At 37.8% G+C, this 72,089-nt stretch overlaps 1 protein-coding gene across 2 annotated transcripts; it reads left to right on the top strand.

Annotated features, from left to right (window-relative positions):
- The first annotated feature begins 36,018 nt into the window (after positions 1-36,018).
- KY (kyphoscoliosis peptidase) lies at positions 36,019-69,050 on the top strand. 2 transcript variants are annotated; one of them, XM_081954358.1, is made up of 12 exons: positions 36,019-36,290; positions 40,109-40,156; positions 44,677-44,751; positions 45,768-45,845; positions 45,939-46,013; positions 47,731-47,778; positions 54,260-54,342; positions 57,724-57,832; positions 59,825-59,942; positions 65,770-65,958; positions 66,067-66,257; positions 67,246-69,050. In XM_081954358.1, the coding sequence occupies exons 1-12, from the start codon at positions 36,227-36,229 to the stop codon at positions 68,151-68,153; spliced, it is 1,986 nt and encodes a 661-aa protein (XP_081810484.1). In that variant the 5' UTR covers positions 36,019-36,226; the 3' UTR covers positions 68,154-69,050. The 2 variants fall into 2 exon arrangements, with proteins under 2 accessions (XP_081810484.1, XP_081810485.1); XM_081954359.1 differs by lacking the exons at positions 44,677-44,751; positions 45,768-45,845.
- The last annotated feature ends 3,039 nt before the right edge of the window (positions 69,051-72,089 follow it).

Genomic DNA, 72,089 nt, shown 5'->3' with positions numbered 1-72,089 from the left:
GGATATTTTATCAGCTGGAAATAAGGTGAGAATGAGACTCTGGTGGGCTCATTATATGCATGGTAGTCCCAGCCCTCTGAAATGGCAAGCAGATATGGCTAGCTACCAGGTCTTGTTGTAGAGAACATGGAATGGTTTTAAGTGTTGCTGGGCTGATGGCTCTCTGAATTCATGGCAATCTGCTTCAAAACAGAACATTGGGGTGTTGAATTAAAAATAATTACCTAAACAACAATAAGGAAAAGTATTTGCATATGGGTATTGAAAAAGCTAGAGAAAGAAATCACACAATCAGATGTATCTACTATTCTCTGAATATAAGTTGTTTATTTTCATGGTTCTGTAGATTTTCACAATAATTCCATACATCTTCCCACTTGTTTTTCATTGAAAACACATTCCATTAAGATAAAGGAAAAAAAGTGACTGTCTTAAGATAGCTGACAAAAGTAAGGCAGGATTTTGGAGAGCCAATTGCACTCCAAGCACAATAAACATCTACCTGTCCCATTAGGTCTGGCAAAAAGGACATGTTGTAGGTCTTATCCATGAAGGAATATCATTTGATAGGATCAGGAAGAAATCTTTTTCTGATGTGGCACCCAAAGATTAATGTGTGGTTTCAGCAATTTTCAGCTTTTAACCAATAGGAGACGTGGTGGCAGAGTTGTTAGAACGCAATATTGCAGGCAGACTCTGCCCTCAGCCTGAAGATCAATCCTGATAGGGCTCAAGGTTGACTCATCTTTCTCAGGTCGGTCACTTGATCCAAGAAAATGACCTTGCTTGCTTTGTTATTGGACTCATGCCTTTGTTTTGTTTTTAAAAATTTTTTGCAGAAAACCTTCCTGTTTATTTAAATAGACACATGTAGTGATATCCCCTTACAGCTATGGCAGCTCTCCAATGTGTGTCATTCTGTTTCCGAGAGTTTCCTAAATCTCAGGAAATATTTTGGGTGCAGGGGAACACAGGGAATGTTAAACACCAGGATTGTATGAGTGGCATCCCTTTTCAATGCAAAGTCACCCGTGGTATGCTTTACTGATAAAAAATCAATGGATTTGGGGAGTCACATTGCATTCTCCTATCCTGGAAGAGTGTATAGGCTGCCAGCGTCTCCGTATGCATATCCTGTCTATTTTAATGATGGCATTTCACCTATAAATAAATTCTCTTGACACTCAGCATATCTTCATTCCCATTATGCAATTTCCTTTCAGAGTCAGCAACTCTGCAGAGCAGGGAAAAACAACAAGTAAGCAACAAAAGTTAAAGGCATAATACGGAAAAGCAAGGGAAATATAGCTAAATCTATTTTTCCCCAGTACCATTCCAAAACACCTTTCTTTCTTTGAAAACCATCCATGCTTCCAATATATCCACTCACCATTTCTTAGGCTTTTGTGCTTTAAAGTTCTCACCTCTCTTTTTCTGAAGATTTTTTTAATCAATTCTATCCAGTTGCAACTTTCTCATTCTTTCCCGTCCTTTAAACTCCTTCATTCCATTTATAAATGCACCCTCATTCTTTCTTTATAACCTAAACCAGGGGTGTCCAAACTTGGGAACTTTAAGACTTGTGGACTTCAACTCCCAGAATTCCCCAGCCAGCCATGCTGGCTGGGGAATTCTGGGAGTTGAAGTCCACAAGTCTTAAAATTCCCAAGTTTGGACACCCCTGACCTAAACAATTTGAAACACTTGTTTTGTACTGATTACTCACTTTTGCATTCAGTTTATTCCTCAACTATTCAAGCTTTCTTGACTATACATTTTTTTACTGTATTACACAGTATCCAGGGGTGAAATACTCTGAAGTCTGCTACTGGTTCGCTTCATGTGCATGTGCATGGCAGGTGCTACCGTGCAGCACTGAAAAAGGAAGATTAACATAAGTGGAACAGGGAGGAGGGAACAGCTGTGCCGTGGGATTTAGATTCGCTAGGAAGCAGGTTTTCCTGCTTTCTAGCGAATATAAATTGTGTGACACAGCTGATCGTCACACAGCTGACCATCAGAACTACCAGTTCATCCAAACCAGTAGCATTTGTTTTACTACTGGTTCAGGCAAACCCGTCCAAACCAGTAGCATTTCACCCCTGACAATATCCCATTCATCCTTTCATTCAATTTTATGTTTCTCCTCTTATAATTAAGTGGGCAGAAGCATCCCATTAGGCACACCCATGTTTGCTTCTTTTAACAAATGTTCATTTCTTGCAATCGAATGCTCAATATCTATTATCTTTTGCACAGTATTTACTCACCTTAAGATTTATATATCCTTTTTTTTCATCTTTAGTACTCACATTCTTCCCCTTTTCTAATATTTTTACAATTTCTTTTAACATGCATTTACGATCCATTTCCCTGTCAACTGCAATTAACTCTGACATACTAATTTTGATGTCCATACTTCTCATTGTATCACACTGTCTGATTAACAAACTATTCAGGTTGCCAACCAATCATATGATTACATCCCCATACAAAAATATTCACATTCCCAGCTAACATACATCTAGCATCATCACAATCATTCCTTATACATTCAGTAAACAATGGGACAGCACACTTCTTTGATTTACTCCTTGCTCAACATCAAACCATTCACCAAGCATTCCATTTAGTTACATGCATGTTTTAATTCAATGATATATTGTACCCATCACATTCAACAACCAGATTTCATATATTAATGCCTAGCATTCCATACTTTTAGTTTTGTTCACTTGAGTTTATCAAAATCAACAAGCATGGAATAAACTTTCTAACATGAATACACTCAGCGATATGTTGAAGAACAAAACTCTGGTCTGCAACACCATCTGACTGGTATAAAATCTAACCATAATTCTCAAATGTTGTTCACTGTCACCTCTTATACCCTCACAAAGAAAAAGAGTGGTACTCACTTTCCTGGATGCACTGAACGAACTAATACCATGAGAGGTTTTGTTTTGTTTTGTTTTTTGCATTTGTTCTTACTAACTTTCCTTTTGTACAGTTTGGGGGAATGTTAATGATAAGTTTGTTCCTATCATCAGGCACAGATGCTGTCTTTGCATACTTGTTAAATGTATCTTTGTTTGTTAAATGTTAATGTGTTACATATGAGTTTCCTAAAAAAATACCTTTTCCCAGTCTTTCTGCAAATGTGAAACTATCCCTGCAAAATATTACTGTACATCAAGAGTTGAGAAACATTTGCAGTCGCTATAACATGGGTGATACTATCATAAATTTTAGCAGCTTATAAATGATTCTCACACAAACCTTTATGGAGTTGTTCCTTTGTGGAATCAATGTTGGTGGTGAACTGACAGAGACTGAAGGATCTTGCCCATTCTTCAGCTACCCTGGTTAAGGCTGCTAACTGTGTTGCTTTTTACCTTATGCTTTGATTAAGAACTGAAGTTAAAATGTACAAAACTCTGCAGTAGGAAATACAGAGTCAGCTCCATTCTCAAGGTTCCAGAGATCCTGTTACTGCAAAAGAGGCCAACTATCCTGTGTGGCATGCCTTCTCTTTATAGAAGCTCTTGGCTCAGTGAAAGTGAGAGCAGATGGTCCTAATGACTTGGCTGAGAAGAACTGTCTGCACTGATCCTCCCATCTCACATGATTTTAAAAATGCCACCTGGGAAGTGGAAAATGTCTTGCCGCATGCATACTGAATTACTGTCTATGCCGTGTATCTTGGCTTTGGTACCCATAATGTGCGCCTGTTGCACTTTCTGCATGTTATATAAAGTTATAAGTTAATCACATGTTTTGTTTGCTCGGACCTTGGAGGAGGTTTGGTGAATACAAAGCAAGCAGAATTTGAAGTTGTTATTTTATTTGGGTGCAGGTATCATTGTGTATCTTTCTGAAAAGGAAGAATATAAAAACATCCTCGGTACGAATCACACAACAGAAGCATAAATTGAAATCATGTGTGCATGCATTAATATTTACATAAGGAATGTCTCCCCATTTTAATTAATAAATATTTCCACCAGTTAATTTTATTTCCTCATTTCATGCTACATTTGTATGCCACCTGCTCTACTAATTCTAGTATATGGTACTATCCATAAAACATAAAAATAACAAAATGAGTAAATCGTACACTATGTAACTCCATGCATTTGTTGTGGTCCGGCAGTGGCCTGCGGAGCTGTCAGCAGATTCGGACAGTGAGGAGGTTGGGGAGGAACATGGGCCAGTCCTGGAGTCTGGGGAAGTCCTGGACAAGGGCTCTAGATCGGAGGCAGAGAGGGGGCCAGGGCCATCTGGGAGTTATGTGCTGCCTCCAGAGCCTCGAGAGTCAGACAACAGCAAGGCAGAGGAATAGGCTCCTCCTGTTCCCAGTACATGCATGCACACACTGCCAGAAGGCAAGAACAATTAAAACAGAAGGGACAACTCGGGAGTAAGGTTTGGAGATGATTGGTCCCTCCCATATGACATAAAGGAGGAGCAAAGAAACATGAGGCTTTGCAGGAAGCAACTTGGTTCATGCTGGTCAGTTTACCTTCTGAAAATACCTTTGGACTCTTTGCTCCATATGGCCTTGCCAAGATAATTGCCAATTAAGTATTTGGCAACATTTCAAAGAAGATAAAGGTGGGTGCTTATCAGCCTTATCCTAAAGGACTTTGGCAGCCTGCTGTAGAATTCATTACTGGCTGTGAAAGAATATAAAAAGTGGGTTTTTGGACTTAATCGCATTTAATCCTGTATGTTTTACTGTATCAGGAAGCCTAGGTCAGAACAGCATTCTAGACAATTTCCTCCAATTAGAAATCAAATTGGGTGAACATTTGTCTGAAACGGTATAGGGTTTCCTGCCTAGGCAGGGGGTTGGACTAGAAGACCTCCAAGGTCCCTTCCAACTCTACTATTGTATTGTACATCTTCTACCCCAAAGATTGGTTAGAAAAGGACCATTTTTGTCAAATTTCAAAATGCCTGCAGTTTTCATCACCTTCCAAGGTTAAGAGAGCATCCTACTTCAGGAACTGGCACAAGGGGACAACTAAGGAGAAAGATTTTTTTTCCATGAATCATTCCTTTAATGTCTTGATGGGAGTATTCTTAGTGTATCCTCAGCAAGCATGTGCTGGGCAGGTGAGTTTTACCCTTTTATTCCCCAAGCTAACAAGGACCCAAGATTAAAGCACTTTATAGGTAATAAGTAGAAGCTTGAAGTGCAATTGCCAATCAATGCACCTCCCACAACATAAATGTTACTCTGCTGCTGCTTACTCAGCCTGTCAGCAGCTGCCTTTTATAAAGGCACCCCATATAAATCAGATTAGAGTAATCCATCTGCAAGATAGTAAGAGTATTGATGATTCATGTCAGAGCCTTTTGAGGTACATTGGACAAAGTCTTGCAAAAGTCATAAGTTCAGGAAGATCCCAGAGTTTCACAGCTGTTCCTTCAGTGAGACATGACTAAGCCATTTAGAGTCAAAGGCATTGCAGTTCTAGATCCAGGGGAGCTTCTAAATCAGGGATGTCAAACTCACATCTTCATGGCAGCATCATGTGATGTATTGGGAGTTTTCCCCCTTCACTAAACCGGGCATGGGTGTGGCCAGCATGTGACGCATCCGGCCTATGGGCCAGGAGTTTGACAGCCCTGTTCTAAATAAAGAACATCTCTCTTATTCTCAACCTGTTCCATCCCATCCAATCCCATTCATAGATTCCAAGGCCTGGATCATAACTTCCATTGCATTTCCTGTTCAGTGAAGATGGTTATACTTCACTCTGAATTTTAAAAAAATCTTTCATAGTAAGTTTATGTTTATTGAAGTTTATTGAAAAAGATGATGGGAAAACTGAGTTTCATAATGACATAGCCAAAGGTCTGGTCTTTCCAACCCCATTAATACTGATTGGATCACCCTTTACCTACTCAGGAAGAAGCAAAATAACTGAAGAACAATAGCTCCAACTTGCAACCCTCATATGTATATAATGTTTAACAGTATTGAATGTCACTGAAATATTAAGCAGAGCTAAAAGATGTATCCTTCCATATTGAAGGATATCATATCATTGAAAATTGGAGATAGTCCAGTATTGGCTGAATCAAGGGTTGACCTCTGCAGGAGGGTGACTTACACTATATTGCCAAAAGTATTCGCTCACCCATCCAAATAATCAGAATCAGGTGTTCCAATCACTTCCATGGCCACAGGTGTACAAAATCAAGTACCTAGGCATGCAGACTGTTTTTACAAACATTTGTGAAAGAATGGGTCGCTCTCAGGAGCTCAGTGAATTCCAGCGTGGAACTGTGATAGGATGCCACCTGTGCAACAAATCCAGTCCTGAAATTTTCTCGCTCCTAAATATTCCACACACAAATGTCAGCTGTATTATAAGAACGTGGAAGTGTTTGGGAACGACAGCAACTCAGCCACGAAGTGGTAGGCCACGTAAACTCGTCCAACATCACTGTGTGACCTCACAAATCCGCTTCTGGAAGAATGGTCAAAAATTCCCATAAACACACTCCTGAACCTTGTGGACAGCCTTCCCAGAAGAGTTGAAGCTATTATAGCTGCAAAGAGTGGACCGAAGTCATATTGAACCCTATGGATTAGGAATGGGATGTCACTTACAGTAAGTTCATATGCGAGTAAAGGCAGGTGAGCGAATACTTTTGGCAATATAGTGTATCTAGTTTTATTATGTTCGCCAAATAATCTATATTGTTATAAAGAGAATGTTATGTGGGATACTAGATAGACACATTGTTTTAAGCTTTGCTATATACCTATGGTGTGTGTGTGTGTGTGTATAGTTATATACAATGTTACAATGTGTAATATATTTAATACTAGAGTTGCAAGATCAATTTTAATTACCCCTTAAAAGAACCATTGTGATCAGAGTGATGAGGCTGTTGAATTTATCAAGCTGAACACTGATGGATCCATGCTGGAAAATCAGTGTCAAATAAGCACTCATGAAGAAGGAGCAATCAGGAACTAGGATTGTCAGACAATTCTGAAAGATGGTCAATAAGGAACAAGAAAGGACTTGACAATGTGAATTTGGTTGAAATAGTTTGAAGGCCCTTATCCCCTGCTACTCATTCAATAAGCATAATAACTTATTAAATGTATACGTGCATGTGTGTGTGTATTTGATTTACACATGGATTTTTCTAAAAATTTATAAATGACACACAAATGCAATGTCTATAGCCATAATTTTAATAGTTAATAGTTAAATAACAACCAGTTAACAGTCAGATATTTGCCTTTCTCATCTCACAAGCCTTGTATCAAGTCAAGGACCATTCGTTGTGTTTCAACAGCTTGGAAACTGTGTGTAATTGCTTCGCCTAACATGCTACAAGGAAGGAAAACAACTTTTGAAATCAAAATATGTAAATCCCATAACATTGCTGAAATGCTTTGATAGAAGTCCCTTGGACAATATGTCAGCTACAAGAGAAAAGGGAATGACCACTGCCCAATAAGCTTATTAAGAATATGATGCTGCAGATACAGGCTGCGATTTCTCTAGCTTGTATTTTTGGGATCCTTTTCAGAATTCCTTATTGTCAGTTACCATAGTGATTTTTATCATAGTTTTCTTGAATTTTCCCCATTCTCTGCCTATAATAATGCTTCTGAAATTTGAGTGTGGCAAGGTAATATGGTGGAACTGTTCAATGAAATTAAAATTTGTTACAATTAATAACTGCTACCAATCACACTGGGTTTTAAACTCTACAATTGAAGTGTGCATTCCAAATGCACTCAAGCCTCACCACTGCCCAACCTAGGTAAATAGATAGCAAAATTGAGAACACCAGCTTTTCAGAAATCCTTTGGTTTTTTTTGTCTGGCCTGAGCTCTGTGTTTCCAAATAAATCCAAATAATGACTTCTAGAGTTCACAGGGCATGTGCTGTAAATAGAACATCAAGGTTTTGTTTCTTAACAAGACTGTGCTAAATTTGAAAATAAAGGTGAGTGTGGCAACCTGTAAGTTGGTATGGTGGAGGGGGGGAAAGATCAATGGCGGGTTTAACTATTTAGTAATATTTCATCTAAATGGTGCTTGATCCAAATTCTGCTTGCTTTCTGGAAAGACATGGGACCTCACTAGCCCTTGATTCTCTAGCCATATCAATTTAGATTACTATGGCATGCATTTTTATATTTTATCAACCTTTGTGGAAACTATTACTTTAAAGAAAGTCATCCATAGTCTTCCTACACAGCTTGTTTTACTAGGGTGCATGTTGTATATTTTTCATTTACAGACTTTAAACATTTGGCTACTGTACTCTCTATTGGTATATGCTCAAGTTCTGAGATGCACAGGAATTTTCCTGATCATAATCAGAAAATCAGATTGGAGACAAATACCCATGAAATTAAAGACATATACCAGGAAATATGTTATAGGTAATAAATGTTCAGCAAGTAAAACAAGCTTCTGGATATTCTCCTTGCAGCTATACAGAGCAAAGTGTCAGTCAGAAAATGAAAGTTAAAGCTTCCACTAACAGACTCTTCCAAGCTCATATTACACTCTTCTATTCTCAAGAAGTCTTTAAGTTACAGTTGAAGCATAGCAGGAGAGCTGCAGTTAATTTAGACAGTGTCTTTAAACAGAAGTGGAAAAAGCTTCCTTTCCCGGCACATTTAATTGGTGACTTGCCAATTTAACAACACAATTTTATTTGAGATGGCTGCCTTGTAGAAATGCTTTGGGATTGGATTGGATTGTCAATCACTGCAAAATGGCTATAATATTATACACTTCTTCCTAGATCATGACAGTCTTTTCCTGTAATAACAGCAGCAATAATAAATCTTCAAATAATAATTTTATTTATCTATGGTTTTATAACTATTCTAACTCTGCGTGTCATACATCCTAACACTGTAAATCAGGTTAAAAACATAAATGTATATTTTAAAGAAAAATCAAACATATCAACATAAGCAAACATAAACACAGGTAGTTTTATTTAATCTATAAAATTATATATTGGAGGGAACAGTTTTATGACAACCAAATATCTAGTGCCTCCTGTAATAGCAAAGCTTGAATCATCTTTATGAAAACAAAGAGGAACCATCTGCACTTCTGGGTGAATTCTGTTCCAGGGGCACTGATGGAAAAGGATTATTTCCATGACACCACACAATAATTCTAGATATTATTGAGGATAGGTAGTCCCACAGACACCTACATCTTGAGGGATGAAGTGCTTTAAAAATGACTGCCCAGAAGTTAACATTTAACCAATGAAGGTTTCAAAGTAGCTGCATTCTATGAGTAAATTAAATAGTACCCATAACCACTTGAGTCATTGCATTCTGGATCAGCTGTGTCTTCTAAATGCTATTCAAGGGCACTTCATGCATATTGTATTGTAACAATCTAGATGAAAAATGAAATAGCCCTTCCCCCAAGTTAAGAGCCCCTTTTATATAGCAGTATGATCCCATCCAGAATTAAGAATGATCTCTCCCTGAAAGTGGATGGCTCCTGAACATGCAGCCATTCCTCCTACTTGGGATAGAACCTAAGCTTCTTCTTCCCCATCCATTCTCTAAGTCAATGCCTCAATATCATCTGTTCAACAAGGAATCAAAGTTTAGAAGTGAATAGCATCCGTCCCGATCCTGTGTTGATGCATGTGTTTGTCAAGCACAGGAAATCAGAAATCAGGCAGTTAAAATGAATATATACACTTATTAAAAGCTTAAGCTCTCTACAAGAATCTGAACTACTAACAGTCAAGGCAAATCAACAGTAGATAAGAGATAATGGAATTCAAAGTGGTTTAAAATGTCTTATGGGCGCAAAGATATTCAAGACTGATGATGCAACTCTTTCCTTAGTAATAATCTGGACATCTTCTACTGTGTTCATGGCTTTAGGCAGAGCTTGAAAGTGGTCCAAAAGGTAGATAAGTAGATGGAGGGGGAAAGAAGAGCGAGGAAACAACAACAGGAGAGTCACATTTGCAGTTTTGCCATATGTTATCTGCGTGCTTAATCAGTATCCTCTCAATGCAAGATATAAGCAACTCCCACCTAAAACTGATTATTGTGATTACTTAAACCTATGAAAATCAAATTAATTTGGATGATATCCTAGATTAGCTATACATGATGAAAACTATGTGACCTTCTATCATGAATAGGGCACTGCATGCTTCAAAAAACAGAATAATTGTGCCAGACCTTGCACAAGTACAATACTACTCTGATATTAATTAAAGCTAGCGTTGCTGCTAAGCTTTGCAGTCATTCCAGTAGGATACCATGATGAATGGTATCAAGCATGTTAATATATCTAGCAGGAACAAAAAGAGTGCCTTTTCTCCATTAAGGTCCCAATAGCCACCAAAGCAATAAATGTAATTTATATTCTATGACTAGGTCTGAACCCTGATCAAATGTCAAATCACTGGTTGAAAAAAGAATACTTAGCCTTAGCCAAATGAGTATACAAATTCAAATCTTATGTACTGCAAGAATAGATTTTAAAAAGATGTGTTTAATTCCTGATTTCTGTCCTACAAACCAGAAAAAATGACTCTGTCTGAACCAAGAGTTATAAATATACCATAACTTAACATCTGAAGAGTTCAATGAGAGAGAAAAATTGAACCCAGGTTGAGCAAACCACCACACAGTCTCTTTATTCTGTGCTTTTGTCATTCAATAAGACATGATTACATCTTTAGAAATCAAGGGAACTTGCTTGAAAATAACTGATAATTTCATCTTTTTATTCCTTTCAACCCAACAGAATATTGGAAAGAAAGGACTTCATTAGATCAGCCTTCTGAAAACAGACCAGAATAGGACTGCATTTGGTATAGGAGGGGAAACTAACCAAAGAAAGATTGAGTTAGAAAATGAGTCAGGTCTGGCTAAGAGCTTTATAACAAAATATTCTGGGGGGAAAATCCTCTGATTCATCCATTTGGAAAATGCAAATTGGGAGTGGCTTGGAATTTTGGGACAGTTCCATTCTAGTCTAACTTCCCTCCAGGTTGCTGAGTCATGGAAAAGACTATATTGCTGTCCTGTGCTGCATAAGCTTTTCTATCAAACAACCCATGTGCACACAATCTGAATAGCTCTTTGGGATAAAATGCACACTGTGCAAAAAAACCCCAACCCAAATACCCCAGAAGGATACAATATATTTCATTCAGTTCTGGTCATCACAATACAAAAAAGTCGTTGAAACTCTAGAAAGAGCAGAGAGATGAGCAACAAAACATGATTAGGGTCTGGAACAGTGGTGGAACTCATTTTTTTTACTACCGGTTCTGTGGGCATGGCTTGGGTGTGTGGCATGGCTTTTGTGGGTGAGGCTTGATGGCATGGCAGGGGAAGAATACTGCAAATCCCCATTCCCTTCCCACTCCTGGGGGAAGGGTACTGCAAAATCCCCATTCCCTACCACCGCAACAATGTGCTTTCCAGTTCCGTTCTCCTGTGCAGGGCAACAAAAGAAGACCCACCCCATCATCTGGGACTTGGGAGGCAGCAAATAGATGGGGGCAGGACCACCCTGAGATGGTATTTTCCGGTTCTCTGAAGTACTCAAAATTTCCGCTACCAGTTCTCCAGAAACTGTCTCTGGAGGTTAAAATATATGATGAAAATGGGTATGTCTAGTCTAAGAAAAAGAAGGACTAAGGGTGACATGATAGTCTTTGAATATTTGCGACACTATCACAAAGAAGAGGGAGTCAGTCAATCTATTTTCCAAAGCACCTGAGAACAACACAAGAAATAACTGATGGAAACTTATCAAAGAGAGATGCAACCTAAAACGAAGGAGAAATTTCCTTACAGTGAGAACAATTAATCAGTGAATGGCTTGCCTTCAGAAGATGTGGGTGCTCCATCATTGGAGATTTTTAAGAAGAGATTGGGCAGCCATACATTTGGAATTGTATAGGATTTCCTGCTTGGGCAGAAGGTTCCCTAGAACAGGGGTTGGCAAACTTAAACACTCAAAGAGCCGTTTGGACCCGTTTCCCACAGAATAGAAAACACCAGGAGCCACAAAGGTCCCCACCGGAAGCCCCCTGTTCAATTCTGGAGCTGTCCGGAAGTTCAGTTCCTCCACCATATAGTCTCCTCCTAGTGCGGCATACTTTTCCCTCTACCTGTCATAACCGAAAGCCCTATCAATTGTGGAGACAACTGGAAAACCATCCCCTTGCCATAGAGTCTTCTCCTAGTGCATTTTGCTTCTCTCCCCCCCTCCCCCAGAAGCTCCTCTCAAAATTGTGGCGCCAACCGGTGACGGAGCCACAGCAGAGGGAGGAAAGAGCCACATGCAGCTCCAGAGCCGCAGTTTGTTGACCTCTGGCCTAGAAGATCTCCAAGGTCCCTTCAAACTCTGTTATTCTGAATTTTGTATACACTTATAATAGGCTGTCACTATCATAAACCACTGTCTTATACAGAAGAAAATGCATTTCTCACAACCACTACTGGATAAGAGGCTAGAAAGATTCCAAAAGCCATATCCCATATACTTTGTCTGTCTTATTTTTTTTCTGCAAAAGTTTTTTTCATTCCTTGTGGAATCTAAGTTATTTAATTCCCCTCCCTACTTACCCAGGATAAATTGGATGTATACGTAGGATAGATTTATTCATCATGCATCCTGATAGCTTCCTCTACTCACTAATGCATCTCCCTGGGACTTATTACTATCTTACCCATAAACTACACACACACACACACACACACACACACACACACACACACTGAATACTCTGTGTGTGTGTGTACATACATACATACATACATACATACATACATACATACACTGTGTGTGTGTGTATGTATGTATGTATATATGTGTGTGTGTGTGTTGTATTTGTGCTGATAAATAAATAAAGGGAGACTAGTATGGATCTATTTCAAGCTATTTAGCTCTCATCAGCTAGCCATACCCTTACTGGGAATCGAACCAGGGCTATATTGCATATTAGGCTGATGTAATTGCCACTAAGCCACAGGCTCTCTTCCTTATCAGCTAGGCCAGGGAAATAGGTATGTATTTGTGTTACAACCCCTGGCATGCCCAAATATGGGAGGGAGCTCACTACTCCCCCTTTCTGTCCTTCGGCTCATTACAGAGGACCATCCAGGCAGAAAATCATATTTTTATTTTTAATGTTGCCTTTTTATATTTGTGTTGTATTTGTGCTGATAAATAAATAAAGGGAGACTAGTATAGATCTATGTCAAGCTATTTAGCTCTCATCAGCTAGCCATACCCTTACTGCATTGCATATACAGCCCTGGTTCGATTCCTAGTGTGTGTGTGTATGTATGTATGTATGTATGTATGTATGTATGTATGTATGTATGTATGTTTGTTTTTGTAGATTTTCACAGGTGTAGGTATGCTGGTCGAAAAGATCCGAATATAACAAGACCAGCATATTTATATTCTTTTTTCACCTGAATGTTAAATTTCTTCTTTAAAAATTCAGTCTACATTCTGGGACAGCAGAATTCAGTATCAGAGCAACATCAGATTAACATATCATGATAATGGACACAAATGTCAACAAACCTAGGCATAAATAAACAACTTCCATTGAATCTGGTAGGAATTATTTTTTCTAAATAAATATTAGGCTAAGAGTTCAAACAACATGAAGATACTTTTTCACAAATATAAAATTACAGCATGCAGTCAGAACTGAGGACAGATACAGGTGGAAATGTTTACTTACTCCTTTTCCTCTTCGATTATTTTTTTGAGGGGAGGGGGTTGCTCAAAGTCACCTCCTGCAAGCTGTTTCTTGCAAGTTACATGGTGAGAGAAAATATGAGTATAATCTTGGTTATAAATGGGACATAAATCATGTAATACAGTTTTCAGTCTATTCTCAGAATCAGTCAGATGTACAAAGTGCTTAATGGGCTAGCAAATAAATTCTGCTGAAAGCTGTTTAAGAACTAGAGTTGTGCAAAACTTCAAAGGAGTTCAACCAATTCAACCAAACATCAACTGAATCATTCCAGCCAAGCATATTTGTGAATCAAAGCAGGGAACTGTATGAAAGCAGTGAATCAAATCAGCAACTTCAAAGCATTTCATAGCCTTTCAAAGCACTTTGCAGACTTTATGGCTTTTCTGTTGCATTGGGGGGAGGGTGCTTCAGACAATATTTAATACTGCAACTTAATCCCATATATGAAGACGGAGAAGATAAAGATTTGTGACTTTTTAATTGATCAATGAGTTTTATCACTTTATTAATTTGGCTACCTGTCAGACAGCTCATTTGAGCCAACAAAACTAACATTGCTTTGAGCTTTATTTCCCTTTTTCAGATCTTAGTCACAGAGAGAGCCATAACTTTGTCCTCTTTTTTGCTAGTGGAATGTTATACTTCTGTGCCAGGATGGTGGGAGTTCATTCACATTTTAGCATTTTGAACAATGGTTTCCATTGGGTGTAGGCTCCATTTGGCACAATGACAGATACAGCATCAGAACACGTCTAATTATTTTTGTGTCTGCATCACTGTCATACTTATGTACAAAGCAACCAGTGACGTGCGGTGAGGTTTATGGCTGGTGAGGCTGGTGACATCATCAAATTATCATCATGACGGGCAACTTTGATATTTGCAAGCATGCAAGCAAAATACCCCAGGATCACGGTGGCAGAGACAGCAATTCCTTCCGCTGCACTGCGGAGAAGAGCTGCAGAAAGGAGAGGAATGGGACCACATGTGCAGAAGGCTCCTCAGCGCCATCCTCAGATCAGCGGGAACCACGGTTCCCTTTCCCTGCATACGTGGTCCCATTCCCCTCCTTCCTGAGCCAACATGAAGGGGACAGCGGCTCGCGCTGATCTGAGGCTGGCGCTGAGGAGCCTCCTGCACACAAGGTCCCATTCCCCTCCTTCCTGTGGATCTTCTCTGCAGCGCAGCGGAAGGAGTTGCTGTCCCCGCCACCGTGATCCTGGGGTATTTTGCTTGCACGAGCAAGAAAGAGATGAAAGAGAAAAGGGGAGAAATTTTTTTTCTTTTCATGATGAGAGCGGTGAGACTCTGCCTCCCCTGCCTCCCCTGACTGCACGCCACTGAAAGCAACGGAGATTTGATTCTGAAACTGCATCCAGTTTGTGTCTTTTTCGAGGACTCCTGACTTGCAGACACTTTTGAATGAATGCAGAGATAAGGCTTAGCAGTCTAATGTACACTCCTGGGACAAGACTTACTTTGATAGTCTGTATGATCAAGTTAGATTTAGGATATTAATTATTAACAAATGAAACTATGCTAACAGTCTATCAATTATTAACAAATGATGTACTCTAATACTTATAGGCCCTTGGCTAAATGCATATTACTTTTAAGATGTGGTAAAGCTACAAATGTCACTTGCTCTGTGCCAGCCTTCTTCTCTGTGGCCTTCCTATCTCTGTAGCGTTCACTCTAAGGCAAATTTACAGTTTCTATGTGGCTCATTATCTATATGGACCGCTTACTAATCCCTTAATGCAGGATTGGAGAGCATTGTCCTCACTCATTCTCAGCCCATTACAAAGACATCTAACCCTAACCCTGAGGTCCAGCTGCTGTTTTACTGGCATAAGTTGAAAGAGTGTTCTGGAGCACTTCACCCCAATTTAGCAGCAGCCAAGCTCCAAGTGGTTGCAGCACCTGCCACATCTTCTTTCTGATACCTGGTACCTGCCTTGGGCAGCCATTTTATCCTAGGCTGCCAAGCTGCTAGATACTCTGTGGGCGGAAATGGCTGTTACGTTTGGATTGAGCTCTGAGCTTGGCAACTTGGTTGCAAATGTTTCATCACCATTCAAGGAGACATCGTCATTGCGTTTTGAATTGTGCTCATCTATCAGAACACAGGTCTTTAAATACCTATAGTATCATACAGACCATACTTAAAAACCAAAGATTATAGTCCAGCCACAACAGCCAGCCAATTAAACAGTCTGAAATCTGACCATGACTCAGAAATAATTGAACAAACAACATTCAGACTATATTGAATCTCATAAAAGGCATTTAAAGATCTGTGTTCGGACAGACAAGCCCAATTTAAAACACATTGACGATATCGCCTCAAATGGTGATGAAACATTTGCAATCAAATTTCCAAGCTCAGAGCTCAAACACATGTGTTATGTTTGTTTCCATTAATCTTGTGATTGATGCAGTAATGATCCATTATCTCAGTGAATTATCCTCAATTTTAGGCATCCCTGTTGCAGTCAACTCTTGTGTATCCTAGTGGACATCTTTTTGGTTTCTACTCCAATTCAGTAGAGGATGTTCCCTTTTTCCCAACTCCTGCCCACAGTCCTGCAAAATAGTCTGTGCCTCTCCTTATTTTTTATTTAACATCTCTCATCATAACGCAGTATAGGAAGAAAATCATGTCGTCCCAATTTAAGATTAAAAGTTACAATTAGAATGGGCTCAACACAAAGATTAAAATGTAGCAGGTAGCGCCAATCTATCCACGTGAATATTCCTTCCAGGCTGAGTTTAGCTGGATGGTATCCCTGATTAAACAAGAAAAGATCGTTCTTCAAAACGATTTTCATTTCAATCAGCAATGCTAAACAAGTGGAAATGACAGTTCAGTGCGCCCTCTTGGAAAGCCAATTAAGTGCATTTTCTTGGAATTCCCAAGAGTGCATTTTTGGTGAAGAAAAGGAAGGTTTTCCTATATAAAAGTCTCTGAGGGGAGACTTAGGGCATCCTCTTCCAACAGCTGACTCTGTATGTGATGCTCTTGGAAATGAATTGCTCCTTTGGTTCAAGCAACTGCCTATGTGTTTATTCCCAGCTCAGAAACAATTCTGGTGATATTTCTTTCTAAATGTAGAAACATTATTCCTCTGTTTATGTGAAGCTGAACTATTGGTTATTTCTTGCTTGAAAGTTACCATGAACCTACAAAGGAATTGTTTCCTATTGTGTTGATTATTGTAGTATTGGAGTTATAATGGTACCATAAGTGTGTGTGTGTAGGAAGATGTCTACAATTTGGGAAAGCAATGGAATAACACAGGAAAGAAATTGAGGCCTGCTTTCCTGAAGGAATAGCGAAGCAAAATGTGCAGAATCACCAAGTACATATTTCAACGGCTGCAATCTATACAGAGCACCATTGCCAACTCACTGCAATCCAGATTAGAATTTTTGAAGTTGGCTTAGAAAAAAAACAACAGCTGTGTGGGAGACAAGCTGCCTAGGATGCAGTATGGAATTGACTTAAATGTTTTGGGCTGCTTCTACTGTTTGTGCTAATCAACTAACAGAGTATGTTAGTCTGGTCAGTAAGCCAGATACGATGAGGTCTAGCACTCTTTCCATGAGCTTTTCAACCAGTTTTGTTGAAAAGAAATCAGTATGAGCTGCAGATGCAATTTTCCTTCTTTCTTTTACACAGCTTTAGCTTCTGGAACCAAATGAGAACATGTAGTGATCGTTGTGCATTTCTTTGTGTAGAAATGGCTGTTATATGCAGACAGGGATTTATTAATTTTGTCAACAAGATACCTAATTTTATAGGCAACTAATAAGCTTCATCAATGTTAATTCAGTTAAGGTAGTTATTTTGCCCTGACCTGCTTTATTGGAGAGGTGATGGTTATGGCAAGTATATATTCATAAAGTATATATTTAAGGGGGGGGGATTGCCAAGACTGCCAAGATCAGAATCCTAAAATAGGAAGGCATTGCACAAGATTTTTTTTCTTCTACGTAAGATGAAAGAGACATTCTGGCTCTTTCTTTAAGAGCCAGTTTGGTGTAGTGGTTAAAATTCTGGCATGGAAACCCAGAGACTGTGAGTTCTAGTCCAGTCCAGGTTCACAATGTTGTCATTGTGGGAAAATAAGGAGGAGGAAGAAGTATTATATATCTACCTTGAATTGCTTATAAAAATAATAAAGGTGAGATAAATAAATAAAAATATTCTATCTGGTGTTCCCAATGGACACCTTAAATTTAGAACAGTCCTCTTTCAAAATAAATATGATAAGTATAAAATTATAAATGTTGGAAATAGGACTTACTTTCACTTATTTATGGGACAGGAACTGGTCGTCATGAATATTTTGGTGAACAGAAACCTTGGGATTCTACATGTCTGGTCTAATTGAGATGTCAATTAAGCATCAAATGTGCGTTAAAGGATGCAACTCAAGCAGGATTAGACTGCCTGACCCTTATTTTATCAGAGGAAAGTAAAATCATCCCTGAAGGTTAATATTTGCACGCCTTTTCTTAAATGTACTTAAAAGATAGCACAATACTTTCTTTTTTTTATACACACTCACTGTATTATGTAGAAGGACTCAGGGCTTGGCAGCTGTGAAACAATAAATTTCACACTACAGATTATTAGAAAAAGGAGTGGTGATAAAATTGTTCAAGCCTTAATGGTGTTATATAAATCTGTGGTATCACGTTTTTGGCATTCTATATTTGTGCTGTAGTGCTGGAAAAGGTGCCAAAAAAGAGCAATAAAAATTAAGGTGTTGGAACAGTTTCCTTAACAAAGAAAGGCTAAAATATTGATGGCTTTAAAAAATAAAAAATAAGATAATGTACTAGCAGTTTATAGAAATAAAGATGCATGGTGTGAATAAAGTGGACATTTTTTTCCTTCCCTTAAAGTTGAACCAAGAATCTTTTGTGGGAAAGGATGAGCAGCAAGATGAATAACAAACAGTAAAAAATATTACTCCACATATGATTTAACTGACAGATCTCCTGCTACAATTTGTGATGAAGGCCACCAAATGGCATGATTCCAGAGGGATTAGGGGGAAAATTTGGATGATAGAATATTTGTCATGAGAATCATGCATGGAGATAAACTGTGAGGTTTCTCTATTGCATTCATCCCCTGCTTGGAGACATCTGGGAGGCACAATTTTTTTCACTTTCATTTAATTGTATAATTCTATCCCCAAACCCTGTGAATGCATAATTGTGAAAAGTTGGTTAAAACTAGTTAACTATGTTTAACATGAATACCTGTAGATTTATCAATGGAAGTGTCTCAACTTCTCTCCTTTGCTAATTGTTGTCGTCATCATCATCATTTTTTCTTACACTTATATACTGTTTTACAGAGCTTTACAGCCCTAAGTGGTTTACAGAGTCAACATATTGCCCCAACAATTTGGGATCCACAATACTTGCTGATGTCATCAATCCAACTTGTTTTAGGTGTCTTTCATGAATGCTTTTTTTCAAGTGGGATCCATTCTATGACTGTCTTGGTCCACCTGCAATCAGTTTTTCTTGCTATGTGACCAGTTGTTACTCAAAAGTAACAACACCCACAAAAGAGGAAATGTCAGATATCTTAGTGGAGGAAGAATCAAGTGCCATAGAATCAATGAAAAATGGCAAAGCTTCAAGAAATGATGGTGTTACTGTTGAAATACTGAAAGTTGGTGATCACAGTTTACACATACTAGCAAAGCTATGCTCAAGATGCATTTGAGAAGAAAAAATACCCAATGCATGGAAAAATGCTGAAGTGATTCTTATACACAGGAAAGGGGCTCAAGATGATTTAAATAATTATTGCCCAATAATCCTTCTTTCAGTCATCTACAAGGTTTTCATCAAGATAACAGCAAAAAGAATATTGAGAACATTAAATGATGACAGCCAAAGGATAGACGGGGTTCCCAAATGGCTATAGCACAATGGATCACATTCAGGTTGTTCAGCAAGTAATTGAAAGGTACATCAAGTACACCATGCCTCTGTGCATGGCTTTCATTTGACTACGAAAAGGTGTTTGACTCAGTATTCCAGCAAGCAATAATTAATGCATTGCTCAGTCAAGGCATAGACTCTGCTTACATAAACTTACTACAATCAATATAAGAAAAAACAATGGCAACAATTTGCCTTAATGGTATTAAAGTGGAAATCAACATAGAACGAGGTGTATGACAAGGTGATACAATATCACCTATCCTTTTCTCAGCCTGCCTTGAAGAAGTATTTCACAAACTAAACTGTGGAAAAGATGGAATAAAAATCAATGGCGCCTATTTAAATCACTTTAGATTTGCTGATGTTTAGATTTTCATAAGACCCAGAAGAACTACAAAGACATATACAAGAGCTGCACAAAGGAGGAGAACCATTTGACTTAAAAATAAACCTGAAAAAAGCCATGGATCTCAATGGAAGCAGTAGTGGGTTTCCATTTTTTTTTACTACCAGTTTGCTCGTGCCTGCATGTGTTCATGCCTGCAAGCGACACTTCCGGCCTGCGCAGAAGCATCCAGGCAGGTGGGCGGAGCCTCCTGCCGCTGCTACTACCAGTTTGCTCAATCCGTGCCGACCTGGCAGAAGCTCACCTCTGAATGGAAGATGATATAAAACAGACAAGTTAAGCATAATTTTCAAGAACAGCCTCTTCTTATGTCCAAAGAGAAAAACTTTTGATCAGGGTGTCTAGCATTTCCTGATGAAACCTAGACCTCACAATCGATGCAAAAGCTATGAGTGGTGCAAAGATCTGGAAAGATTGCTCGGCACTACAAGACAAGATAGAAAGGCCCATGGCCCATGCACATGGATTAGAGAACAAACGGAAGTATATGGTATCGTCAAGAGAGCAAAAGAATTGATTGTTATAAACAGAAATAAAACTCCAAAAACTATTAGGTTGTCTTCATAGGCTATATTAAGCCATAAATCTGTCATTTACATTTAAGCCTGCATGTTCTAAAACCCTAGTCTGTAAAATTAATTCTTTATTCAGTTGTGCAAACCCAGAAATTTAGGATAATAAAGTAAGCCATGTGTGATGATGTCATAGAAGCATAACATCAGCCAGAATTCTTGGGATGAAAAAGAAACAGGGAATAATTCAGCTTTCTACCCCCACCCCCACCCCCCAAAAAAACAATACTGTGATATTATGAATTTTATGATGTTTAATTAATTTGTTCATAAATGCAGAGTTGTAGTTAGAATCTACACAGAGATATGCTTATCTTAGAAACACCATCTATTTCCACTGACTATCTTGCATGGAAATTGAACCCTTATTAAGTGTAACGCTTCTAAAACATCTTGTTGCTCAGAACTGGAAATCTCTATTGTACAGCATTAGTTTCTCACATTCAATTCCATTAAATGAATCTTTCCTCTGTAGCTGAAAAGCTACATTTTGAAATTAATGAGAACAAGGATGATTAGAATCCTGTTAATTGAGAAAAATAGCTAAGATACTTATTTGCATTTTTTAACTTCTATTTTCTGTCTGCTTATACAAATGCTCACACACCAGGAGTATTCTTTATAGAATTATAAGCAGGCATTCAAAGTTTTGTTGTTCTAAAATATAAATCCAATAAAACAAACAAGATGTTTACTGCTGAATTCATCTTTCTGGGATTCATCAACTTGGAAAAACATCTGAACAATCATTATTGATTACCAAAAACATATATCAAGTGTTATCAGGATGTACTACTGCAATGAATACAAGCAAGCAGTTTCACAAAAGCCAAGCATAAAATTACCTATTATTATCATCATCGTTTTAGTCTATCCACTGCAGGATGAAGTCTTCTTCCACAAGTTTCCAACTAATATGGTCCTGAGCTTTCTTTTGCCCATTGGGCCTGTAATACTTGCTGATGTTGTCTATCCATCTTGTTTTAGGTCTCTTTCATGGATGTTTTTTATCAAGTGGGGTCCATTCTATGACTGCCTTGGCCCACCTGCCATCCGTTCTTCCAGCTATGTGCTCAATTGATACTCAAAAGTAACAACACCCCTGAAAGAGGAAATGCCAGATATCCTAGCAGAGGAAGTATCAAGTGCCATAAAATCAATGAAAAATGGCAAAGCTTCAGGAAATGACTGTTATGGTTGAAATGTGGAAACTATTTGAGATTCTTCGGAGAAGAAAAAAATATAAGACAAGCTAGAAAGACCTGCACATGATTAGAAAACAAATCAAAGTATGTGATTCATCAAGAGAGTAAAGGAATTGAAAATTACCTTTAATGTACTGATCAAAGTTTCACAATTCATCTAAAGATGAATTCAATTAATTAGTATTATATAGGTATTTATTTATTAGATTGTTTCAGGGATGTGCGGTCAGGGGAGGCAGGGGAGGCAGAGCCTCACCGCTCTCATCATGAAAAGAAAAAAAAAGGGAAAAGTCACAAGTGGTCTGATTCTCTGCCTTCCTGAGTCAACATGAAGGGGACCGCGGAGCACACTCCACTGGCTCGCACTCGCACTCACACCTCCGGCTTGCAGGAGGAGTGTGCTCCGTGGTCCTGCGGCTTGCGCTCCGCGGTTCCCTTCATGTTGACTCAGGAAGGCGGGGAATGGGACCAGGTGTGCAGGAGGCTGAGGCAGGGAAGTGGTCCCATTCCCCGCCTTCCCTGCCTTCCTGATGATGTCACCAGCCTCACCAGCCATAAACCTCACCGCACGTCACTGGATTGTTTTATCCCATCTTTACGTCATCTCTCTCCAGAAAAATTGTCCTTCCTATGAAAGAACCCAGAGGCCAATGGGAAGCAATCTAGATAGGAGCATCGGTTTTCATGAACGCCTCCCTTAACAGATTCTTACACCAGAGCTGGAAAAAAACAAATGAAATTGCAACAGGTCAGAGGGTTTTTTTTCTGTTTTTCACTCCCTTCATGGCTAAACTATCTCAGTTTTTTCGTTTTCTCATGTGAATCATTAGTAAAAAAAAATATTAAGGTCAGGACTGAATATTTTGCTCTTTTCTATTTATTGAGGATTGATTGATTGATTGAAAATTTATATAGCTACTACTTTATGGGTTATAATCCTAGGTGTTTTTCAACAACATATAACTCACAAAACTCCACAATAACACCATACAGTATATCCCATCTTAGAGCTACAACTTCTTTTTGGTACTCTTTAGCTTTGTCAGTTGTACAGAATGCATGAGCATGGATGTCTTTTGTTGCTCAGCCATTACTAAAGCTAGCTTCAACAATTGACATCTGCCTTCCCAAGCAGAACTCAAAACTATGTTGAATAATTCTATAAGCATTGTTTTATTAACATGCGAAATTAAGACTATTATATGATAGTTTACACACTCTTTGAAGTCTTCTATCTTTGTATAGAATGATCCCTTTCAATCTGTTGGGCACTGTTGTTTTCCAGGTTTGTTGGCATAGTTTAGTTAATCCCTCAAAGAGTTCTGTTTTATTGCTTCTCCATCAATTCCTTTGGCATTTCAGCTTGACCAGAATGCTGATGTAACTTCATCTTCTAGTACTAGAGAGTCTTGCAAGTAGAGAATATCTTCTAAGATTTATGAACATTGACATCTGTACTATGCAGAATTTCAATAAATTCTTTCCATCTTTGATACAGTTTCTCTGAATCTATTACTATCTGTCCATTAGTAGATACCAGTTGAAGTTGGAACCTCCTTCTCCGTTCAGAGATGTTTTGGGAAATCTTGGGTTTTTGGTGCACCTGCTTCTATCTTTCATATCTTTACAGATGCCATAATACTTCTTGTTTCCTCTAACAGTGCTCTGCAATTCTTTGTTCATTTCCTTCCTTTGATCTTTATTTTTCTTGGTTCAGGCTTCTGTTTTGTTCTTCACAATTTCCATCATTTTTACCAACATTTAATTTGCTTTCTTCTGTTTCTTGGCCTTTGGGCAATCTCTTTTCACATTCATCCTGAAACATTTTCGGTTTCATTCTATAGTTCCTCTCTATCAGTGAAGTTCAGGACTTTAAAATAATTTTGTTGTTCGGCTTGAAAATGGTGACACATGTTCAAAATCACGTCATACAAACTGGTTGGCTTTGTTCTTCTGGTTTAGTTTAACTTGTAACTTAAGGATAACCAATTCACGATCTGTTCCAAAATCTGCTTTTGGCTACATCTTTGCTTTTCTAACTATGCCCTTAAATGTGAGAAGTGGTCATAAGTAACTTTTTTCTGTGACATCATAACTTCTAGCAGTTACTAAATGAATGGTTGTAAATAAAGGATTATCTGCAGAAATATTTATGGTCCCAAGGTACAGCAAAGTTGCTTGAAAAAAATGAGCTGGTAGTAGTTAAAGCTTGGGTACTCTGTGATCAATTATATGAATTTACACTTGATTAATGAACATGGGCTACATGAACCGTCCTTCACTCACTCCCAAAAAAACACAAGCCAAACATCATTAAACAGCTCTAGATATAGGCCCAATATATATTTAGAAAAGATTCTAAAGCTAACACACTCACCCCACTACACTGGCTGGCTAAACTAGGTCACTCATAATTGCTAAACCATATTGCCTATGTTTCTTCTGAGACTTTAGCTGGTCAGGAAGACTGCAAAAAGGATTGGTTGCGACATCAGCCTTTTTCATTAGTCTGAGTGGTCAAATTTAAATGTGAATGCAAAATGTCACTTAAATGGGGGAATGCAAATATTGTGCTATTGCTGTTACATCTTGGAAGATCTGGTCAACTTCTAAAGATAGTTGAGATTGCATTGTGAATTGTTTGAGATGACTTGGACAGTGTCAAAAACTTCAATTTCCAAAGAGCATCATATCATTTCTCTTCTTTTTTGCTATTTTTTTAAAAAAATCACTGATTTTCTACCCAAGCCAGCTCTGTCTAAAGCCTTGTTTTAAGTCCAAGCATTGGTTTGTCAATCAAGGAGAAATCCTTTTAGGGAATGGGCAAGCTTCGCAAAGTAAATTCCCCGACAGCAACAGAGGTATTAGCAGGATTTATGTGAGGGCAAGGATTTCATGCTGAAAGGGCAGCCAGAAAAGGAAGAGGCTTAAAGAGGACACAATCTGAAACCTGACCCTTCTCTCTCTCTCTCTCTCTCTCTCTCTCTCCCTCTCTCTTTCTCTCCCTCCCTCCCTCCTCCCTTCCCCCCCCCCTCTCTCATCTCCTTCAGGTTTGGCATCAGTGCTGGGATTTCCTTTCAAAACTGATTTGTAACCTGTTCTTAGGTCAGATCACTATAGAACACCAACAGCATCATCCAGAAGCTTGTGTGTGTATGTTTGCATGCATGTATGGGTCACTGCATTTGGATATAGGGGGAAGCAAAAGGTGCACAGTGTTTGGTCCTTAAAGACTGTATAATCAGTAGCTATAAGGGAGAGGACACAACGATCTAATGGGGACCATGGAGTTTCCAGATGTTCATAGTGCAGTTGCTTTACAAATGTTTCTTGTAGTCCAATCTGAGAAGAGACACGCCACTGCTGTGCAGAAGCTGTGGGAAGACAAACAGGGGGGAAGCCTTGTCCTACATCAAAACCAAGGTAAAGAAAAATTGCATTGACTGGGGAGTTTGCAAGGCAGGGGTAATCTGTACATCTCCCTTAGCAAGTATTATTTTAGCAGAATGAGGGGATTGGGAAATCAAAGGAAATCAAGCAGGCTGGGGTGGTGGGGTGTTTGTTTGTTTTGTTTTGAATATATACTGTATCTGGATAAACAAGAGTTTAACCAAAAAGGGGGATATTTCTTAGTCTTAGCTCCTTTCAATTTTTACCTTTAAGTTTTATTCTTTTCTTCCAGTCTTTGGATAAAAGCTACAGGTAGTGTCACTGCAGTTTTAATAGTGTGTAAAGTGGCACATGGTTCTCTGTATGGCAATGCAGCTGGGAACAATATAAGCACAGAGCACAACATAGGACTAAGTGCAAAGGAAGTCATTGTGGCTACTGTTGCAAGGATTATGAATGCAGATAGTCCTAGCTCAATGTGAGATTTTATCAGAGCTACCGGATCGGCGCTGTAATTTTTTCCCTATATCTTTTTATCTACCATCTGGATTTTTGCAGCACCGGCCTGCTGGTCCTAGATTTTATAGCACGAGATTCTGTACCTCTAAAGTATGATGCAGAAATCATCCTTAATTTGCAAACAAAGCCAGTGTGGGAACACTCTGAAATGGACAATGATTCAGTAATTCTATTTCCAGCTGCTGCTATAATAAACAAAGAGAAGAAATATTTCACGTGTCTCTATAAATATAACTAGTATTAGTGTGCATAGTTGTGATTAATAAAAGGGATATCAGAATAAGACATTTATAGCTTCATTCAAATCAAAAGCCTAGATTGTGTTTTGCAGAGGGTATAAATTTTAATAGTGAGCTTAGCAGATTTTATAGTTGCTGCTGCTGCTATTTTGATTTTGGAATCGCACAAAGCTTTTATTCCAATTTGTTAGTTCATGAATACTATTCACTGATTAAGTGACATGCCACTGAAGTTTATATAGGTTTCCCATATCATTCATTTTACTTCATAATAACCTTCTTGGTGAAATAGTTTAAGGTGAGAGGAAGTCCAATGTCACCCAGAGAAATTCATAATTGAGGAGAAACTGGAACCGGATTTTTCCCTTTCCTTAACCATTAAGTCACACAGGTTCCTAAAGCTTGTCCTTCTATCCATCTTATAATGGAGGGGTACACAGTGTCCAAAGGGCACAGGGGAAAAAAAGTCTCACTTAAAAAACAGGTGGAGCTTTTATTGCAAAGTTGTGGTTGCCATCTTGACTTTATTGCATACCTAGTGGTAGGCAGAGATGGATTCCTACTGGTTCAGACCAGTTCGGCTGAACCAATAGTAACTTGGTGGCCTAGGTTGCTGGAACCAGAAGTGACCCAGGCCTGCCATGCTCCCAGATTGGTTCTCTTGCCGGCACCAGAGGTGCCACTATCTTGCTTTTGCCTTCTGCGCATGCGCAGAGCAAATTTTTGTTGCACTGTGTATCAAGCGCATGTGGGGTGCATCCCTGAGTGAACCAGCAGTAGCGACAGCCGGAACCCACCACTGCCTGTAGGGGTGATATGTGTTTAAAAAGAATTAAAGCCATTGATGATAATTCAGCTATTTCACCAGAGATAATGTTGCTGGTTTTTTGTTTGTTATCGTTATGAAAAGGAGGGAGGGAGGGAGAGAGAGAGAGAGAAAGAGAGAGAGAGGGGGGGGGATGATAGACAGACAGACAAATATAAAGATGGAGAGAGAGAGAGAATATTTGAAGGGTGGAGACTGGTAAAAGTGGTGTGCACACGCAAAACTATCCTAACTCCTGCCCTACCTCTGCCACCTCCCCCAAGCTTAACACCTTTATTTTTAAGATTAACTTTGCAAAAAGTATAAATTTAACATTTTAGAATCACAGGAACAAAAGTACCAATAATTTGTTGCTGAATTTCAGCAACCTAATCTGCAAAACTAAGGCTTGGGCCTTGGGCTGGCCATTCTATCATTTATTAATCTTTAGTGGGATCACTCTTAAATCACCCATGTACACTTTCAGGCATGCAGTTGTGTATGATTATAAAAAAAAAACTGAGTAAAGTTTTGTCCCTTGTCACACTACTAAAACCAGAGCAAGGTGTCTTTCGATGCAGAGCTAAAACAGGTGTTCCTAAGACACCTTGTGTGATTGAAAGGTTTCTCCAGCTGCTTTTTTTGTGTTTTGTACAAAAATATTACCTGCAGGGCTAGACATGGCTTCTCTTGTGGATATGAGCAGAGGCTATGCACACAAACACGTGTGGAAACAACTGGAAAACATAGACCTTTCTGAAAGGTAGGAGTGCTTTAATCGTTCAGAGAATGCTCCGCTCACATCATCTCTTTCAAATATCTTGCATAGTCCTAAACATATTTTTATCCACCAGATAATTAAATTGTGGGATTCACAGCCAAAATTATGTCAAAATGATAGCACATGCATGAATGAGACGGCGGTCTCTGAATTTGATATATAAACAAAAATAAATAAATGATGTCATCTTGCAAATGACATATTATGTAGTGACACAAGTATTGATTATGGAGCCACGCATGTTGACATTTGTTCCCCACTACCCCCTCTGAATTTCCATTGTACCAACAAAGACAATTTTCAAAGCAGACCAGTTACATACCTCAAGAATAGAGCTATCAATGGCTTATAGTCTTCATAGCTGAATCTTATCTCTGGAATCAAAAACGGCATTCCTAAAATGCCATTTAATAAGGATCAACAGTGGAAAAAAGCCATAACCTTCTTATAAACTTCCTGAATGCTTCTATTAGCCACTCCATGATGCCATCTTTCATAGTAGGGCTCATAAGCAGGAACCATCTCCCATTGTGGTGATAGATTTATCTGTGTAAGGATGCTTTGTCAGATTTTCTTCTATGCTTTGCAGTTGGAGAAGGTTCTACATAACTCATGGCATAAGGAGGATAGATCCGCTTGGAATAAAATTGTGGTTGCGTAGCCATTCCAGTGGCAGTGTAAATAACTAATGAAAAAGGCTCATAGAATACTATAGCAGAAAGGCCTTTAGTAGACAAATCTACTAAAGTCTTCACATGAAGGGAATTAAAGCAATCAGCTGAGAATGACTCTTCATTCTGTTTTCTGTTCAACTAGTAAACAGGAAGAGGAAGCAAAATGCTAGTCTTATATAATATAAGACTCTGTATAAACAGACTCTGTTGGTTTGAGGCTGTTGTTAAAAAGAAAATGTATCTCTTGCAGTGTATTCAAGCATTTTGATGTTCCTTCAGCAGCTGATTCAGCCATCCCTCCCTGTGGTCTGCCTGGGTCAGCTGCAGTAGGCAGGATCAATCAAAGCATGCCAGGCTATGTGTGTTTGCTGGGCACAGTGGAAGATTTTCCCTTGAGCCAACACATTTCAGAAATGATCCACAGGGAGATTCTGTTATTATGGTTTCTTGCCAGCCTTTTGATTACATTAAGAAAATCTATTACAAACTCAAGTTAAAGAAAAAAAATTAGTTTCAGGCATTAAGTCACAAGAAATAGGTACCAAGTTAACCAGGAACGTTATGTAAGTTTATTTGTTAGCTTGATTGTAGGGATTTACATCAACTTACACCACTTCGTAAATAGTTCCCAAAATTTTTAGTTGCATAATTATTAGAAATCTTCATGTGCTTAATATGAAGGTGTCAACAAATCAATTTGGGGGATTACGGTTTGATTACAGTACTTGTGAAGTTTGACACCATGAAGCAGCCAATGCTCTTACAGTATTTCTGAATGCTCTGAAGTAATTCAGATTGAGCCATACTGTAGTTAAACAAACACATGACTATCACACATTGCAATGATAATTTAACATTCATGGCCTGAACTATGCCAGTCATAAGCTATGTAGTACCCAGAATGGAAAATGCATTTGGAATGCTGGAGCTTCTCTTTGACGATTATCAAATACAGTTCTTTGAAAACATATACTGCTTAACATATTCCTTTAAGACTGAGCCTAGGGATGTTATATTATTCTGTACTTTACTTTGATTTGTGCATTAAAATATAAAATTTAGAAACAGAAAAAACACATTTTAGCACTTCCCATATGTTCTTCCAATGCATAGAGAAGATTTGGGTTCAACTAATTCTCTTGGTAAACTAACTCCCTTGATAGAAGGTTTGGGGGCTAAAGTGTATGATGAATGTTTGAGGGAGCTATATATGTCTAGCTTATCAGAGAAGGATTATGAGGACATAATAACTATCTTCCCGTACTTGAGAAGTTGTCATAGAGAAGAAGGGGTTACGTTATTTTCCAAAGCACGAGGGAGCAGGACAAGAAGTAACAGGTGGAAGCTTGTGAATGAAAAATCCAACCTAGAAGTAAGGTGAAATTTTCTGATAGTGAGAAGAATTAATCAGTGGAATAGCTTATGTCCTGGAGTTAGTGGGTGCTCCCTCCCTGGAGATTTTCAAAAACAGACTGGACAACCATTCGACCAGGGTGGTGTAAGGTCTCCTGCCTTGCATAGGGGATAGGACTAGAAGACCTTGAAGTACCTTCCGTCCTTGTGAATCTATGTTTTATGCTCTGTGGCTATCAGTTTGCATGGATCCATCCTGCATGTACACAATTACACATAACAAACTTTCTCATGGCCATAATTAAAATGCACCTCCTTTTTTATGAGCTATTTGTGCAACTTGATTATTAACCAAACCCCACCATTCAAAGAATCTGTCTGTATTTGCTCAGCCTAGCACTATCACACCTTAAGGAGAGTGTTAGTTTTTCTGACAGAAAATGATACTTGAGGGAAGAAAAGCAGGATAACCCACCAATCTTCTTTCTTATCTTGACCCCATTAAACCCTAAGGACAGCATCATTCCTTAGCCTTGTTATTGGGGAGGAATAGAAGTCCGTAATTAAAGCAGCACAAAATATGCACAGCCAAGATAGAACAGCCATCTGGTCTAGTCACTAAACAAGGCGAGTATAATCCTCAACTATTTAAAAAAAAATGGCTTACCTCCAAAGCAAATCAAATTTATTATTTTAATCAAAGATCCCATTCTCCCCTGGTAAAATTAATAAAATAAAATTTGTGCAATGAGTTTTGACTACCACACTAGTTGCATTAGTTATTGCCATGCTTTCACTGTGGCCACACACAGTTTGGCTTTTGTACTGATCGTATGTAGTTTGAACCTGAAAGAAGAGGATTAGTGTAGTATACTTTTGTCTTAGGATGTGCTGTATTGCATCAAGAGTAGTGTGTAATCCTTACACATATCCCCTTAGAAACCACAATAAAACAATACATGTTGGGTGGTTGCTATTTCCTAAGCATCTTAAGAGCAGAGGTGTTCTGTTAGTAAGTGTTTGCTGAATCTGCCCTGTGATAAAGTCAATAGAAATATACTGTGCCTAGCTTTTAAAAAACACCTTTCTTAACACAGGGAAGTTTAACCTGTGTAAACATTGTGCAGATTGTCATGTGCCTCTCATTGTCAGGGAGGGCAGTTCCAGGAAGGTTTGGTATTCAGTATCATTCAATCTTTTAGGGACTGGGTCTTTTTTTTTGCAAATGATAGTAAATCTGTAGTGAGAACAGAACACTTATGATTTACTCTTAGTATCCATGATGAGAAGTGGTTGCTCTTTCAAATTAACAGAACCAGGCCATTAAAGAAGAATGTTATTTCCACCCAATTTGTAATTACTTACTTCTATTTTGGGCATTCCTGTTCTCAGGTCTACCTACTGTGTCAATTTAGAGAGTAAAGAAGATGATCTTGACAGGGAGGCGGGGTGGCTGGCTGACAAGAGGTGAAAAATATTTTAAATCTAGATAACATTTGGAAGTGGCTTAGGCAAAAACCAGGAGGAGAGGATATAGCAAATCAGACTTGCAAGTTTCTATCATTAGTACAGCCAATCTCAGCAAAAGTAGTTTTAGTCTTCCTGGGGAATTGATTTCTTGATGGGTGTACCCAATGAGACTGACAACAATCTTGCAAATCTGATTGTATTGAACTTAAAATATTTTCACACTTTGTTGCCTTTGCAATACCTCTTCCTTATTCTTTACAGTTGAGATATAGCTGGTAGTATGGATCTTAGACGTTTTCCCTGTGTAGACTCAAGAGAATTTTTCTACATAAAAAGTCCCACCTAATCTCCATATACAGTTTGGGCAAGGATTTTAATATTTAAACAATTTTAGGGATGCTATCTAATTTCTTTGGTTGCTTAGTTGTTTTAGAACAATACTGTATTTAAGGAATATTATTGCCTGCCCTGTTATGATCTTTGTAGATGCAGACACATTAGATCACGGGTGTCAAACTCAATTTCATTGAGGGCTGCATCAGGGATGTGTTTGACCTTGGGCAGCTGAGATAGGCATAGTCAAGGTGGGCATGGCCAGCTCAACATCACTCATGTGAGGGGCGCCTGTGGTGGCCCGAACACTCTGCCTGTGAAAATGGGTTCCCAAACTCTGTTTTAGCCTGCGACTGCCTCCTGCAACCCTCTGCCAGTGAAAATAGAGTTTGGGAGGGCTACCCGCAGGCAGAGGCACTGTGGGGATGGCCCTTCACTGTTTTCAGGGCAGCCCCTTGGCCAGATCTAAGCACCCCTCAGGCCAGATCCAGCCACGGGCCTTGAGTTTGACACCCCTGCATTAGATCATTTGAATATATTTTCCAAGGCCTTCATCACTACTTTACCAAGTGATACTCCACAGAGTATTTTTGACTACTTGTTCCTTGCTCCTTCCTTTAACTTTAACTTTATTTAGATTTATAAACCGCTTCCTCTCCCCGAAGGGACTCGGGGCGGTGTACAGTCAGAACTGTACCAACTACTACCAACTACTGTTGGTAGTTGTTCATATAAAGCAACTGTCCACCACTAAATATCTTCATTGTTTATTCTAAGGATATAATAATGCATAATATATATGAATTATTTTGCTAGCTTGTTAGCATAGTCTTTTACCAAGAAAATCACAAAGAGAAACATTCACGTACAAGTAGATAAAACTGGAAATGGTATTGGCTCTGAGATTGGAAAGCTACCAGTATATTTTAGGTGTAACCATTTTGTAATGAAAAGCATGTATGCTGAATAGAATGCATTATGTAATATAGTCAACATTTAAACTATTCAATGTATAACTAACTACTGTATATATAGCTATGTGTAACTAGGTAACCTGTATAAACTTCAATAGCCTCCAAAGGAGGAGTAAATACTGCTCTTCTGTGACACTTTAGGGGAATATAGGTTCTGGTTTCAGCTTAGTTCAGTTTAGTTTTTAAAATCTTAATCTGTGTAGTTTTAATGTTTTAATATTTTAATTATTTTAAGCTAATTTTTAACAGGGTTTAATCACCCTTGCCTCATTTTTAAATTTAAAATTTTCATATGCTGTTTTTAGAGATGAATATGGAGCAGCAACAGAATAGAATAAAGAATAGAATAGAATAGAATAGAATAGAATAGAATAGAATAGAATAGAATAGAATAGAATAGAATAACAGAGTTGGAAGGGACCTTGGAGATCTTCTAGTCCAACCCCCTGCCTAAACAGGAAACCCTATACCGTTTCAGACAAATGACTATCCAACATCTTCTTAAAGACTTCCAGTGTTGGGGCATTCACAACTTCTGGAGGCAAGCTGTTCCACTGATTAATTGTTCTAACTGTCAGGAAATTTCTCCTCAGTTCTAAGTTGCTTCTCTCCTTGATTAGTTTCCACCCATTGCTTCTTGTTTGGCCCTCAGGTGTTTTGGAGAATAGTTTGACTCCCTCTTCTTTGTGGCAGCCCCTGAGATATTGGAACACTTCTATCATGTCTCCCCTAGTCCTTCTTTTCATTAAACTAGACATACCCACTTCCTTGCAGGCTCAGGTTATTTGCAACTGTTCTTCATATGTTTTAGCCTCCAGTCCCCTAATCCTCTTTGTTGCTCTTATCTGCACTCTTTCTAGAGCCTCCACATCTTTTTTACATCGTGGCAACCAAAACTGAATGCAGTATTTCAAGTGTTGTCTTACCAAGGCATTATAAAGTGGTATTAACACTTCATGTAATCTTGATTCTATCTCACTGAACTGTTTTGGCTTTTTTTGGCAGCTGCTGCACACTGCTGGCTCAAACTTAAATGGTTGTCCACTAGGATTCCAAGATACTTCTCACAGTTACTACTATTGAGCAAGGTACCACATATACTATATCAGTGCATTTGGTTTTTTTTCCTAAATATAGAACTTTGCTTTTTTCACCATTGAATTTCATTTTGTTAGATAGTACTCAATATTCAAGTTTGTCAAGATCCTTCTGTATCTTAAGCCTATCTTCTGGAGTGTTGGCTATTCCTGCCAGCTTGGTATCATCTGCAAATTTGATGAGTTCCCTGTTTATTCCCTCATCCAAATCATTGATGAAGATGTTGAAGAGTACTGGGCCTAAAACAAAGCCTTGGGGTACTCCAGTGCATACTTCCCTCCATGTAGATGCAGTTCCATTGAGGACTATACATTAAGTACTGTTGGTCAGCCAGTTTCGGATCCATCTCGTGGCGATGCTGTCTAACCCACATTTTTCTACTTTATCTAGTAGTAGGTTATGGTCTACTTTATCAAATGCCTTACTGAAGTCCAAGTAAATTATATCGACCGCATTCCTCTGGTCCACTAATTTTGTCACTTTGTCAAAGAATGCAATAAGATTAGTCTGGCATGATCTGTTTTTGACAAAGCCATGTTGGCTTTTGGTTATTACTTTTTTACTTCTAGGTATTCGCTGATTCATTTCTTGATTATCTTTTCTAGAATCTTCCCTGGTATTGAGGTCAGGCTGATAGGTCTGTAGTTTCCTGGATCTATTTTTTTTTCCTTCTTTGAAGATGGGAACCACATCAACTCTTTTCCAGTCCTCTGGCAGTTCCATGGTGCTCCAGGATCTCTGAAAGATATAGTTCAGTGGTTCTGAGATCTCATCTGCCAGTTCCTTCAGAACCCTGGGGTGTAATCCATCCGGTCCTGGTGATTTAAACTCAACTAGGGTAGACAGGTGCTCACTTACCATTTTTTCCCTCTATTTTAACTTGTGTTCCTAATCTGTTTTTTGTGGTGCTGTTTTTGATAGGTTGGACTGTTTTTTCCCTTTGTGTAAAGACATATGCAAATAATGAGATAAATAGTTCTGCTTTCTCCGTGTTGCTTGGCACCTTTTTGCCACTTTCTCCCAGCAATGGACCAATTGTTTCCTTGACTTTTTTCTTGTTTTTAACATGTTGGAAGCTTTTTTTGTTATTTTTTACTTTTGTCTTAAGCCTTTCTTCATTATGAGCTTTCCTCACTTCATCTTTATGGCTCAGGCTATTTGCTGATATTCTGCCTTAGTTATGTGCCCCTCTTTCCAATTTTTATACTTATCCTTTTTGTCTTTCAATTTGTCAGAGAGTTCTTTATGCAGCCATGCTGGTTTCTGTTGGGAGCTGTTATTTTTCTTTTTCATTGGTATTGTGCTAGACTGGACTTTTATAATCTCACTTTTCTAAATTTCCCATGCTTCTTGAGTTGTTTTTCCCTTGAGGATTCTCATCCATGGAATTCTTCCCAAGCTCTCTCTAAGTTTATTGAAATTAGCTCTCTTAAAGTCCAACTCTAGTTTGACTTTGTTCTACTACTTGTTTGTATAATGTTGAATTCCAATATTGCATGATCACTTGCCCCCAAGGTTCCTGTAGCTTCAACACCTTCTATCATTTCTTCTCTGTTAGTAAGAATTAAGTCCAATATGGCTGATGCCCTTGTTCCCTTCTCTACTTTTTGGGATACAAAGTTGTCTGCTACGTTTTTTAGGGACCTGTTGGATCTTCCACTTGGTGCAGAGTTTGTCTCCCAGTTGATGTCAGGGTAGTTAAAAAAACCCATTACTATTGTGGTGTGCTTCCTACATACCTTAGTTAGCTGACTAGCAAAAAGTAACAGAAATGTTCTGTATCAATTAATTAAACCTGATTCACACTTTCACCTTTCCAAAGTAAGTTCTTCATTTTGTACCACAATCCCCTGCTTATTTGAGTCATTATTATCACAACTACCTTTATCTGCCACTTTAGTGTCTCCATTAAGGTGAGCAAGGGCACTATATCTGTTATGCTGGGTTACAGCAAAAGCTTTGTGTTTATGGTTCACAGCTCTTACCCTGCCAGATCCCACGGTTGTCCATACTGCTTTTCTTCTGTGGGATCATTGTGGTAGAGGGAATGTGGTACAGTGGAATGGCTGAATTGAGCACCTGATTTCTGCTTGGAGAGTACATATTAGAGATTCTAGATAGGTAATGTGTCCATGTAGATTAGTAATTTGTTTACAAAGGGGACAGTATCCAAATTTGAAAAGAGTACTGTGAAAAAGAGCTGCAAAACAAGTATTACATTGAACTAAGCCGGTCATTTTGAAATAAAATAAAATCATATTCCCAAGCGCACTAACCCAGAATGTATTGTTGCTATTTTTGGTTTATAGTTATATGATTCGCCTCTACCTTTGTCCTTTGTACTCTCTCTGACTGCCCCTTCACAGCCAGCAGTTCCTCCCACCAGGCTCAGGGAAGTTCAAATGAAATGGAGGCAATTTTACTCTACCTTTGTCCTCTGTACTCTCTAACTCCCTTCTCTCAGTCAGCAACTCCTCCCACCAGCTTCAAGGAAGTACAAACAGCAGAAATGTTTTCCTTCTGTGGTTTTATCAATGAACCAGGACTGATAAGATTGTTTGGACCTTTAACTTTTTTGGTATAAGTATTTTTAAATAGACCTGTGATAGTCAGGCAACAATTTGTAACAGGCAAACCTCTCTGAGACAACATGGCTGAGACAAGGCCAAGCGAACCCAAGAAAAACTGCTGTTACCGGATAATAGAGATTGCAAGTAAGACTACTTTTCTCTTTTCTTCCCCCACACTCTCCAAACAAACCTAGCATCTTACTGGATTGGGAAGAGGATGATTGCTTCTCTGTGGAGGAGGGAGTTCCAGCTACAGTAGGAGCTGGTGGGGTGGGGGGAATGTTGAATGTTTTGCTTCCTTCTGGCAGTTCCAGAGATGAGTTCCTACAGGTTCAGACCAGTTCGGCTGAATAGTTAGTGGCGGCCTGGGTCACTGCAACTAGTAGGAACCCACCACTGGACCATATAACATGGTTGACAGATGGCTCACCAAAAAGGTAGAGATGACCCAAAATAAAAGGTTAATTTGGACTAAAGTTGATATTAAGACAAGGAGTTAGGAAGGAGATATAAAAAGAGGAAATGTTAATGTGGAGAGTTGTTAAAAAAGATGATGTTAAGTATTATTGTTATTATATTATTAATATTGTGGTGATGAATACTACAACAAATATGTGTTGTAGTACCAGTAGCAGGAATTCTAAAGTAACTGAGATTTGCATTTGATATACCAATCTCCACTGAAAAATGGGACAACTACTATCAAAATTTGTTTGCCTCAACCCAATATATAGAGAAACTGCCTCTACATATTCGGTTGCACATGCCAACAATCCTAAATAGAAATTGTAACACCTTACTCTATGCTGATGATATACTAATATTGTATTCACAAGTAGGATTGCATAGGCTACTAAAGAAATTTAGCTGCTACTATCAAATGACTCTCTAATTATTAGCAAATCCAAATAAAAAATTAGAGATATAGATGGCAAATAGACAGGGAACTAATTGAGTAGGTTAACACCTTCATATACTTGGGCATAACTTTTTCCAAGACTGGATCTTCAGCTTGTAACCACCAACAGTGCACACTTAAGAGCAAAAGGTCGTTTGAATCTATTACTCAAAAGAGTCAAAGTTACCCAGCTCCCTAGTACCACTAATCAAAGAATATAAAGCTAAAATAATCCCTATGCTCCTAATCGTAGCTGAGGTTTGGGGTTTACACTCCATTTCAGCTTTAGAGCAAGCACACTCAGCACCAAAGATGTAGTTTGGGTCTGGACCCTAAGACATCTGCTGCAGCTGTCAGAGTGGAACTGGGAATCTACACAATTCACACACTGTCTAAAATTAGAGTTTACAACTATTGGGTCAAAATTAATGAAATGGAGACGGATAGATTCCCTCAGGTATGTTTACTGGAGGAGATAAAATTGCAATCACAAACCCTCCTGAAATGTCTGAGCAAATATAAGTGCACCCTCCAAATAGACAACTATTTAAAATCACAATTGCCAAAACATCTCAGGCAGACATTTACCTGAACAAGATTCGAACAGCTTGATACAATGGTTAGATTTGGGAGATTCCATTATATCCCATACAATGGATATACATGCCTCTGTGGAGTTGAAGATGTAGAAGATCTGCTGTTATTGCTGTTAGTTGCGAAGTTGGTCTGACCCATTGCGACCCCATGGACAACGTTCCTCCAAGCCTTTTTGCCTTTTGGTTCTGTCCATGGGGTTTTCATGGCAAAGATACTGGAGTGGGTTGCCACTTCCTTCTCCAGTGCATCACATTTTGTCAGAGCCCTCTGTTATGACCTGTGTGTCTTCGGTGGCCCTACACGGCATAGCTCATAGCTTCATTGAACTACGCAAACTTCTTCACCACAACAAGGCAGTAATCCACGAAGGGGTAGGAGATCTGACTCATATATTATTCAACTGCTGTTTATAAAAGGGGCTGATATAAGGGCTTTGATTTGATATAAGGGCTTTGATTCAGATTTGATCTGAAAATGACAGCACAATTTCTGACTAAAATAGTCTGAGATTGGCATATGTGAGCCTGATTGGGGTAGATTGCAGGGGTGATAAGGAAATATAATTTATGTCATTTTATTCTATTTTACATGTTTATGTATTAAATTATTGTATTTTACCCACTCTCATTTTAAACACTTTGTTTAGAATTTTATTGGTAACATGTGTTTGAACCTGTACGTTGATATGGCCTGTTGGAAGAATTGTCCATCTGGGTTCAGTTCCAAGTGGGAAGAAAGACACTGGAAACCTGGAGAGGACTTGGAAAGATGGTTTAATGGTGGACAGGACCACATGGTTTGAGATCCTGGGCAAAAAGAGCATATGGGTGAGAGAGGGAGATAGATTTATACCCTCTCTTGGGCCCCACCTTGGAGCTTCCTGTTCCTGTGTAAGAAATGTATTCTGATTGGTTGTCAGACTCCCATGGGGCCAAGTTGAATCTTGTCAAGTGATGATGTAATAAAGGGGCATTGGGCATTTCCTATTATGGTTTAATGGCTTTGTTCTGGTTTGGATCTTGAGTGAGGGCTAATCCTATCACCCTGGAGCTGAAAGTCTTTTGTGTTGTAGATAACCAAAACATCTGCTGAGCTCAGGGAGCTGGAGTTTCTGTTTTAAGATTTATATTCTCTTTTAGGAGAAATATTCTATTCTGCCTTTTTAATATTTCTGAGAATGTTCCATTTTCCTAGGAGAGGGGTGGGTGACAACTTCCTACAGGCCTAGGGGCTAATAAATACACACACAAACACAACAGTTCTTGTTCATTTGGAACAGATAATAGATGTTTACTACAAAATATAAATATAAGCTGAAGATTCCCCTCTGCACTTTCTGTTAACAGAATGCCTTGAACTTAAACTGCAAGAACTTCATTCACCTTGTTGTCCTAATTTCTTTATAGTTTTTTCAACTTTCACATAAACTAGATCAAGGGTTGGTTTGCTGCTAGTGTTACTACCAGTTCTCAACCCACATGCAACGTGTGCTGTTCAATGTAAATTGTTCTGCGTGTGCAGTCACTAAAATTTAAAATGGTGGCACCCATGCGGCAATGAGGGAACTGATTCGGGGGCATGGCAGGCCTGGGTCGCTGCCAGTTCTGCGACTCAGGTGTGAATTCCGCTACCGGTTTGGCCAAACTGGCAATAACCTACCTCTGAACTAGATGTCAGAAATAGGAACGTTCAAGAAATATTTAGCAGCACTTTGTATATACCTTCAGAAGGCATGTTTTTTCTATCTTGGGAGCCATAGGATCTGCAAAGGCTTTTCTAACCCTCTACAGACCTAAGGATTAAGTAACTGATGAAGTGTAGTTGGAATGTCTTAATAAAGATAAGAATTTCCAATGGCACATTCCCGCAAGTTGAATGAGAATCAGCCTGAAGAGAACATATAAGTAAGGAATTGATTAAGGAATAGTCTCCCCAAAGGAACCTCAGGGAGAGCAATGAATTTTAAATGTGGAATGCATGAGGTAAGATATTTAATGATTTGAAACAAGAAATTAGAGATGAGTTTGTAAAGTAATGGCCACTGCTTTTGATATTTGAATTGAGCTGAAACATAGGTATTAAATTGTAGGCGCCAAGTGAGATAGCATTTTTTATGCTGGTTTATTACCAATGGCCACTTCTTATTTAAGAAATCATGGCTTGCTATTGTCCCCAGGAAAGCTTGCAGAATTTTGAGGTTTACAAAATTAGAAATAAGATTTTACAAAAAATCTAGGAAGATAGAAAAAGAGAGGAAGGGCAGGGCAGGCAGGGGAGGGGAACAGAAGAAAGAGGAAAGAAACAAGCAGAAATGAGAATTAAGCACACTCAGTAATCATTAAATGTGGAATATAGTTATGAGGCGACAATATACACCAAAGTTAGGTCTAGATCTTATTTGTTTCTACTCACCCAATTTCACACTACTTCTTTCACTTAATATATATATATATCTTTCTTTCTCTAGGGAATTTTTTTTGCAAGAAACAAGTCGTTACACCCTGCTCATCTCAAGGTAGGTTGCAAACTAGTCACAAATGAGCCGATAGTTCCCTATGTTTCTGCAATTTTCATTCTCTGGAATAACATAAATATTATGAAGCACTTGAAAAGATTTGGAAAGAATGGAAAAGTCTGTAAAGACATTATAATTCTGTTCATATATTCTACCTGAAGGGGAATTAAATTTGTGTCAAAGAGATGGGGTTATGCTTCCTGATTTTATTCAATTCGTTCCCAAGCTTCTCTATCCAGCAGGAAGTTAACAGAGAAGGATCATGCAAGATTGTATTGGCATTCAAGCACAAGCAAGCAGAACTTCCCCTTGAAAGCTTGCTGGAAAGATCAGGACTGATAGATTCTAGTTCACCTTTTAACAGGTACTTTTTCAGTTCAACATGTGGGCAGTGGCCTTGTCACCCATGTTTTTTAAAAATATATCAAAAGCTTGAAAGAAAACCTTAAATTAACATGTTCCTAATGGGTAAAGCATTAAAAGGATTCCTTTAGACCTGAATTATTGAAGTGACCAAAGAAGGTCAACCTGGAACTATATTTTCTGTTAGAACAATTTTCTTATACTACCTCATATCAGCTATGAATCTTATTTTCATGCAAATGGGAAAATTGTCTATCTTGACGAGACCAAAGACTCATTTAATCCAGCATTCAGTCTCCATCCCTGATTTACCAGATGCCTGCAGAAAGTGTAGCTTCATGGAAAATGAAGATTGCACTGTAGCTCAGTAAGACATGCTTATAAACAATATTCAGTTCCATCTCCAAAATCTTCAAAAGAGTTGGAAAAGACTTATGGTGGGAATTTTGGAAAGCGCTCACCAACCACAGAAATCGATACTGCAATGCCCAGAATTCGTAGATTTTGAATATATAACAAATTAGGATATTTGTGATAAGCTGCCTGGGAAAGCCAGGAACTGCATATCCAAAGAATGCCTAATTGGGGCAAGCTCTATTAACATTTAAAGAGGTTTTGGGGCAGAATGCTAATTGAAACACCCTGATTGTCTTTATTCTCATCATAATGACTTAGTGAAAAGGAGGATAAGAGAACTCAAAATATTGACATCATTATTACAATAATTACTTAATTTATCAGTTCTGCTAGTCTGAAGGAAATTTACTGACCCCAGTGGTCAAACATTGAATCATATTTTGACCATTGATGGTCTGTGGTAATTATGTCTCTTAAAAATATCCCATTGATAAAGAACTGTAATAAATTGTAGATTGCTGTATCTGCATTAGAGTGAGCAGGGTCATCTTTCACCTTTTTGGCATTTTGGAATGTGTGTGTGCGTGTGTATGTGTATTTGTGTGTGCACCAGTAAAATACCTTTAAAAATCGCTCAAGACACAATGTTAGAAGAAAATTCTGGTCTACTTTGTAGCTGAGTAAATGGGCAGATGATGCCTGGTTGAAGAGGAAATAAATTGTATTCAGTAGCAAAAACAGCCAAAAAAAAATCAGCTGTCAAAGGTAGGTACAAGGTTAGGAAGCTAAGGATGGTAATACTTATAGTAACACAGGGCTTTAATTGAATAGCATTGGACTTTGATGTGAAGTATCTTAGATATGCAAATTGAGGTGTTTCTGCCCATGTGAAATCCATGTGAAGTCCAGGAGAGGAGGGTTTTGTGGTGTGTACGTGGTAAATCTCTTCCTTGATGTGGAATTTTATTAGGGGCCTGGTCTCAAAGTGAAGTATTGTGATTTCCTCTTATCTTGAAAGGGTTTCGTTTTATGTTTGCTTGTCAGTACCAGCTGATTTCCTGGAGAAAGTCATTTAATCAATTGCAGCTCAAGTGTCAAATACCAGCAAAAAAAAGCTTAAGCAGTTTATCTATATCTTTATCTGAGGTTGCTGATAGATGACAGGTGGTTGCTGTTGATGCGTGACCTCATTAAGGGATGTGTGGGTCATATAGGGGCTTTTATTGTTCCAACAATATAATGCATTTTCCTCCATTTGGAGGAGATAAGAAGCGTTTTTCCATTTTGACTCTAAAAAACTCCTGATCCTATTTGCAAAGAAAAGAGGGGCAAAGGTATTGCACACTGTGTAACCAAAAGGTTTCCCTGCATTTGATATAAACTTTATTGAGGCCAGTGAACCAAAGTTCAGACTTGGTATTACTGCATGCAATTTACTATAATTTTAAAGATTTTGTATGGTTCCAAGTGGGATAAGTTGAAGTTATTACCTATCTATAATCTTGTTTCTTTTCTGGAAAGATGTACAAATGGAAAATAGTCATGTCTGTACCTTATATAAAACTCTATGTATGACAGGATGCTTATACAGTAAAAGCCTACTTACAGTGGTCAGAATTGACAACTGACCTTTATTCTCCTTTCCAATTTATGAACCTTCAGACCAGTGGTGGGTTTCAAATTTTTTTAGAACCTCCTCTGTAGGTGTGGCCTGCTTTTTGGAAGTGGTTTGCTGGCCATGTGACTGGGTGGGAGTGGCTTGCTAGCCATGTGACTGGGTGGGCGTGGCCAACTTGTAACATGTGGTGAAACTCACTTAACAACGCTCCTGCTTAGCAACCAAAATGTTGGCTCAGGAATTCTGGCATTTGAAGCATGCAAGTCTTAAAGCTGTCAAGTTACAAGACCCTTGCACCCCTAACCCTTTAGAAAAAAAACCCAGGGGTGTTCAAACTTGACAACTTTAAGACTTGTGGACTTCAACTCCCAGAATTCCTCATCTCGCTCTTCATCTTGATGATGTGCGGACGGGCGGGGGGAGGGAGCTGGAACCGGTTCTAAACGGCACTGTAGATTTGTGGAACCTCTTCTATAGAAGAGGTTAGAACTGGCAGGAACCCACCCCTGCTTCAGACACTTTATCCTTTGTTCCCTACTATCAATCACCTCACACTTTTTCAGCAACCTTTTTTCCAAGGAAACAAATCTAATAAGCATAATTAAGCTATATCTCAAAGAGAAAGGATTCACCTGTAATAGAAAGAAGAAGGGGGGGGGAGAATACCCTTTCCTTCTTCAAAAGAGAAGGAAGGACTGACAGAGCAATTACTTGGTTTCATTGTTTGCAAAGGGACTACAAGAAATCCTAAAATACATCAGTAAATGCCCAGAGGCTCTCAGCTAAATTTCTCTGTTTGATGAGGAAATATCAAAGGCAAGGAGACACGGCTGTCATAACACGTCTTTACTTCTTGCCAGCATTTTATCCGTGGCAGCTTTATTCTGAAAAAAAAAAATGAACTGGATTGAGATTGATCCATCCCTATAACCCTAATATAACTTTTCTTGAAAACAAGAAGGTGGCATAGTTATATAAGAAATCCGTTCCTAAAAAGTAATTCTGTGTCTTTTAATATTAAATAAATGAACAGATAACTGAACAGTAATAGAAATAATAGAAAACAAACAGTATCTGAAGGAACTTTAAATAGTTGAACAAAATGTTGATGATCTTGTTGTCAGCGTTCCAAAATATCATGCAGAATTAAATCAGAGTTCAAGGCAGAGCTATCCTTAAAGTTTCAATTTAATAAGACAGACATGTTGGCAACAAACTGTGGAATCCCAAATCTAAAAGCTTCCTATATTTCCACCCAGTTGAAAGTTCATGATCTATCCCCACACCCATAAATCCATCACATGGTCCAATGTTCTTCTTCCACGCTGGCATCTACACCCTTCTGCTTCCGGTCAGGTGTCGAGATGCGGAGACAAAAGATGACCTTGGGCTTCTTAGAAAGAATGACAACAACACATTCCACAAATCTACTCCTTTCTATTCCCCCCTCCCAACTACTACACTAATGAAACAGCACAGGAAAATAATAGAAAGTGTGGCAGGCCAAAGATCCTAAAAAGAACATAACTACAGGCCTGACACTTGTAAAATGAACATGTGAACCAGAGCTATTTTTCTAGCTTATGGATGTATGTGTGTGTGTGTATGTACAGGTTGTGAGAATCTGAGGGTCTTTGATGCTCTCTGATGATGTTACCCAGTTTGGATAACGAAACGTCTGCAAGTAAACAACCAACCTCAGAGAGCACCAAGGACCTCTCACTTCAACCCTGAGCTACAAATATTCTCCTTTATTGGTACTGTGTAAATCTACTCACTATAGAAGGCTTTCATCCTCCCCCTCCACTGTTGTCTTTATTGTTCCAAGGCTGGAATATGTGATGGCAAAGTGAGTTGGAAGAAGGGAATTCCTCAATATTAGATGGAAATTGTCTGACTGAACAGAAATTTACTCAGACAAATTTGTGCTGCTGCCTAGTTTTTCCCAACTCTGCTCTTTCACAAACGTTGCCAAGCTTTTATCTCCACCCTTTCCTGTAATTAAATGACCCAAGGTTTGGAGATCAACTAGCAAGTTGCATTGGGGAAAAAGGACTGTGGGACTGCCTTTTCTGTGTATAATTTCACTTTTTTGTATCTAAGGGATAAAACATGTGTACGCTGTGCAATTTGAAGTGTCTTTTCCAAAACTCAATGACTACAAAATTATTATTTATTTTAGAAAACCAGGTGACAGTAGACGGTCATAATAGTACTTCTACTCAACAGTTATTCAACCAACTCTCCTCTGAGGAAGGTATGTGGCTTTATAAAAACAGACTGCTTGAGAGAGGGGGGGGGAGAGAGAGAGAGAGAGATTAGATTAAATCATACTATATTAAACAGCTGGCATTTCACAGTGGTTGCATCAGAAAATACCTATTTTATACCAGCATATTGCTAAGAAATCACTAGCTGGTTTTAGCCAAACTATTACCTTTGAGCCTGAATTCCCCTTTCTGTAATATGAGGACAATAATATCTTATTTTATAGACCAGTCATAAAGCTGACAAGAAGATACATGAAATGCTTTCAGTAAATTGTAATAAGAATATAATATACTGGAATACTAGAATTAGTAGAAACTTCTTGTTCTATAAACATTTGTTTCCTGTAACACAAATATATATGATGCCTTTGTATTTGTATCATATATGTGATACATTATGCCTTTACTTTTGTATTTCCTGTAACTAACTTCCTGTAACAAACACATTAGGCCTCTGTAAAGTATCTGTCATTTGCCAAAAATATGTTCCTGCCATCTGATCTAAAGATTTGATCAATCTTCTTCCTGCAATCCAGGGTTTAAGAATGTATCTCAGGCTGGAGTTGTATGCAATTTACTCTCCAGCACAACAGCCCTAAAACTTACATATTTGATGTGTGCAAGTTCCCTTCTCTGCAACACTAGGGGGCCAAGTAGCCAATTGTGAGAACAAAGGAAGCGATAAGGCTAATTAAGAGGCTGGAATGGGGGATTTAATTTACATTTCTAACTGTATGAAAAGGAGTGATACTTCTCTGAGTGTGTAGCTTTTCCTTGTATATCCTTGTATATCCGTTTGGAACTGCTGATCCAGACTTTAGACTTTGATCAAAGATTAAATGATGATTCTTGCTCAAGCCTCCGTTTAAGGTCTTATTTTGGCTCTGTGTAGGCTTAAACTTATTCTGGGATCTTACAGTATCTAAGGGATAAAACATGTGTATGCTGTGCAATTTGAAGTGTCTTTTCCAAAACTCAATTACAAAATTATTATTTATTTTAGGAACCTATGTGTATACAGTAGAAGTTCATAGTAGTAATTCTACTCCACAGTTATTCAACAAATTCTCCTCTGAGAAAGGTACAGTATCTAAAGGACAAAACATGTGTATGCTGTGCAATCTGAAGTGTCTTTTCCAAAACTCAATGACTACAAAATTATTATTTATTTTAGAAAACCAGGTGACAGTAGACGTTCATAATAGTACTTTTACTCAACGGTTATTCAACAAACTCTCCTCTGAGAAAGGTATGTAGCTTTATAAAAACAGACTGCTTTAAAAAGAGAGAGGGGGAGATTAGATTAAATCATACTATATTAAACAGCTGGCATTTCACAGTGCTTGCATCGGAAAATCCCTATTTTATATCTGCATATTGCTAAGAAATCACTAGCTAGTTTTAGCTAAACTACTCCCTTTCAGCCTGAATTCTGCTTTCTGTAATATGAGGACAATAATGACTTACTTTATAGACCAGTCATAAAGCTGACAAGAAGTAATGTAGGTGAAATGTTTTCAGTAATTGAGAGCACTATATAAATTAACAGTACAGTACTGCACAGAAAAGGAGCTAATTCTGAACAAGTCCTCCTTTTAAAAAAATATATTTCTAAAGATTTATAGGGAGCCTATTTTTTCCAATTAAAGAAAGCAAATTAGCCTCAAACTAATTTGCAAATAGATTATTAGGGCTGTCCTTCTCCTTCTCATTAAGAAATCAATCCTATGAGATTTGAGCATGTTCTTCATAATAAGAAATTTTTACAATGTTTCCTTAAGTAAATTTGACTCCTGGTAACAATTCAGATGGATCCATGAAAGTTGTGGGTTGGTTAAAGCTGTTTGTTTTAGGAAGTAATTTACTGTTTCCTTCTTTGAGGTTTTTTTAAAAAATATATATACTTTTTGAGTAGTATGAAACTTTGAGAATTCCTTAAGGTGCCTCATCGTAAACATTAGCCAAGTCTGACCCTGTTTTCTTCATAAAGATCAGCCAAAATTGATTAAATACTACAACCTACAGATCGCTCATTTAATAAATACTTCAATAAAAGGAAAATAAAAACAAATATTATTGAGTTGCTTAAGAAGTGCCTTTTTACTTGGCAAATATTAAATGGACACTACCAAAAGTCCTTGGTCAAGCAATACTATAAGATACTTTTTATGGGTAATTGCAGATATAGTCAATAATAAATATTTTCATTACAAACTCTCAGTTCAGGTTTCAGGTTTATTTGGATTTATATGCCGCCCTTCTCCAAAAGGACTCAATAAAAGAATGATACAAAATGGATGAAATTATGCCTAAGCATTGCTGTCAGTTCTCCATGTTGGTCAAATCTGCTTTCGTCTATAATAAATGATACTTAAATTCATGATCAGTTTTTCAGATGTTGTATCCAATATCTAATCATGAGAGAGATTAAAGTCCTAGATTCCTCATATCACCACAATAATGTTATTTATTGTAAGAGATTTACAATCAATTGTGGTTTTCTAATTTTGGTCAGTTGGACATTCCAATCACATCCCATTTATATCCAATCAATTTCTTGATGCTTTCCTATTGTAATATTTGATCATTTTAAAAAAGAGGTGGATAGATTGGGAAGGAGAGAAAAATAGCGAAAATTAACTGCAATTTAAGTAAAACAATAGGCGCATTTCAGGTGAAAATTTTGCAAAGCTATGACACTAATAGTGATTACATGATCAACTCCTTGATCTGCATACTCATGAAAAAGTATGTGTTTTTGTCCCAAACACTGCTCAACATCTGTTATTATAGTGGGGAGAGTGACTATAGAGAGTTTAGTAGCAAAAAACTACAAGAGTTCTCCAGCCTGATGTTTTCCAGTTGTGCGTTACCAAATCTACAACTTTTCTAGCTAGCATATTAGAGTATGCATTTTTCTGTCTATCCGTGTTCATATTCTTTTCAAAATTTCATATGTTTTCAAGTGAATGGAAAGAACATACCCCGCCCACCTGGAGTCAAAGATCAGCATGGTAACTACATTATATTGTCTGTCCTATTTCTACAAGGCTGTGTAATTAATTTATATTCTTCAGTAATTCAGGAAGTCTTATATATTATTTTTAGTTTATCAAAGTATCTCAGTAAATTATGGCTTAATCTGTTAACATGAGGTGTAGAAAATATTGACTAATGTTTTATTTGAATTAGGAAATCTGGTCTTTTGAGCTTTTTTAAAAACCCTAATATTTATTAAAATATCTCTCTCAATATATGAAATGAGCAGACGTAATATATGGAGAAGGGGAAGAATTCTTGGCAGAGATTACCAATTTAAAAGTATATTTTTCCCTTTGATTCTCTCTTATTCTTTTCTGCTGATAATGAACAACAGTATGGTTTTTAGTGGGCACAGTTGTGCTTTAAAAATTGCAGTGTTGACAAAGTCAGCATTCAAGCTTTGTTCTGTTTTGGTGTGAAATAGAACTCTGGGCATCAGGAAACTGGAAATGTCCATTTTGGCCTACAACTCTAATCCCCTTCATTGCAGGGGTTAGGGTTACAAACATGGCACAAGCATTGTGGGGCCCAATTGCAGATTACTGTCTATTCATTTGCATTTTTATTTTTTAAGACATCACCAGGAAAGGAATTTTGTTTTATTTCTCCATTCCCAAGTTCTCAAATGATTTAAATGATGTGATGCACACGCATATAATTAATCATTACCCATGGTTAATTTCATATTTTCTTGAAAAGAAGTAACCAGAAATGGAATATAAATTTTATAATTTACGTTTATTTACATTCGTGTACAGGTTGAGCAAAAGAGAATTATATAGTATTAATAATAGATTCCCATTTTCTATTAAAGAAATCAAAGCACTTAATGGTAAATATCAAACCTTCCCCTTATTTTTCCACTTCTATTAAATATGAAAAGAAAAGTAGGATAGTTTGGTCCTTTCTGTTTACTAATCATTAGAAGATGATGGCCAAATTTAATTCATGCAACAGCCTGAATAAGAACTTTAATTCCTTTCGGTTTTCAATGGAAACACATTCATAGTAACTACTTGAAGTCAAGAGGTAAGATTTTTGGGTGCCAACAAAAGAAAGTTGCATTCAGAAGCATCTGTAGCCCACAAGAGTGACAGAGCAGAATGATAGCCCTGGGGCTCATTCAGATTAACCCCAAATCGTTTCAATATTCTCAAAACTAATGTCCTCTTTCCTATGCTTGTCTATAAATCTTTCAGATTACAAAAGAACTCATTTATAAATGAATAATGATGTAAAAGACCACCATACTCCCTGTTGATTAAAGTTGCCATTAAAATTTTTAAAAACCAGCAATTATTTTTTTTAAAACAAAAGCAAAACAAAAGCCCAAGTGCATCTCCAACTAAAAAAACTTGCAATGATTAGAATAATGTAAGATGTGTAAGCTAAAGCTAAAAACTCTTTCCCCAGCTCTCTTACACACATACAAACAAATGCTTTTGTTTCTCATAATGATACAACTTTCTTAGATCTTACACACACACACACACACGTATTTTTGGTATTTTATTAGCATATCCCATAGTAGTACATTGGCAATAGTCTTTTTTTAATATCCTCTGGCAGCTAAGCCATCAGATTTGTACTGCAAAAGTCCAAGGACATGCAGAAAATGCTCTTAGTCATCATCTAAGTCAGTGTTTCTCACACCCAGGAACTTTAATATGTGTGGACTTCAGCTCCAAGAATTCCCCAACTACAAGCCTGGGAGTTAGAGTCCACACATCTTAAAAATTGCTAAGGTTGAGAAACACTGACCTAGGAAACAGCATTTTCTGTATGTCCTTGGACTTTTGCAGTACAACTCTGATAGCTGTAGCTGCCAGAGCGTTTTTTAAAAAAAGACCACAGTGGTCATCTGAAATTTTGCAGCCCAAATCTGGTGTAGTTCTACAAAGAAGCAAAGCAGATTTTAAAAGGCAAACAAAAGTTGTTGCTGTCAGAGGAAAGAGGTGGATGGAGAACAACCTTTAAAAAAATGTCTGGATGCTGTTATAATTTAAAATACTTTTCAACCCTAAGAGAGCTTTTCATGTTCTTGACCTGGTCTTTCCCAGTGCTACTTTTGTAGAATTAAATCCCTTTACATTTGGTGTATGTTTTAGTTCAGATAGCAAATAGTAAGATGGGTTTTTAATGAAGTATCAGAAAGTGGGATCGACAGTGCCTGCCAGAATTTGATGTGGCCTTTGTTTGCTTAAATGAAACAATGTGCTTATTTATTTAGCATGTGGCATATCATACATGGACTAGTAATATATATTAACATTTTACCTAGATTAGTAAAACATAATAAAATACAAATGTTGAAAAGATCTATGTTCAAATACCAATATCTAGGCCATCTAACTATTTAAGCAATATATATTGCTTAGCCACTAAGCCACAGTGAGCTCCCTCCCATATTTGGGCATACCTGGGGTTGTAACACAAATGCATACCTATTTCCCTGGCTCAGCTGATAAGGAGGAGAACCTGTAGCTTAGTGGCTATGACTCCTGCCTAATATGTAATACAGCCCAGGTTCAAATCCCAGTAAGGGTATGGCTAGCTGATGAGAGCTAAATAGCTTGAAATAGATCTATACTAGTCTCCCTTTATTTATTTATCAGCACAAATACAACACAAATATAAAAAGGCAACATTAAAAATAAAAATATGGTTTTCTGCCTGGATGGTTTTCTGTAATGAGCCGAATGACAGAAAGGGGGAGTAGTGAGCTCCCTCCCATATTTGGGCATACCAGGGGTTGTAACACACATACATACATACATACATACATACGTACGTACGTACGTACGTACGTACGTACGTACGTATGGTGGTATGTATGTATGTATTTGTGTTACAACCCCTGGTATGCCCTTTCTGTCCTTCGGCTCATTACAGAAAACCATCCAGTCTTCTGTAATAAGCCGAAGGACAGAAAGGAGGAGTAGTGAGCTCCCTCCCATATTTGGGCATACCAGGGGTTGTAACGCAAATACATACCTATTTCCCTGGCTCAGCTGATAAGGAGGAGAGCCTGTGGCTTAGTGGCTAATACATCTGCCTAATATGTAATACAGCCCAGGTTCAAATCCCAGTAAGGGTATGGCTAGCTGATGAGAGCTAAATAGCTTGAAATAGATCTATACTAGTCTCCCTTTATTTATTTATCAGCACAAATACAACACACATTACACACACACACACACACACTAGCAGTCTGGTACATAATTCCAGCTGTTGATGGTATCTTCATATCATTGTATGACTTCTTGTGAATTCTGCTGCTGTTTTGAGCCTTTTCAGTTATAGCCTGAGAAAGAGCAAAACAGACCACCAATTTAAAGAATGGCCATGCTCCCAAATGGTAAAAAGTAATTTTCAGAGTTGTGCAGAGTAGGAACCTCTTAAATGCATAAATCTGCTTTAGCTCTCTTTAGGTTACTGAAATAGCCCTCTTCAGTAAAAGGCCATATATACAAACAAGCTTATTAAAGAGACAGATGCCTGGTGCTGAGTGCTGGTTGAGACAGACAGATGGCTGCTCAGCACATTAGGCGGCTCATGGGTCCATCCTTTCTTGCTTGAAGTTTTGCCTTCACTCACTGCAGCCTAGAAATGAGGTTAAATCCTAAAATATCCTCCTGCAGTCTCTATAGCTTCTGACACAAGGCTTTTCTTTGGCAGCACTGTCCTTCCCTGTAATCTCAGCTACAAAGAAAGATTGAGCCCTAATTTTAAAATATGGAATAATGTAACTTTGGGAAGCTCTAATCTGAGATAGATAGATAGATAGATAGATAGATAGATAGATAGATAGATAGATAGATAGATAGATAGATAGACAGACAGATATAGTTTGTTTATTTATTTATTTAATTTGTCAACAAGTACAAGGAAACAAGTGTCAGTATAGACATAGACACATGAAAAAATGGCACAAATACATGAATATAAGTAAGCAAAACATAGCTATAAACACATAAAATGAATACATATAAATGGGGACAGTAGGATAGGGATGGTAGGCACGCTGGTGTGCTTATGCACACCCCCTTAGGGACTTCTTAAGAAATATGTAAGGTTCACGGTAGACAGTTTAAGGTAAAAGGTATGGGGCTTAGAGGAACTAACAACAGGATCAGGTAGAGTGTTCCATACATTTTCTACTCTATTGCTGAAGTCGCATTTCCTGAAATCAAGATTAGAGCTGAATACATTTAGTTTGTATCTATTGATAGCCCTTGTGTTATTGCAGTTGAAGTTAAAGTAGTCACTAACAGGTAGGACGTTATGGCAAATAATCTTGTGTACTAAGCTTAGGTCGGACCGTAGATGGCGTAGTTCAAGGTTATCCAGGCCTAAAATTTCAAGCCTGGTGGTATAAGGAATCTTATTGCCAGCAGAGGAGTTGAGTACTCTGGATCCTCTCTAATGTATTAAATACAGTGTGGATTCCAGGCAGGTGAGCAGTATTCGAGGATAGGTCTGGCAAAGGTTACTCTAGATACAAAGGTACAAAAACACTAGAGCATTACTAGTATAGTGTTATATTATTGCAGTTTGCTCTACATAGAGCTATCACCTGGAAATTTCTGAGTAAATTATCTGAATAAGGATGTTTGAGAATACGGAAGTTCTCCCAAGGAATATCTCTACTTTGAAAATTGCAGTGGTTGCCAGGTGATTGCCAGCAACCCAAGATGCTGAAAGCTCTACATACCTCAGGATAAACATTTCTGTAGAACTGTCTGTTCCCCATGGGCTCTGCCTGTCCAATGAGATGAAATATGGCAAACCTACCCTGGCTCCCTTCTTTTAGGAACTGCCATTTACAAAGCCCAAGGAGTTGAACCTGGGGCTGTCTTTTTTAGAATAGATTTCTTCTGGATCTCATCCTGCTGAGTTTTAGGAGAACCATAAAATCTAGGGTTTTTAAGATAGCTCTGGAAGGAGACGTTGTGTCAGTTTTGTGATATATTTGGGTGGGGTTTGTTAATGGGCATAGTTTTCTTTACAATGTTTGACTACTAGGCTTTTTGCTGTTACTTATATTTTGTTATACTTACCAAAATATATTAATACCTGTTGTTAATATTTTACTTAAAGCAATGCAAGCAACTTGTTCATTTTATACGAACAGTATATGACCCCCAGGCACTATTCAACTCAAATGAGTTTTTCTTAAAACTCAACTCCCTCGCATCCACCCCAACATATAATCATTTTTTTACATTCAGTCCAAATTCGTGGTGATAGTTAAAATTCATATAGGAAGACTGGAATCTTAGGACAATTTAAAATTAGTTCACAAGATGTCAGGGAAAAAAAACTCATGACATTGGATAATTCTCAGAATGGCTATTCTCTAAAAGTAGCATGGATGCTAACCGTTGGATTAGATTATGTGTGTTTTTACAAGTCCACCCCAGAGCCATCTCTGCAACAGTGCCAGCCATGCAAGAGTTATTTAGCCCCAAGTGTTCAGAATAAGGCAGGCATCAAACAAAAGTCCTTGCTACTCAGAAATAAAGTAGAGTAACAATCAAACCAGCAATCAAATAAGCAATACCCCAATCAAGAAACTACCAAAGAGCCATCAGTAAACAGCCCAAATAAAGCATGTCTATGACCACTCAACTCAAGACATCAGAATATAAACTGACAGAAAGCAGCACTCCTTAGTAGCACTGATGATGTTGCCTACTTAGGGTAATGGAACATTTGCAAGAAAACAAGCAAGCTCAGACAGCACCAAGAACCACTCACAAAGTAGAGTAGTTAGGTAAATAATAAAGCAGGTCCGTCTTCTTTATAAAGTTGTAGAAATCATCTAATTTGAGCAGTAGGTGTTTTTGTACCTTTGTATCTAGAGTAGCACTTACTGTACTTGATATAATATTGACTTTCTGCTAACATTGTAAGACATAACTCCCATCACCTGACTCAATTCTGCTTAGCTGACATCTAACCTGAATAAATATGAATGATGCTATTTGCAGACAAAATCTCACAAGTATGTCAGCTTAGGAGCAAGTTACTTCATCTATTTTGCCCTAAGCAAGGCCACTGAACAAGAAACCGTACACATATTAAGTAGAAAGCAGTATACATTTGCTTTACTGCTCTTATTGCCAGATTGACACAAACATAGCAAATACACTTGCTTGGTCATATTTGTGCCTAATTCTCTGCTATTACTGCTGCATCTTTAAGACTTCTTAGTTATGCTATTTAGGATTTTACATAACATTTTATTGTGCTAACATAATATGTACCGTGAGCTAAAAAAAAAACCGCAACCCTGAAGTATAGAAGCCCTTATTATTGTTGTAAATTAATTTACTAGGTTGTTGGCTTGTTCTTTCTAGAATAATTAATCTAGGGAGATCAATTGCAGAAGAAGATAGAGCTTCTGCATCCGGTCATCCTAATTATTCCTGATTGCATGTTTATTTCCAGCTTATCCATGGGACAAATCATGCTTAAAATCTATGCCTTTGGACCTGGAGCAATTTGAAAAAGTGGATGCATATGCAAAAAAGGTAAATAAATTCTGAAAGTAATAACAGCATGCCTCAAATAGAGTTGCTACCCTTTTTAGATATAACCCATGGTGTTGGATATATTAGTGTTTACTGCATTACATAGATGCTAGTGTTAATTATTTCCAGCAACATTATGGAATTCACGTGGAGTCTAGTTATTTAGTTTTTCTAGCTATTTTAAATTATGCTGATGTAGTTATGCTGATGAATTGCTTTATATACAATATATTATTATTTCAATAATTATGTTGTATGTCCAAATTACTAGCATGTTTGACAGTTAGTCAAGATTTATAGAGCTGCTAATAGCTAAGCTGATAATCCAGATACGTAGTGAATTAAAAACTACACAATAGTGTTGATTTAATACATATTCTCTCTCTCACACACACACACACACACAAGTACTGTTTTGGAGAAAGATGGAAGTAAATTGAACTGCAGCAGAAATTCATAATATTTGGATCCTGGGAATTATATCTGATTTGTAGAAAATAGGTGCTGCAGCTATCAGACTTATGACAAATTATAAAGTTTGCTAAGTTTTGATGGCTGCAATCTATTGCTTCAGACAAGTTCTACTTGAACAGAATATAGTAGTGATGATGAAACTTTTAGGCACTGAGTGCCCAAACCTGAAGGCGCGCGCCCCCTGGAAATCCAAACCAGCTGGCTGGCGGGAGGCCAGGCATCTTAACACCCGCAGCTCTGCAATAGGCACAATCTTTTTCTCCCGTTAGCTTCTGTTTCATCGTTTGCAGAGAAACTTCTGTTTCCCTGCAAACAATGGGGTGAAACACCACGGAGAAACGCGGTGGACCTGAGTTGGGGCAACAGCATACATGTCCACAGAGAGGACTGCGTGTCACCTCTGGCATGTGTGCCATAAGTTTGCCATCACAGAAATATAGTATACAAGTGATCCATCTGAGAGTTTTACTGTATCTGTATTTGTGCATCCGTGTTGTATCTTCTATTGTATACTGATCTCATTCTTTGACAATTATGTTAAGGAAGCCATTTTCTCTTCTTGAAGAAAAATGCAAACTTATTCTAGTTCAAAATGGTAGCCTAATGGAAGTTGTATTTTCATTGAGAAAAACTGCTCAAAAAATACCTGATATGTATACTACCTTGAGTGGTCCAGTTGCTTTAGTAGTGTGAGGCAGACAGAATAAATGTTTCATTGATGGATCCTGGCAAATGCTGGGATGCTTTTCTGATGCTATCTAAATGGGTGATCTTTTCCTATAACGGTGAGCAAAAAGCATGCATAAGAACTGAAGTCCAGCATGTTTTAAATAGATCAGATTAAGAAAGGAATTTTTGAAATATACGAGTTTAGATCTAATTAGGTAAAATATCAACCATTTCCCAATCAGATTGCTAAATTTTAGAAATGCAAGAAACTGTATTAAAACAAGCTAAAATTATTTTCCCATCTATCCTTGCGTAGACTGCGTTGACCATCAGCAAGTCTCCAATTTCTACTATCTTGAAACTGGAAGGCTGAAGAATACTGTATATCAGCCTTATCTGTTAGCAGTTCACAGTAGGAAATTTCCCTTGTCTACAACCTCTCAGCTGAAAATGCCAGGACCATACTTAAACATTTGCCTTTGTGTCATATATTCTGTCATTTTGTTAAGGTATTTTCCCAAGGCATTTTTCTGATCTTCCTCCTTAAGAATTTTTAAATTTGCATCCATTTTTATCATTAGTCACAAAACTATAAAAGCTTTTGAAGAAACATCTCAAATCTTATCGAACACGTTTTGTTTTCTTCTAAATTCCTTAGATGTCTCACTTTGAGGATTTATTACCACTTTTGCAAAGAAAATCACATAGGTAACTCAATACAAGTTAATAAATATTTATTACAAATACATTCACAACCCAAGATAGATGCCAATAAAAGACAATATTTGTAGCTTGAAATGAGGAGTCCTTGCTGCTCTCTGAGCTTGGTTGTTTTCTTGCAGACATTCTTGCAGACAATGAAATAATCTCCCAGAAAACAACCAAGCTCAGAGAGCACCGACGACTCCTTACAATGAGATATTTATCACGAATGAAGGTGAATATACATGTCCCAGGATAATGTTGCAGGATCCAATCTGTGTCAGTCATCAGGACCAGATTCTGAGCTTTCAGACTCATTTTGGAGCCCATCGTCAGGGAACACCTCTCTAGCAGAGTATGTGCTGTTCTGAGTGTGGTATTTATATGGTGGCTTTTTAGATGCTGATTGGGGTGTTGATGTCTGGTTATTAAGTCATTGGCTGTCACTTGCTTGTGCTGCCCAGACCTCACCTTGATAAGTACTTGATAAAATGGTGGCAAATTAGCACTCCTGTTGACTGACGAGGGGGGCCTGTTTCCCAGGCTTCAATCACTTCCCTGGCTGTTTTTGTGCCTGCTCATCCAACAATCTTAGTAGCTGCAAAATTTAATATAAGTCATTGCAGTGTGAGGCTACCAATGAGATTGAGTCTCCTTATCTGACTGCTCACTTGTGTTCTTGAAATCTGGTGGTTAACTTCCTCCCTGTCTGTCCTATATAGTCACGGGGCAATCCATGCACAGGATTCATTAGCTTATATTGGAAGCATTTCTCACCTCCGAATAATCTTTGCAATGCATAGTTTGTCCTCATATGGTAGCCTCTGGGCGGTGTGCAATGCCCACTTGCAGATCTCAGAAGTTGTGTTCTACAGCTTCCAAAATGTTTTTAATGTATGGCAAAAACCATGTTCCTTTCTCTTCCCAGTTACGCAGACATCTTGTAATAAATAATTGTAGGTACCTATTCTGCTTGCCTGACTCAGATTGGATCCATTGGCTCCATCCACTTCTGATTATGCAACTTCCAAATTTTTAGAATATAGTCTTGATCAGCCAATAGAGAAAATTACAGATTAATAAAATCTCTGCTTTGGCCTGACAACTCAGCAATTCTGGCTTTCGATAAGGATACATTGTGAAAGAAAATAATTGAATTGTAATCAGTTATAGCTACTCATAAACTGTACACATATAACAGTAAAGTAATCCTTCCTAGCAGTGTCTTTGAAACTTAAGTACAGTATAGCAACACTAAGGAAAACCCTGCTCTATCTTAAATCCAATGTTTAATTAGGCTCCTGTACAAATATATAAGCTTGCCCTTCCACTCCAATCACCCCTAAAATTATCCTAAACCGAACTATGAACTTCTGTGGGGTTGTTGTTTTTTTGACAGAAGGAAATCAATTGTCTGATCAAATGTGCATCTGCAGAGCACAGGGGAAGCATTTTGCCAACTGTTTCCAAAAAAGGTCTAGAAAATAAAGGATTGAACTCAATTGCATCTTATTGTCCAATATCCTCAAATTACAGGTGAATGTCAAAAGCAGTGTGGAAGAATTAGTGCAAGCCTTGCTCCGTGTAGCACATACTGACCTGGAGAAAGTTAGGGCCATTTGGATATGGATAACCCACCACATAGGTAAGCAGTCTCTTTCTATGAAATGTGTGGGTAAGGCTCATTGTTTGCCTTGTATTTATGCCTGCTGTTCTGTTCTGACAGCCTAGAATGAGAATATATGACTGAGGGGGACCTAGTATAGTCTAGAACAAGGTTCTCAACACTTTTTTGCTCATGCCCCCCTTTTGAGACTCATGTATCTCTGATTGTCGGGTTCTTTTTTAAATTACACTGAATTTGATTGACCTATACTCCAAAGGTCTAAAGAGCACTGGAACCAGGACTGGTGGTTATTTATATATGTCTGTAAGTTTTGGGGGTCTGTTGTGTTTTGAAAAAGAACCCCAAGATATATAATTGAAATGCACAAATATGAGTGCTTCCTATTGCCTCTATCTCATCCTATACCCATGATGGCGAACTTATGGCACACATGCCCGAAGTGGCACACGGAGCTATGTTGCCTGGCACATGCGGCATCACCCATTCGTCTTCCAGGTTTCACATGCGTGCATGAAAATCAGCTGGCCTTCACGCATGTGGTAGTGCCAGAAACTGGAAGAGCTGGTCTTCCATTTTCCTGCGTAAGCATGTGCACCAGGCAAAGCTAATTGTCACGTGCACATGCACACACAGAAACCCGGAAAACTAGCTGGCTGATGTGCATGTGCGCAACGGAAACTGGAAGTTCATTTTTGGGCGTGCACATGTACCCTGGGCAGTTTCTCTTCCAGGTTGCAGCCCAGACGAGTGTGCATACCTCCTTTTCAGCATTTGGTGCCGAAAAAGTTCGCCATCACTGTCCTATAGTTGTTTTTGACTTACAACCATTTGTTTAGCGACTATTTGAAATTACAACAGCATTGAAAAAAAGTGACTTATGACTGGTGGTCACACTTAAAACAACTGCAGTATCCCCATGGTCATACGATGAAAAGTCAGGCACTTAACAACTGGTATGCATTTCCAATGGTTGCAACATCCCAGGCTCACATGAATGCCATTTGCGACTTCCCCAGCCAGCTTCCAACAAGCAAAGTCAATGGGGGAAGCCAGATTTGCTTAATGGCCTGTGATTCACTTAACAACTGCAGCAATCAACTATGACAAAAAGATCATAAAATCAGGCACAATTCACGTAACCATCACCTTGTTTCATAACAGAAATTCTGGCCGCAACTGTAGTTTGCCGTACTGCCGCTGGGGAGAAGGTTCAAATCGAAAGGGAGGAAGGCAACACAAGTGTCTGCAATTTTTATAAGGAGCCTGCTTTCCCAGAGTGTCCCTCATAATTACTGTTGATATTTATTGTTAACTGTATTGTAATTTTCAATTATGCTGAAATTAGCATTCAGAACGAGATGAGAGAAATATGATAATTTGATCACATTCCTAGTAGTTGAGTGGTTCTCTCAGAAGCTTACTGTGGCTTCCTAAAAATGTGGCATGATCCTGGAAGGGAGAAGTCATATGGTTCATGTTGCAAACCACTGATTTACAATATCTCCCTTCTGGGGAAAATTATAGCTATTATTATTCATGGGAAATATCTTATTTCAGATGCTTTTCCAAAAATTGCCTATCATCAGGAAACATATATAAAGTATTGTTTTTCTTGGATATCCCAGCTTCCTTCTTTCAGCTGTTATATCTGTTTTGCAAAACTGATGAATAACTATTTTTTTCAGGAAAATATTTGGAACAATGAGTTATTAAAAATGTGTAAAAAATCTTAGGAGAAATGCATACAAAAAGCATATGTGTAAACTAAGCTGAGCTGGAAATTTAAATAACACTTATTTTATCAGAATTAAAGGTATCATTGATTATTATAGAAAGGTTGAAAAAATGGTAATTAAACTTGTACATTTTAGCTTTTTATCCACTCGCTGTTTAAGGTAGATCTACATGATCTACCTTGGAACAAGTACTCGGAGGTAGTTCCATAGTAAAGAAACTATTGTAACTTCACATTGCTTGTTTTATGTATTACTTGTTCCATTGTTCCTCCAGAATATGATTATGAAAGTTTCTTCAATGAAGAGGATCTGTCTTGCAAGCCCCAAGATGTCCTGCAGAGTGGAAAGAGCATTTGTGAGGGATACTCTTGCCTCTTTGAAGAAATGTGCAGGTACATCAAGTTCCAAAATGTTTGGCCATATTCAGTTGCTTAATCACCTATGTATCTATTCCATCTCCATTTACATGTAGAAGGAATCTGAAATATCCTTTTGAACCTGTGTTGTTGAATGGCAAGGAGTCCTAAAAAGGTTAATTTTGCTTATCATTCTTCCCCATTATAATTTTATTTTGCACCATCTGCTGAAACTCACATTGTGTTAACATAACGGCAGATGTGAATATGAAGATAATTTAGTTAGAAGCGGTACTGTGTTTTTCTCTATATTTGAAGTTCAAAAAAAAGTCTGAAGGCTATGGAACAGGGTTGCCTGCAAGAAAAGAATTGTGAATCCGCATTCCTTTTATGTGTAAGGCAGAAGGGTAGATTTAAGGTATGCAAGTTAGTATTTTAAGGAAGAGACCAATCTATCCATCTGTAGGAGTTTTCTAATAATTTTATTTTATGAAATCTAATTGATGGGAGCTCACCTATTTTGAAATTAGAGATAACTGGAAGTAAATTGAAGCTCTGTATTTCTGTAGTGTCATCAGATTCTTAGTTTAATATTGAACAAGGCTTTCTTCCAACACATTACTCATTAGAAGTAAAGATATAATTAATATTGACATCCAAAGGCTGGAAATATATTTACAAAAATATCTCATCAACGCAAAATATCTGGCATTAGGAAACAAATTATGAAATGTCATTTAAAAACCATTTTGATCAACTAAGTAAATGAACTCTTGATAAAACTGAATTACCTGGAAGTTAACTAACTACTGAAAACAAAATGAGATTGAAGACGCATGTTGAGGTATTAAAATTCTTACAATATATATTAATAACTGTAGCATTTATAGGCATGTTTGACAGTAGCAGTGTGTTAACTAAATAGATCTATATTCATTTTACCACAAACATTCATGTGCAGTCAGAACAAGCAAAAGCTCTCCGTATGCATCGCACACACACACACACACAATGTTTTATGATTGTAACTCGCCTAGTTACCTTGTTGGTAAGATGGGCAGCCAATAAATTTAATAAATAAATACATAAATATATAAATTCTTTAAAATCTCCAAAGCAGGGACATATTGGGGCACAAACAAATGCATAAAAACATAAAAGACAATTATATATTTTCAACCGGTTACACTTGCATGTCTACTTCTTACTGAATATAAAATTTAGCAACGCATTAATAACCTTTTCAGAGAAATTAAATTGTGTGTTAAATAGAACTTTCCCCTTAATATTAAGGCAGAATTGGGTTCTGCTCTCATGATTTTATTTTAAAAAGGTGAAATAGAGCTGTTCAACTTTTTTCCCATACCAAACTTTAACAAATAGCACTTGAAACTTTATTCCTTCTACATGTCAAAGTACTTGTAGTGCCACCCATCTCAAATAAGGAAGGCAAGTGGAGGAGAGCATTGCTTTCCTTCTACTTGATCTTGGATACTATGACATTTGTTAGGTCAGCAGGATTCTAATTAGGTTCATTGTAGAACATCACCCATAATGACTGTTACTGACAACGGTATCATGCTTAATTGTAACCATGGTCTGTAATTGTAACTATAATTGATTATGGAGCAAATTCAGATAACACAAACAAATCTCTCTTCTTTTGGCCATTCATTATATTACAGTCAATGGAAAGCATTAACTTGTCCGATTTAGGCGAATTTAAGTGAAGGGTGTTTAATGTCCACACATGAATATAATCTTTTCTCCCTAAGATTTTGATTATCTATTACGTTTCCTGAGGTTTAAAATTCTCATAGATTTTAGCTTAAATGCTGAATGAAGTCCAAGAACATTGACATTGTGATGGTAGGATCTTTGCTGAAACAGCTGCTTGATTTGGCAGGCCTGCAAGACAACAGTTGGGAGACAAAGAACAGTCAGGGAGTATAATAAATTTTCTGAAGAACCTGAGCCCAAGCCCTAGAAAGCAATTTACCGCCTTGTTCCAGTAATTGGTAATGCAAAAAATAGCTGTGGAAAAATACAGGTTTTACAAGACACCATCAACTTCTATTGTTGACGTAAATATTATACATTTCCTTCTCTAGCTCATTATAATACTGAAAAACGCTCAACTGCCTGTTTGCCATTTCAAACAGAAGATGCCCCAAATACCAGAGCTTTGCTGACTCAGACAGCTGTCAAGATTGGCAATTCTACAATTTGTTACAGCAAAGTTAATTGACTAAGGGCAATTCTAACTGGCAAACAAACTACCAGCTTGGCAAAAGAAAGTGGAAATGGGCAAAAATGATTGTATCTCAGTAGTTTAATCCTAAATCAGTTATGACTCTAGCAGTGACCCAAAAGGAGATATTATAGGAAAGAACCAGCCATCCAGCCAACCAACCAAGTGACCATTTGCTTCTTTCGTTGATTATACACTTATCTTGTCTTCAACTACATGGTTTATCACTGCCAACTGTCTCATTTATCCCCTTGCTTTACTGAAATCTCTCTATCCCTCTTGCACTTTCCACAGGTTTTTGTAGTTTTGTTTTCTCTTTTTGTTGTTGTTCACAATTTCTTTTATTCAGCTGAAGTAACCAAAACTGTCTACAGCATTGATGGGAAGGTCATGCCATTCATGTAATATCATTGTAATTTGTAGTATTTTCCAGATTATTTTCTATTCCCCTTGGAAGCATAGGCTAACTTCTTATTTGCTTTTAATCATCTCCGTGCATTGAGCAGATGCTTTTACTGAACTGTCTGCAGTGACTGTATCTGTCTGCAATCAATTCCAATTGTTTCTTTCAATCTATGTTGCTGCAAATTTAATTTCATCTACCATCACACTGCTCAAGCTACTGGCTTTGTTAAGAGCTGAGGGAACTATCACAATCCCCTTGCTAGACACTGATTTCTTACTGATGAATGTTTAACAGTAAAAAGACAAAAACTTAGGTTAGGTTAATTCCACACATTGGGTCCTTCCAGACTTTGGCTTTCCATCTTGCTCCTCCATTAATCAGTCAGTATTTCCTGGACACAGAACATACACAATCCAGTGTGGGGTTGTTGGGAGATTTTTGTTCACCCTTTGATTTAGATTTTTTTTTTGTCTATACACCTTTGGCTTTCTTCAAATCATTCTGTCTCTGCAGACTATAACAGGGACCAGCTTTGAATGGATAGATCAGATACATCAGAAACATAGCAGCCACATTCTGCTTCAGCTGTACCATCCATAATACTTGCAAAGATAGCTCCAGGGAAAGCACATTATAATGACCTAACAAGGATGTGGCATGTCAAAATGAATATATTGTATTAATTAAAAAATGTGAAGTGCATCTTTGCATGTTGCACTTGAATTCTTTTACTATGTAGAAAATTGTTACAATGGAAAAGGTTTATAAAATATTAGGTGATCAATATGTAAAGTAGATCGACAGAAGGAGGAGAGCTGACGTTGTGAGGTGCAATCTTGGTGCTCCGAGATCGCAGTCAAATTTCTGCCACTGGACGGTCCATTTGGACCTAAACCGTCCCGCAGAGACTGTGATTGAGAAGGGCACCTCCTGCTGATCTCAGGGACACCGCAAAGTCCCTGAAATATCCAGGAATAGCCCTTTTTTTCCGCCAACAGAAACACAGCTAATGAAGCTGCTGAAGTTGGGACAGCTCCGGAACGGGAAGAAAGAGGAAAGAGAAAGTGTGTCGAATTGGTGAGGAAATTTTATTATTAGAGGAAGAGACTACCCAAGAAAAAAAATTAAGTTAAGTTAAGATTGAAGACAGAAGACTGTAGGCAGCGAGATTGATCTGCATTGAACTTAGTGTATTATCCAGTTTCTAATTTTTTTTTCACAGATGGAACTTTTACAGGGGCTCCCTATTTTTTAAACTGAATGGATTAATTCTTTCTTCTTCTTTTTTCATTTTTGCTTATACCTATGGATTAAAATTCTCCTTTTTTAATAATGCTTGATGGGATTGATTGGATTGTTTTTGATCTCCATTTAAGGGTTTTTTTTTCTTTCTTAAGCTTGGAATATAAAGAAGATAATAAGAAGGATTATAAAGAGGGTTGTAACAACAGGAGCAAAAGCAGTTACACTGCCACTTAGAGGCAGGAGGCTGAATACATTGTTTTTTCTTCTTTCTCTTTGATCACTTGAGATTCAAGGTTCTTTTAGTTTGTTTACTGACAGTGATAGTAGGAAGAGCACAAGTTGTTTATACAGATGCCTTTTGGAAGTTCTATCACTAGCTATTGGAGGGAAGACAACATTTGACTTGAAAGATAATAAATGAACCTACCTGAAGTTTATTAAAATAGACTTGAACCCTATAGTGGCAGTGTCTGGAAAATTGAAAGAATGGGTCAGCAGGAAAAAGAAACTGTAACATTGCAAATGATTATGTTTGAAATTCAAAATCTATTAGTTGTGACAGAGAGAATTAAAAAGAGATTGGAGAATATGGAATACAAAACAGAAAAATCTGATGGAGAAACTGAGAATTTTTACCAAATGAAGAAAGTGGAGGACAGAGTTCAAAAGATGGAAGAAAAAAACGAGCAAAGAAATAAGAAAACGGTGGATACTGGCAACAAAGTGAGTGTGGTTAGTAATGGCAAGAGCAGAATATGGAAAGGGGAGATAGATGGATTGGAACTCTACCCCAGACTTCAAAGCACAGAAGAAAAGAGAGAAAAATTGACGGAGATAAGGAAAGAAATCTTGACAGAAGCACTAGCGATAACCAAGATAAGTTGATGGAAAGAATAGATGTTGGGTTTCAAGCTTTTATGAGATACGAAAGGAAGAACATGTTGCCAAGAGAAGTTTATACAAGATTTATTAAGAAAGTAACTAGAACATTAATGCTACAAGTGGCAAGAGATATAAGACTGCACTATTACTGGAAAGATACAGGTTGATGCAATAAAAATGTATAATAAAAAATTAAGCTAAATTTAGTTTACTAATAGTATGTATAAGATGAAGCGATAAAAGCTATAGTTAAATAATGATTAATAATAACAATACATATAGATATATTAGTTTGATAATATGAAATTTTATATAAACAACACATGGAGATTATGAGAGGAGGTTTAAAAGTTTTATCTAGAATATGTTATAAAGATGTATTGTGATTGGATGATCTTAGGATGATTTAATAGAATGTTATCATATAATCCTATTCTAGATTTTGAATATTATATATAAAAGGATGTAAAAACAATTACAGTCAAATTAAGGTTGAGATATAATAATTGTGATATACATGAATATAGGTGAATTTAAAATATGTGATTTGATATGAAAAGCAGGTGGTGACTATGGAAGTGATGCATGGAAATACTGTAACCAACTGATACACTTTCTACAATTTGTAATGGAATATGGTTTTTTTATTTTTATTTTTATGTCTGTTTGTCCTTGTTCAAAAACAAATAAAAATTGTTTTTAAAAATATGTAAAGTAGATCATTTTCCACGAGAGCCTTTAACAGATTCTTGGACTACTTTTTTCCCTTAGAAACAAAACAAAAAAGAAACAAACACAACTTGATGTCAATCATTAATTTTCACATATGCAAACCTTTAGAAGCAATTAAATGATGCATCACAAAATAGTGCCAAACGTCTTGATACAGTAAACATATCTCCCTGCAGCAACATTCTACCTACCAGACTAACAACATGCATTATTGTACCAACAATAATGCAAGAAAGGAGCCATCTTCTTGGAATACTGCATGCAAATTAACAATGCTTGTAAACGAATGTCATTTTTTCAAGATGCACATCTTTAGTTCCTGAGGAGTCATTCTTATCTTCCCTCAGAATTGCAGGGGTGCACTGCATGAAATTATCTGGTTATTCTAAAGGCTTTGGCTACAAAATAGGACAGACCTTTAAAGGAGACTCCGACCATGCCTGGAATGCAGTTTACCTTGATGAACAGTGGCATTTGGTGGACAGCACTTGGGGGAGCGGCTCAGTTGATGAATGTCGCAGCAAGTTTATCTTCTGGTGCGTGTCTCTGGTTCTGATATGGTGCTGGGGGTGAGGATGGGGTGAGGGCAGGGAGTAATTACGTATATTACCAATAACATTATGACCCCTCTCTTTTTATTCTAGTTACGATGAATTTTATTTCCTCACCCACCCTGCACTCTTTATTAATAATCATTTCCCAGACAACAAAAACTGGCAGCTACTCAAACCAACCATGGCATTAAAACAGTATGAAAATAACCTGCGGTACTCCAGTAACTTTTACATGATAGGAATGCTGGCGGCCCATCCAGAAACATCTATTATTCAGACAGGTACAATCATACAGCTTCTTGCCCCATGCTAGTATTATTATTATAGCATTATTATTAGATATAACAGCTTTTGGAAGAAAAAAAAATACAGCAACATTTAAAACTTAGGGCGATTTTAATTAATTTTAAAAGATTATCTTGGTAGAACTAACCTGTGGATCTCAATTTTTTACAGTCGTACACACTTTTGCACTTATGCCAAGTATAATTTATGCCAAGTCCAAAATTCCACTACATAATTAGTCTGAAGGGGTCCCTAGAATTTTTTGTAAATTTCAATTTCAAAAGAAAACACAAAAAAAGAAAGGTTAACAATACAAATGACTTATAGGTGCAGGTTAATAAGCCTGATATATAAATAAACATAAATAAATATTAGTTCATAGGTTTTCTGATGTTTTCAGCTGTCCCCTCGGTGTCAATTAGCAGTTTAACTAGTCCAGGGGTGTCAAACCCGATCATGTTACAGACCATATTGTGACGTATTTGGGGGGGGGGGTTGCCCTTGTGGGGCCAGGGTGGCCATGGCTTGCACAGGCCAGATCCAGCCCACAGGACGCGTATCTGACATGCCTGAACTAAACAAACATTTTCAGTTTAGAATTCTATCTTTAGAACTCTTAACTCTCTTTGAAATCCAACAGTGAAAGAGCAGGCAGAACTATAAGTAATAAAAACCATATATGCTTTTATCTTGCCTCAGAATGATGAGCAATTCCATTAGGCTAGCAATAGAATAAAAACAAACAAGTCCCCAAACTGAAATCTCCCTACCTGCAATCCTGTTGCTGTTTTATTCTGAATTTGGATATGGCAGAGGTTTTAAACAATTTCTAACCACAATATTCAACTACAATGTACTCCTTTTCATTCCCAAAATGACTGACAGCAAAGCTGTTCAGATCACTTTCTACAAGCTTTTTGATTGATTTGTGTTTCTCAATAATAAGACATATTCTAACTAGCTTTCTTTATTTGCATGTTACAGTAAATGGAAAAGTCACAATAGAAGTGGAAAGCCGTTCTCCAATGCTGTTTACGTCTAAACTGAAAGGGGCAAAAGAATACAGCCTGATGACTTTGAAGAAGAATGGGATGAAACTGGAACTGTACCCACAGGAGATGGGGAGTCATAAACTCCAAATCTTTGCCAAACTGCCCAAAGGCCCTGAAGATGTTTACAGGTTTGTCCTAGAATACAAGATTGAGTGCAGTTCTATAGACAGGAATGTTTGTTTCCCAAAGAAACTCAACCAACCAGTTGGGCCCAACTGGTTCACAGAGAAACAGGGAATCCTCAGACCTTCCCAGAAAGGTCCAGTTATTCATACTAACGATGGCTGCTGCAACCTCAGCTTCATCCTCAATAAAGACTTGGACGTTTTTGCCTTATTGGAGTCAGACAAAGTAAACTTCAGTGAAGATGAAAGACGACGACATATCTTACAACAACAACAAGGGAACCAAATAAACTTTAAGATCCATCTTCCACATGCTGGGAATTTTGCTTTCCAAATTTATGCTAAGGAAAAGTCAGATCCTGGTTCTAACTATAACTATATCTTTAATTACCTCATCTGTTGTCCAAACACTGATGTCAAATGGCCAATGTTTCCCCTGAAATATAGTACGTGGGCAGTGAGCTATGAATTAGTGGAACCTTTGGCTGCATTTCTACCAGCCAATTGCAACATTCAGTTCAAACTTAAACTTCACAGCATTGCCGAAGCATTTGTTCTATGTGAAAAACGTTGCCCCTTGTCTCTTAGTAAGGATGGCTACTGGGAGGGATCCTGCAGTACTTCTGGCTGCAGAGAGATATATGTGGAGGTGGTGGAGAATGCAAACTACAAATTGTACGCAACTGTTTTGAAATATGAAGTAGAATCACAGTAATAGGCCACTTGAACTTTTCCCATCTGCCCATATGCACAATATATGATCTAACTATAATCCATTTCACTCTGAAAAATTTATTTCATGCTGTTGGATGACAAACTCATGCTACTGAAGCAGCAGCAAATCAATTTAACCTGATCAACCCCCATCCTTTGAGACTTTTCACTGATGTTATATGATGCATGAGGTTTATACAAAATGTAACTTACTCATTAAAAACCAAGCAAAACTTTTTCATAATTTCAACATTACAAAATTATTTAGGTAGCTAGTATATATAAAAAAGCACTTATATGCATCTTCTCACCCATCTTGCAATAATTTTGAGATGAGACCACTGATTCGAAAATCAGTGGTCTCAACATTATCACATATAATAAAAGAAGACTGTAGAATTTATGTTGGGCCAAAAAGAGAAAAAGACCCACATTTTTGACTGTCAATACAAAAATGGCTACAGAATTGGAAGAAACATGAAGAAACATGCTTTTACAAGAGTATAATGAAAGCTTTCTTCTGTGCACTTCATTGTCTTACAAATATAAATACTGAAAAGTTTTATACTAGACCTTAAATGCAATTATATGCTCATTTTTATTCACTGGGCTAGAGTATATAGTGAATGTTTTTAATAAGAATCACTTATCTCTATGTAATTTATATAAAAAATTATTTACTTTGGGAAATGCTACTTCATGAAATACCGTATTTTTCGGAGTATAAGACGCACCTTTTTCCCTCAAAAAAGAGGCTAAAAATCTGGGTGTGTCTTATACACTGAATACAGCATTTTTTGCTTCCCTAAACCCCGCCCGCTTCATCAAAATGGCTGTGCAGAACCTTTCAGAGAGCTCCTGGGGGCTGGGGAAGGCAGCAATGAGTGGAAAATGGGCGATTTTTGCTCAAGTCTGCCCTCTCCAGCGTCCAGGAGTACTCTATAAGCCTCCAAAAGGCTATGCATGCAAATTTTTTTGACAAAAAAAGGGCCCGTTTTTGCGAAAAAGTGGCCATTTTTTGCTCATTTTGGGGGGGCGACCCCCCAGAACACTCTGCAAGTCTCCTATTCATGCCTTTTTTTAAAAAACAAATGGGCCTGTTTTCGCAAAAAAACGGGCCATTTTTGGTGGTTTGCAGAGTGCAAAAACTTTTTTTTTTATTTGTCTCTTCAAAACCTTGGTGCGTTTTATACTCCGAAAAATACAGTACACACTGAAGTACCTCAGGATAACATAAGACAAACTAGATCAGGAGTCCCCAGCCTGTGGGCCATGAGGGGACTTCAACTGGTCCATGGAAATGTACATGTGCATTATCACATGTATGAGCGGCGGCAGGTGCACATGCACGCTGCTCTCTCCAATTGAGCTGCGCACGCACACGTATGCTTGCCAGACACTCATACAAACCATCCCCTCTCACCCTCTCCAGTCTGCAAAGCCGGAAATGCTGGGGAACTCTGAACTAGATTACTACATAATTAAATACAGGAAGTTATTATTGAAACTGGTGCTCTCTTTATATAGAAATTCTTTTTAATCTATGGTTTTGCTGAATTAAAAAAAAAAGACTATTTCAACAAAAGTTACCTATTATTCAATCTATTGTACTTTCAAACTGACCACATTTTGCAGATTTCTTTATGGTGCAGAGCTTATTTAAAATGATCCTGGAGATGTTGAAATTTTGTATCATGAATTAATTTTTGATTATGTGTTTCATACATAGAGAACTGTGTATGTTCCTTGTCTCACCCAGAAAACATTAGCAATTCCTTTTACAAATGCTGCTTGTCTTATTACTGTTTTATTACAGTTGTGCAGAACTGTAGATTCACACAAAAACCTCTTGTCAAATAAACAATTTTCCTGCTTTGTTACTTAGGTATCATTAACATACATTAAAGTATTTAAACAGACATATTTCAAGTGATGAAAGCCAGTAGACCCATTTGTAGTTCACATTCTTCAGATTCAGGGAAAGGCCAAATAATTATTGCCATGGAAAATATCATCACTTGTTTTCAAACTGGTTCTCACTACTAATTTAACAAGGATTTCCTGACCTGACATTTTTCCTTCAATTTGAGCTATTTAAAAAGCAAAGAATTTGTGCTATGTAGAAATTCTGGGGTTTATCTTAAAACGCATTTGGAAGACACCAGTCAGGAAAGGGTTGTTGTTGTTGTTGTTTTGTACTATAATGCTTGGTGCATAATCATAGACAGCAGCCTAACTTTGAAGAGTAATAAAACCCTATGTAGAAAATAACAAATACAATTTGAAACGCATTAGATGAGGATGACAGTATTCAAGAGTCTTACTTTCAAAAAAATACTTCAAAAAATTCCTACAGAAAATTATTCCAGAGGGGTTCATTTTGAAGATTTTGGCTCTTTGCCAATGATTTTGTGTAAACGAAGTAGGGAAAGCCATACAAAGAATTCCTAGAATTCTTTCCAAACCCATTAACAATGGTGGCCACAGGAGATGCTTTTGTTTTTTTATCCTGTGAAAGAAGAAGCACAGAATAGGTTGTTTATGAGCTGCTGAGTCACATGACCCACTGCCCAATTTCTCTATCATTAGGGTTCACAGGGAATATTTTCTGGATTTTTGTTTCTTCTATAGCCCCCCGTCATATCTTGGTAGTGTGTGTTTTTATGCCTCTGAGACAGTCTTGATTCTTGGCAAATGCTTAAGCATATCCCTACAGTTTTATTGGCAAGATTTTAGAAATGGTTTGCCATTACCTGGTTCCTAGGGCTGAGTATGTGTGTAAGAGACTGGTCCAGGGTCATCCAGCTAACTTTGTGCCTAAAGCAGGGGTGTCCAAACTTGGGAACTTTAAGACTTGTGGACTTCAACTCCCAGAATTCCCCAGCCAGCCATGCTGGCTGGGGAATTCTGGGAGTTGAAGTCCACAAGTCTTAAAGTTCCCAAGTTTGGACACCCCTGGCCTAAAGTGTAACTAGAACCCAGCCTCCCATTTTATTAGCTACTGAACAAAATGGCTCTCTTAGCCAATATCTAGCCTCCTTTATATCACTTTTTGCCAATATTCCACTGGACTGAAAAGAAAAGAAAAAGGGCTGGGTTGTGTGGGCCTCAAGATTATCTCCTATTCTAATTCTGACAATATATTCAAATCAGGTGTGATGCATCAAACATATTAAGGCAGCAAGGATGACTATTATGTATGCTTTTCTTTATTTCTTTTATGCATGTCTTGAGAGGAAACTGCAAATACTATTGTTTGCCAACGTAGGATTGAAAACAAGTTCTAATAAATAAAAGTAGGCCAAGAAGCAATGGATGGAAACCTATCAAGAAGAGAATCAACATAGAACTAAGGAAAAATTTCTTGACACTTGATCAGTTGTGAGTGTTCTAAAATTGGAGGTTTTTAAGAAGAGACTGGACAAGCATTTGAAATGGTATAGGCTTTCCTGCCTGAGCAGGGGGCTGGACTAGAAGACCTCCAAGGTCCCTTCCAACTCTGTCATTCTGTTAAATTTAATACATAGATTGTTCTAGTACAAAAGGGAACTCATAAAAGTGAAACTCGAAAAATTAGTATATCGTGCAAAAGTTCATTTATTTCAGTAATGCAACTTAAAAGGTGAAACTAATATATGAGATACTCTCATTACATGCAAAGCAAGATAGTTCAAGCCATAATTTGTCATAATTGTGATGATTATGGCTTACAGCTCATGAAAACCCCAAATCCACCATCTCAGAAAATTAGAATATTACATGCAATCAATAAAATAAGGATTGTACATAGAACAATATCGGACCTCTGAAAAGTATAAGCATGCATATGTACTCAGTATTTGGTTTGGGCCCCTTTTGCAGCAATTACTGCCTCAATGCAGCGTGGCATGGAATGCTATCAGCCTGTGGCACTGCTGAGGTATTATGGAAGACCAAG

The sequence above is a fragment of the Natrix helvetica genome (assembly GCF_964273705.1).
Source record: "Natrix helvetica genome assembly, chromosome: 5".
Lineage (NCBI taxonomy): Eukaryota > Metazoa > Chordata > Lepidosauria > Squamata > Natricidae > Natrix > Natrix helvetica.
Note: the sequence above shows the minus strand (reverse complement) of the source record. Positions and strands in the feature narration are given on the sequence as shown.

What these genes read in the sequence shown, in the direction of transcription:
- KY (XM_081954358.1), top strand. Translation starts at nt 36,227, where the DNA reads ATGGCTGAGACAAGGCCAAGCGAACCCAAGAAAAACTGCTGTTACCGG. An exon ending in CAAACTCTCCTCTGAGAAAG is followed by an intron (nt 46,014 to 47,730) that starts GTATGTAGCTTT and finishes TATGTTTTCAAG; the next exon opens with TGAATGGAAAGAACATACCC. An exon ending in CGCAGCAAGTTTATCTTCTG is followed by an intron (nt 65,959 to 66,066) that starts GTGCGTGTCTCT and finishes TTTTTATTCTAG; the next exon opens with TTACGATGAATTTTATTTCC.